The sequence below is a fragment of the Spinacia oleracea genome, chromosome 5 (genome assembly GCF_020520425.1).
Source record: "Spinacia oleracea cultivar Varoflay chromosome 5, BTI_SOV_V1, whole genome shotgun sequence".
NCBI lineage: Eukaryota > Viridiplantae > Streptophyta > Magnoliopsida > Caryophyllales > Amaranthaceae > Spinacia > Spinacia oleracea.
Window position 1 is genome coordinate 38,679,040 of NC_079491.1, and position 72,089 is coordinate 38,751,128.

At 37.3% G+C, this 72,089-nt stretch overlaps 3 protein-coding genes across 3 annotated transcripts in view; 1 reads left to right on the top strand and 2 right to left on the bottom strand.

Moving 5' to 3' along the window:
- Nucleotides 1-34,066: 34,066 nt before the first annotated feature.
- Nucleotides 34,067-36,511, bottom strand: LOC110804267 (putative homeobox-leucine zipper protein ATHB-51). Its single transcript, XM_022009837.2, has 3 exons — nucleotides 36,219-36,511; nucleotides 35,627-35,949; nucleotides 34,067-34,502 (listed from the first exon to the last, which is right to left on the bottom strand). The coding sequence occupies exons 1-3, from the start codon at nucleotides 36,313-36,315 to the stop codon at nucleotides 34,227-34,229; spliced, it is 696 nt and encodes a 231-aa protein (XP_021865529.1). The 5' UTR covers nucleotides 36,316-36,511; the 3' UTR covers nucleotides 34,067-34,226.
- A 9,150-nt stretch (nucleotides 36,512-45,661) lies between these two features.
- LOC110804260 (uncharacterized) lies at nucleotides 45,662-46,519 on the top strand. Its single transcript, XM_056829559.1, has 2 exons — nucleotides 45,662-46,095; nucleotides 46,147-46,519. Exons 1-2 carry the CDS (start codon nucleotides 45,662-45,664, stop codon nucleotides 46,517-46,519), a joined length of 807 nt encoding a protein of 268 aa, XP_056685537.1.
- A 20,386-nt stretch (nucleotides 46,520-66,905) lies between these two features.
- Nucleotides 66,906-72,089, bottom strand: part of LOC110804259 (F-box protein PP2-A15) — a 6,287-nt gene continuing 1,103 nt past the window's right edge. The window contains exons 2-3 of the mRNA XM_022009829.2: nucleotides 72,000-72,089; nucleotides 66,906-67,720 (exon numbers count right to left, since the gene is read on the bottom strand). The exon at nucleotides 72,000-72,089 is cut by the window's right edge and continues 29 nt beyond it. Coding sequence (XP_021865521.1) covers nucleotides 67,258-67,720; nucleotides 72,000-72,089 — 553 coding nt within the window. The 3' untranslated portion in view covers nucleotides 66,906-67,257. The remainder of the gene's footprint in view (nucleotides 67,721-71,999) is intronic.

The window sequence follows — 72,089 nt, forward strand, 5'->3', positions numbered from 1 at the left end:
GGGCCTGGCTTCGTGTTGGGCCTTCGTCTAGCAAGCTCGTCCGATGCTAATTCGTACGACGCGCTTCCGATTAATTTTCCGATTCCGGAATTCATTTCCGATACGAACAATATTTAACATTTCCGATTCCGGAATTAATTTCCGTTTCGAACAAATATTTAATATTTCCGTTTCCGGAATTATTTTCCGATTCCGATAATATTTCCGATTCAGACAATATTTCCGTTTCCGGCAATATTTTCGATTCCGGCAATATTTCTATTTCCGATAATATTTCCCGATACGTACCATGTTTTCCGTTTTCGGCAACATCTACGACTTGGATAATATTTATATTTCCGATACGATCCATATTTCCGTTTCCGGTAATATCATCGTTTCCGGAGTATTCATTTCTTGCCTGTGACGATCTCAGCTCCCACTGAAACCAAGATCCGTCGATTCCGAATATCCATAGATGGAGTATTTAATGCCATTAAATACTTGATCCGTTTACGTACTATTTGTGTGACCCTACGGGTTCAGTCAAGAGTAAGCTGTGGATTAATATCATTAATTCCATTTGAACTGAAGCGGCCTCTAGCTAGGCATTCAGCTCACTTGATCTCACTGAATTATTAACTTGTTAATTAATACTGAACCGCTTTTATTAGACTTAACATTGAATGCATACTTGGACCAAGGGCATTATTTCCTTCAGCTCGTGTAGTGGCCTAAATCATCATGAAACGGGTCTAAAAAGACCAATTTCTCACTAATCAAACCTGAAACTCAAGGCACACTCAATAACACATATCAGTACTAAAAATGGCTCCTAAGAGCTCATTTGACGCATAAAAGTACTAAGGGACGGTGGTAAAACACTATATAAAACACACATATCAAACTCCCCCAAGCTAGATCCTTGCTTGTCCCTAAGCAAGGAAATCATCGATGAATACAAGAACAACTTCACCCCCAACATATTTCAAAATGAAAAACACAATTCAAGGCAAAATCTAGAGAGCATGCATCAATGTCAACCAATCAAATCCACCCAACCACAAATCCTCCCTAACAATCGTCACGCAAAGCGAACTACAAGTGCACAATGGAATTCAAGACTAGTGCTCACACACTCGTCGCTCATTTATGTGGCGGGTAAAAGATGTACCCGTTCGCTCTCCTCCCAACATATAAGTGAACAATGCCCTCCCAAACTCACAACACTCGTGTGTCTAGAAAAACATACACTCAACCTAGAAGTCGACTCGAAATGTGTCATGTCATAACTTGCATTGATAAACAACTATTTTCACATAAATACGACTCTATGCACAAAGGTCGGACGGTCTTCAAAGCTTGTAATGTTAGGCTTAGGTAAGGGTGTGGTAAATTTGGATAAAATGTGAGCTTAAAGCCTTGGCTTTGGGGAGCATGAATCCTAAATACAACCATGATCAACCAAAATAATGACCATAACTCTCCCACTCAACACATGACAAAACAACAAATAACCAACACCGTACTTTCTTACCTTTTTTCATAATTATAACCAATCACTCATAAGGATATGAATTTGCAAAACTTGATTGAAACAATACTTTGAACCTTTTCTGAGAGTAATAGATTTTTCTCTTTCATTTTCTCTTTTTTCAATCTCTCCTTTTTTCTTTCTTTTAGAAACCTTCACATTTGTTTACCTCTTTCATCTCATTCATTTTCAACTCATTTTTCAACAACAAACATGATAAGACGAACTCCTTTTTCAACACTCACTTTGTGCTCAAAATGTAGCACACTACAACCCCCTCACCTCACTATTATTAGCTCCCCCAATGTAGGCTTGGGACTAGTAACCAATGGGGTTTTCACAGGCTTGTAATGTGGCTAGTCACCGAATAAAGGGCACAAGCAACAACATGGGTAGAAAAGGAGGGAACAAATGTATCTACATTCATCTGAAGGCTACCTAAATAGAAAAATGCCTTCGTCCTCCACAATGTGCATGTATATGAGTCATAGAACACTACTAACAGTTGCAAATCAATACTCAAAATCAATGACACACCAGGAAACTATCACACATTCCTAACCAAGTCAACTAGCCAAGCACCAAGTCCACAAATAGTTAGTTAGAGTTGACTCATGCTAAGGCATCAAAGCAATCGAATATCAGATCATGGCTAACACATCTACATTGCTCATCATCAAATACCAAGAATCCAAAACAATTTTCAATCAAGGGGCACAGGGAAGCATGATTTTGTATTCATCGGAACGTATTTTTGTATATATTTTTTTTCAAAGCAATAAACTAATCTAGAAAGCAATAAACACACCAAAATAAACACACCAAAATAAGTAAATGCAAAAATAAAAAGAAAACATACCTAAAATGTACAAATGAGTTAAACACCCCCCCAAGCTAAATCAGACAATGTCCTCATTGGCTCAAGGAGTATCGAACCATCTCGATCCTCCTCAGCATCATTGATGGCCTTGACCATCATCACCATCGTCACCATCATCACCACCTCGACCACCATAACCGCTAGTGCCTGCTCCATACCCACCGTAGTGGGTGGGTGTGAAGGTGCCCATGGAACCGGGAGCTCCATATCCCTCCGCGGGATAGGTAAACCAGGAAGGGTGCTGAGCATCTGGAGCAATGTAGCCCTGTCTGGCATACTGATCATAGATAAGGAACATGGCCCTCTGGTGATCACTCGCGAACTCATGAAAACCAATCTCAAGCCTCCCTAACCTCTCATGAATGGACCCTTGCTCCTCCTCTGGTGTCGGGCCACCCTGTGGCCTCCCCTCATCCCCTCAATGCCCCTTCCTAAAGTAGGTGCGAGGCTCGGGCTAAAACTGGTGGGGCTCTGGATGTGGGTCAGGCTGGGGCTGTGGGTCAGGCTGCTCTTGCTCAAATCCAACATATAAATAGTGAGCCTGACCGGGTCTGAAACGGGTGCGGCCTTGAGGGTCAAGCAAGGAGAAAAGTCTGTTCCCCTCGAACATCCAATACATGGCACCCGGTCTAAACAACCCATGCTCACCCTGCAAGCGACGAAGCCCAGCAAAATAGGCCAAGTCTAGTAAATTGCTACCCAAAATCGGAGTCTGGTTAGCCTCAACAAAGTTTACTGTGGCCATGGCAATGTGGGTGATCAACCCACCAACGGTGATATGGGTGGTGTGCGTGCTAGTGGCTATAGAATAAAGTTGGGAGGCAATATGATGTGCTAAGTTCATTGTATACCTCGCTTCCCCCTCTAAAACATAGCCACCCAAAATCTCCAGCTCCGTACTCCTAATGTTCTGAGTCTCCTCCCTACCAAAAATAGTGAACCCCAGGAACCTGTAAAATACAATAGGGACGGGGTGTTGGATATTGGGAGCATGCAAGTGTTGCTTACTACCGGGATCACTATTACCGGTCAGCTTTCCCCACATTTCACAATTATTATGGGCACTACCAGGCTTCCTACTAGGGGTAGTGGACAAACCAAAAATTCCACCAAAATCAGCAATGATCAAGCTAACATCACGGTTCATCAAACGGAAATGAACCGAAGACACATTTCTATAACCATCTTTGCGCAAATTTAAAGAACTCAAAAATTCCAAAGTCAAACGCCTAAAGGTGAGATGCAACATGCTATACATTCCTTTCATACCGAGACCACAAAAGACTCGTTTAACATCATTCTCAATACCCATATCATTCAATGACCTTTGACAAATAAATCGGGTTGGAATTACCTCCCTCTTTTTGAGGTGGACGAATCGATCCCGTTGCCACTCCGTTTTGAAAATAACATCCGGAAAGTCCCGGTCGGGTTCGAAGTAGGGTGGCGGCGGTGGTGGTGTCGGCTCACGAGCTCGGCTAGTTGAAGCCTCATGTTGGTTCCTTGCTTGCAGTGTGCAATTCCTCTTAGGACGGCTAGACATCTTGAAAATCTGAATTTTGAAGGTTTTTTGAGGTTTTTGGTGGAATTTGGGGGTTTGGTGGAGAGTGAAGGAAATTGAAATTGGTTAGGTGTAGGTTGTAGAGGATGATGAGAGGAAGATTTTGATGTAAGGTGTGTTGAATTTGGTGAAGGATTGGGTGAGATATGGTGGTTTGAAGTTTTGGGAGGTTGGGGTTTAATGGAGGAAGAGAGAGAATTTGAGGTTGAAGATGAATAGAAAGTGAAGGAATAAGGGATCTCCGTGGTTTATGTTCGCTGATTCGCGTTTCGCCCGGTCGGGCAGCAGCTCGCCCGATCGGGCGATTTTTCAACCTTTTCTTTCAATCTGCGCGCGCCCGATCGGGCGCAACTCGCCCGATCCGGATCGGGCGATACACGATACCCTTTCTTTTTTACTCTTCAACCCAGAATTCATCTCAAGACCTTGTACTGACGTCATCACCAACCGCCCGATCGGGCGGAATGTCGCCCGATCGGGCATTTTACTCGCCCTTTGAGTCGATTGGGCAACCGTCGCCCGTTCGGGCGATTTTCCACCTTTTTCCTTGAATTGACACGCGCCCGATCGGGCGCACCTCGCCCGATATGAATCGGGGCAGTTTGCAGGCTACTCCGTTTCAGCCTTAATTCCACTTTTTCGAACTTGGAGCCTTAGACCTGCACAGCATTAAACACCCAAACCGTAAAATACCCTCTTCTCACCTCTCCAATACCAAAAACTACACTGAGACACACACTTGAAAAGAATTACACTAAAATACACAAACGAAAGCAAAAAGTATACTACGGAAAGCATTAAATGGATAGTGAAGTACTCATCCCCCGATTAAATTGATGCAATGTTCCCATTACACAATCTCATTTTATGCGCAAACAACAAAAGGAAAGGGATGAGAACCACGACAACTCATCGAATGGGGGCACCAAAGATGGTGCCATCTGGTGTCAAATCAATTGCCTTGAATGAGCTATGTGGGGCGGAAAGTGACAGATCACCACCCCGATCATGAATACGGTGCCCACCGTTTACAGAACTTTCGGCCTTTTGGGTCGCGGCTTCATCGAATCGTGCCTCCTTTCAAACCCATGCCAAAGAGTTGATACTTCGGTCACCTCCACCTGCAAAAGAATTTAAAACACGTGCTTTCTCCGAAGACTTGTTAGAGTTAGTATGAATCAATTCATTATTGAAATAATCATTAGAAACATTGACTCCACAACATGACTCCTCTACCATAGGACTCTTAGCAACATGGGTTAAATTGAAAGTAACTTTATCATCCCCCACATTTAAAGTCAGCTTGCCATTCTTGACATCTATGATAGGAATCTGCCTGTCCTCTTCCATGTCCAACACAACAAAGTCAACATGAATAAAAAATTTACCTACTCTAACAGGCACATCTTCTAGAACACCTAGGGGGTACTTCACAGATCGATCCGCCATTTGCAGAGTTATGTTGGTAACTTTTAAATCACCCATGTTCAACTTAGTATAGACAGACAGGGGCATGACACTGACACTGGCACCTGAATCACATAAAGCTTTGTCAACAAAAAGGTTGCCAATGTTACACGGGATAAAGAAACTCCCGGAGTCCTTCAACTTGGGTGGGGACTTATTTTGTAGTAGGGCACTCCACTCTTCAGTAAATGCAACAGTCTCCACCTCACTAAATGCTCTCTTCCTAGTCAAGATGTCTTTCATATATTTAGCATATGCAGGTACTTGAGTAATTAATTCAGTGAAAGGGACTGTTACCTGCAGATTCTTTACCACTTCTAAGAACTTACCAATGAGGGAAGGGAAGTTTGATAGGTGGAACTTGTATTTCAACTTTATTCTCAACCCTTATGCTAGCTTCCTTCTCCTTGAGCACTTTCCCACTTTCTTCTGGCACACCATCACTGACAGATACTTCAACCTCTCCTTCAATAGTCATAGGCGGCCCATCATACTCATATCCACTCCGCAAAGTGACAGCATTTACGGACTCTCTGTGCACGGGCTGTGAAGGGAGATGACCTTCGGGTCTCTCTGCAAGAGTAGTATGTTAGGTTATGATACATATGACATTACATAGATCATGCGGAAACAACCATTAACCCAGGACAACATATTATTTACACATAATCATATAGCATAATTTAGATGCATACTCTTTGTTGCGTGCCCTCCCTAGCTGCGCCCGAACCGAACAAGAACAAGTCTTTAGGACTCCAAGTGTCGTCCCTCCGTAGATAGTCCACAGCACGTCCGGATCCGCCTTAAGATTGACCAACTAGAATCGCCCTTAAGGTACTAGAAAATTTCGGCACTTTTATGAGCAAGATGTGTGTTTTAGTTTTCTCTCAAAAACTCACTTTTTGAATACTTTGAAACTCGTTATAAATTGTGAGCCCTAGCCTCATATTTATAGGGGTATGGAAAGGGAATCGAAATCCTATTCAGATACAAATTAATTAAACCTAGAATCCTACAAGAACTCTAATTTAATTAATTTATTAAATAGAATTAGGAATTTAATCAGTAACCGAACTCTGCATGTTTTAGGAAACGTGCACGAACACAAACACTTGCACACACACGCACGGCAGCCACGATGGGCCCCCATGCGTGCGCGCGAGCAGCAGCCCACGCAGCGCCCGCGCGCGCTGCGCGCTGCGCGTGCTGTGCGCGCTGTGCGCGCTGCGCAGCCTGCTGGGCCTGGCCTTGCGCTGGGCCTGGCGTGGCTGTTTGTGCGGCGCGCTTGGCTTGCTGGGCGATGGCCTGGCTTCGTGCTGGGCCTCGTTCGGCAGGCCTCGTCCGATGCTTATTCGTACGATGCGCTTCCGATTAAATTTTCCGATTCCGGAATTCATTTCCGATACGAACAATATTTAATATTTCCGATTCCGGAATTAATTTCCGTTTCGAACAAATATTTAATATTTCCGTTTCCGGATTTATTTTCCGATTCCGGTAATATTTCCGATTCTGACAATATTTCCGTTTCCGGCAATATTTCCGATTCTGGTAATATTTCCATTTCCGATAATATTTTCCGATACGTACCATGTTTCCGTTTCCGGCAACATCTACGACTTGGATAATATTTATATTTCCGATACGATCCATATTTCCGTTTCCGGTAATATCATCGTTTCCGGAGTATTCATTTCTTGCCTGTGACGATCTTAGCTCCCACTGAAACCAAGATCCGTCGGTTCCGAATATTCATAGATGGAGTATTTAATGCCATTAAATACTTGATCCGTTTACGTACTATTTGTGTGACCCTACGGGTTCAGTCAAGAGTAAGCTGTGGATTAATATCATTAATTCCACTTGAACTGAAGCGGCCTCTAGCTAGGCATTCAGCTCACTTGATCTCACTGAATTATTAACTTGTTAATTAATACTGAACCGCATTTATTAGACTTATCATAGAATGCATACTTGGACCAAGGGCATTATGTCCTTCAGTCTCCCACTTGTCCTTAGGGACAAGTGTGCATTTCCTAATTCCTTTGTCGCTCGATGCTTGCTCTTGAACATAAGGTAAGAGTTGTCATCCTTATTATGTCCAGAGGTGTTCCTCGGTTTCAGAGTTCAACTGATCAAATAAACAGATAATCATAGCCTATGATTCATCCGAGCACGGCCATGCATTTCACAGTTTCTAGCTCTCCGAGTGGCCTTGTACAACTTTTAAGCATCTCATCCCGATTTATGGGAGGACAATCCCAATCTTGCGATCTTGAGATTAGACTTCGTTTGATAGGTGATTACCTGAGCGTTGCCTTTATAGCCTCCTTTTACGGTGCGACGGTTGGTCAACGTCAAAGCAACCAGTTCTCAAACAAGTAATCTCAAATCACTCAGGTATTGAGGATTTAGTGTCTAATAATTTAATGAAATTTACTTATGACAGATTTTCATCTCTTACAGTAAAGTTTCATAGGTCTTGTCCGATACTAATCTTCCCAAAGTAAGTATCTATGCAAATGATTATGACATTGCCATGTCCACATAGTTCAAGAAACAGAACTACTAGTCATCTTGCATTCTAATCGTCTAACGTTTTCTATGCGTCCAATTTTATAGAGAACTCCGACTAGGGACCATTTTCAACCTTTGACATTCAAGTTCACTTGATAGACATTTCTTAGTCACAGGACTGGTCCTGACAGTCTATCTTGAATATATCGTCAAATTTGAAGGGACTCATCATTTAATACTAAACCAAGATTAAATGGAATATGAAAATACTTTTCATATATGATAAATGTTCAACCCCAATGTTTTATAACCATGGGCCTCAAACCCATCTTCTAAAACAATTCATGGAATTCAAAGCTATGCTTGATTTCCAGTGCTACAACGTGAGTGTTGCTTCTCACTTGTTGCATAGGTTTAGTTATCATGCTTTGCCAATCTTAATATCCTTTTCATCGAATGTTCTTCGAGATATGATGATAAGATCTTTTCGAGTTTGTTTATTATGTGATCTAGTCTTTCTTACTTCGATGGTGGTTTTACTTCATTTTGCAATGAAGAACCATCAAGTTAGCAGACGTTTTTCTTGCTTCAAGAGTGGTTCTACGCATTTTTCAATGAAGAACCATCAAGCCAGCAGATAGGTGATCTACCCAAGTTCAGTGAAGAACTTTAAACAACCCTGTTTTATTGCTTCTTAGGCAATAATTACTTTTACTTCAACTGTATAGGTTGCTAGTGATGCTTTGTTTGGATTTACCTATCCAAGCAGTTCACAGATATGTGGAATACTTTCCAGCTGTATCTTAGAACATAGAAATTAATATTTTAATATCCCACGCAACAACTCATGGTCTCCAATCCATGTTTCCATTTCAAAACACGATGCTCTATAGCTCGTCCTTATCAATGGTTAACTCCAAAGGGTCTTGCTTGATCCTTTGCCAGTGTTTATGCGTGTAGCATCAATATTTAGCATATCTTTATTTCCTTGAATTCAAGAACTATTCCTATGTACCTTTTCAAGTACCATAAGTATTCTTGATCTCAAACTAGTTGATCTTTACTTAGATCAATAGAGATTGGTATATGTTCGTCATGGCTAAAGTCATACAATACGTTTTTGGCGATCCTCATATTATATCATACATGATAAATTCTTTTGCAGAATAATTCCCAATTGAATTCTATTCATGTAACTTTAGCTCATCTAGTTTCAGTAGATACTAAATCCAGCTAAATTCTTTGACATATAATATAGGTTTAAGAATCTTACTTAGATTCTTTGATGTTTAACTTAGTAAATGCTTATACATAGTTCAAACATCCTTTACTTAGATTTATTCATATGGGTCGAATATCTCCAATGGAGTCTTTCGTGTTTGATTTAGTAAATGCCATTACTTAATCCAAAACAATATCATAAGATCTTTGTAAATAGATCTTAATATCCAGTATGTACTAAGTTTCGCCATGGTCCATCATTGATGAATAATTTCAAATCTAAGTCATTAGCATTTGAATGTTGTTTCACAATAGAGAGATATGTGTGTGATACACATAGGACCAAATAAGTTTTTATGTACTCCCACTAAACTTCTTATACATCTATAAGAATCATGTATATTTTACGAAACTAAAATGCTTATTAGCTTCACTTAAAATACAGTTCCAATTCCCAATTGCTTGCTTAAATCTGTACTTAGATTTTATAAGCTAGCTTTCCTTTTCAAGCATTTATTTGGATCCACAAATTCTATGACATACCATGTACATATTATATTCCAACATTTGATTGAGGAATACGTTTTGTCATCCAATTGCCATATGTACCAATATGCAATCATTGCTTGAATTATAGACTTAAGCATGAGGTTTCAACACAATCCATGCCATGAATTTGCTTGTAACCTTTAGCAACTAATCTAGCTTTGTGTGTGAACACAATTCCATGTTTGATGGTTTTTATCCTTAAAACAAACTTGCAACCAATAGGTGTGAAACTATTCTTGCAAATCAACAAAATTTCAATTTTGTCATCAAAACATTGAGTATGTTTTATGGCCTTTAACCATTTAAAACATTTGAGTCTATATATGGCCTCTAACCATTTTAGGTAATTTGGGTTTCGTCATAGCTTTCTTACAGGTCACAAACTCATTAATCTACATGATAATAGTTTGACTGTAAGTTGTAGGTTTCTTCACTATCTAATAGAAGAATCGCATAGCTTTAGTGACCTGAACTCCATGTTTCTTCACTATCCAATAGAAGAATATCATAGTTCCAGTGACTTGAACTCTATGCCTATTTTGGGTATAGAACATCAAACAAATAGAATATCAATAGCCACTTGAAAGTCCTTTGAATATTCTGTTCTCCTTGAAGCACTTGTAAAGTCTTCTAAGAGATGTCTATTCTTTAAAAGCCACTTCTAAAGTCCTTAAAGAATACGTTCGGGTTTTCTGAAGCACTTCGAAAAGCCTCCGGAATGTCCGTTTATGTTTGTTGTTCGCCTCGAAGACTTTCGAGGTCTATTTTCTCCCACTTGTCATTTTGGAAACGAATCTACAAAAGGACATTATTTCGAGCAAACAAACATTATGTTCTCAAAAATTCGTGGTAGAAACAATACCCTTGTGTCTCATTTGAATAAATCACAATGAAACATATATCTAGACTTGGGCCTTAGTTTGTTGAATAACAAACACTAAGCTCCCACTGAGTTTAGCAACTCTCTAGATATATATTATCGAAAAGATATTCTGAAATTACTTTTCAATAGCTTTGACGAATTTGGTTTAGTTTGGTGGTAGTTGAGCATTTTGTTTTAGAAATTATAGGAAAATTCTTTATGATTCATCATTGATCGAATCAAGTACTAATTGACTTCGATTATTCCAACTAAGATATGCCATATCTTATGGACCTAGATTGTGAAATTACAACACACAATCATTGATGATCATATTTGGTCTCAAGTAATCATCAACATGATCTAACCTAGATCTTTATGATTTCTTGCCAAGTGGATTTTATACTTCTGAATCTTTGAACTAGCCAAACAGATTCAACTTATATCACATTTGAGTAAATAAACCTATATTCACTCAAATCCATGTGAAATAATAAAGTCATAAAATCTTTCTTTAGCTTTGAACTCTATTGTCTAGGCGTTCTAACAATAGTTCATATCTTTTGTTACTTTCAACAAGTAAGACTAGTTGTCTTAAATTGATTTAGAAATCAATCAATTTTCAAAAGTCCATCAAAATAGAGGTTATGAATGTTAACTTGTTGATATGGTCTAAGCAACAATGCCAAAGATTAGTGGAACTCAAATCAAGGGGTTGATTTGAACCTAGTAAAGTTCTTTAAAGAGTTCTTTGTTTTAATCAAGCATATTGACTCAACCTGTAATTGACCATTTCATTCAAATAAACAAACAAACATTGTTTTTGTTTTTCTTGAATGTGAGTCTTTCTGTGTTTGAAGCAGAAATTTAGGCATGTTGATTATGGAACAAAATAGCCATTAAGTTCCAGCCTTTGAAAGGACTTAAAACAAACTTAGATGACCCTACAATTAATGTAGCATTGCCATGCTTCATTTCCCACTTGTAGGTCATTAGTGTATCCTAGCTTCCATTGTTTGAGTTATTACCGAAGTAAGAACCTCAAGCGGTATATGATACCAAGAAAGTTTGATTGCTAGGTCACTTCTCTTTAAACATAAACTTATAGGTAGAAATGGAATCGTAAATTCCTTTCATCTGTTCCTCGTTTTCCTATTTCTTGTACCCTTTCTTATAGTTTTAAGAATTGAATTCTTTAGTGTTGACTTTTATACTTTGTTAGACATGTCCAATGTCACCCCAACAAGGTTCTTACCATTTAATTTATGTTGAATATTTTGTTTCAACTAGATGATCTTACCAGAAGCTTCTAAAGTTCTCTAAGCATCGATCTATTCGAATGTCTAGGGACTAGACTCATTCGAGAATTAAATGGAAAAAGATATTAGGTTGTTAACCATTGGTAAGACTGAGCGTTTAAACTCAATGCTTTATGATCTCAAAACTACATTGTATTTTGAATTCACAAGCACCAATTGGTTTACCATTCGATTTTGATGTTCGAAAACAACCATAAAAGTCGCTATAAGAAACGTACATTTTTAAATTGCTTACTTTCTCTCATTTCCGTGAATCGTTCTTGGATTCACTACCAATCGAGGAAATTTACTGTTACCTTTCTAAAAGGATTTATTGCAGTGCAAGATATTTAATTATAAACAATAATTAAAACATACATTGAAGCATGCAAAGTCTAAACATTTATCATGAATAATAACTTGAAATTAAAGCAACCATGCAATTCAAACAAGTTATTAGCATTTTATTCGATTTTATTGTTCCGGCAGGTGTGAATAAAATGATTCCAAGACCCTAAAATCATTGAAGAACTAAGCACAGTTTGTCGACTTAATCCTAAAACATCTTAGGTAAGCAAAAGCCTTTTGCTAATAGTCTAGAAACTATTCTTGGTTGATAGGTACGTCTAAGAACTTATTAGGTAAACCTATCGATTTTGCCACGACATAAAAGGACTCCTTACTTATATCGTTGAGTTTCACCAAAACTAACATGTACTCACAATTATTTGTGTACCTTGCCCCTTTAGGACCAATAAGTAACACCTCGCTGAGCGAAAACTATTACTAGATTGATGTAAAGGATATCCAAGCAAGTGTATATTTTGGCATGGCACCTTTTAACTCAATTTTTAAGTTTGGAACTTAAGGCTCTTACTATGTTGGTTAGATTTTAAGTGAACTAAAATCCTTAATCATGTAACATAATCAAGCTTTTGATCTCATGCATTTTAAGACATATTTAAAAGCAATAAATAACTTAAAATATGCATAAGATAAATGTGATCTAGTATGGCCCGACTTCATCTTGAAGCTTTGACTTCAAAGTCCGTCTTGAAAATCTCCGTGGGAGGCACTATTTTCTTCAAATAGGATAAGCTATAACTAATTACAACTATTTGATGGTTCGCAGACCATATTTGAATTGAAAAATAACTTTGGTACTTTAGACCAATTACATTCAAATTAATGGTACGCAGACCATATTTTCTATCCTATTTGGGCCATACTAGTCACTTCATAACCTGCAAAATAGTACATATACAATATATATACCATTCACCCATTCATTATCATGAATGGCCCACATAGCTGGTTAGTAAAACACATCATGCATCACGTAAACATTTGCAGCAATTAATCAAGGGCACCAATAATCTACCAATTATTCAGTCCTTATTAATTCTAATCAAGTTGTTTTAACCTTAAGGATTTGTAGACCTAATCAAGAGTTTATGACTAAAAAGCGCTCCCACTTAAACCAATAAATTCATATGCTTTACTAATTTTAAACATAAAAATGTATTTCTAGTCTAACCGGAAACATACAAATTTAATTAAAATTTAAAGCTCATATAAATTTATAATTGAATCCAAATTGTTTAATTTAATTTCAGTCGTATTTAAATTAATTCATGATTTTAATTTTAGTAAAATAATTAGAATAAATAACATTTATTATAATTACAATATTCAAAATTAAAATCCAAGAAAATAATTTAAATTATTAATTTTAAAATTAATTAAAATTACGTGAACTGAAATTTTCAAATTAAACATTCAAAACGATCTAATCGTAACGCAAACACCCTACGCATTGCACGCCCATGGGCCGCACGCACACAGCCATCGCTGGCCATGTGCGCGCAGCCCATGCGCTCGTCGCATAGCTGCTGCATCTCCATCGCAAGCCTCCGCACGCACTGGTGCTCGCTGCGCGCGCCATCGCTCATCGCACGCGAGCTATCGCTCGCAGTGCGCGCGCGACATCGCTCGCTGGGCGCGCGACATCGCTCGCTGGGCGCGCGACATCGCTCGCTGGGCGCGCGAGCCATCGCTGGCTGGGCGCGCGACATCGCTCGCTGGGCGGGCGACATCGCTCGCTGGGCGGGCGACATCGCTCGCTGGGCGGGCGACATCGCTCGCTGTGCGCGCGAGCAATGCTGGGCGCAGTGCTCGTGGCACGCGAGCTTGCGCTCGCTGCGCGCGAGGCTGCGCGCTCTTGTGCGAGGCAGCGCGCGTTGTGGCGCAGCTCGCTTGCTGCCCACACGCGACTGCCTTGGCTCGCCCTTCGCCCATGCCCATTCGTCCATTGCTCGTGGCACACGACACAAGGCAGGGCTGCTGCCTTGTGCTCGTGCACCATGCCTTGCTCATTGCATTCGTGCCACACGGGCGACGAGCTCCCTTGCTCGTCGTCGCATGCCCGCATTATACAACACCCCTTAAGGGTAACACGAAGCGTCCATTGCTTCGTGCGTGCAAGTTTTATGAACGAATCGCATAAAAATTTAAAATTTATATTTAAAATTAATGACAAATTAATAAATAATATTAATTTCATAATTTTAGGGCGAAAAAATCGAAAATTTATTATCCAATTGATTTCCGATTGTTATGGATTCAAGTCTAGGTCATAAAAATTTAAAATTTATCATAAATTTACAATTTTTATGGTGGTTTTTAATCATAGGTTTCTAATTAAATTACAATTAATTATGAAAATCAAATTAATTCTAAATTATTCTAATTTTCAACAAATTAATCATAATTACAAATTAGATTGCATAATTAACAAGACTAGGCATTCAAACTTGTTAAACATATGCAGTAGGTCAATCAAAAATTCAAGATTTATCAACAAGAATCGCAAATATTTAATTTAACATCTTAAATTTACGAAATTTTGCATTCGAAAAACTAAAACCTTCGAAAAGTCATAGTTGGGCTTCGAATTTGAGAATTCTGGGTTCGGCAGAAAAATAATTTTTTTGTCAAAATTTTAGAATGCCTTTTACATGCGGAATTGACACAAAAATCACTCAATTCGGATGAGTAACGAAGAAACTGCCGAAAAACTGCGTACGTATAATTAAATAAACGCAATTTGCAATTAATTAACAATTACGAAAATTAATCACCCCTTTTAATTCTTGCAAATTTGTAATATTTAACCATGTTCATGCAATTTAGATTATGAAAATAATAAGGGGCTCGTGATACCACTGTTAGGTTATGATACATATGACATTACATAGATCATGCGGAAACAACCATTAACCCAGGACAACATATTATTTACACATAATCATATAGCATAATTTAGATGCATACTCTTTGTTGCGTGCCCTCCCTAGCTGCGCCCGAACCGAACAAGAACAAGTCTTTAGGACTCCAAGTGTCGTCCCTCCGTAGATAGTCCACAGCACGTCCGGATCCGCCTTAAGATTGACCAACTAGAATCGCCCTTAAGGTACTAGAAAATTTCGGCACTTTTATGAGCAAGATGTGTGTTTTAGTTTTCTCTCAAAAACTCACTTTTTGAATACTTTGAAACTCGTTATAAATTGTGAGCCCTAGCCTCATATTTATAGGGGTATGGAAAGGGAATCGAAATCCTATTCAGATACAAATTAATTAAACCTAGAATCCTACAAGAACTCTAATTTAATTAATTTATTAAATAGAATTAGGAATTTAATCATTAACCGAACTCTGCATGTTTTAGGAAACGTGCACGAACACAAACACTTGCACACACACGCACGGCAGCCACGATGGGCCCCCATGCGTGCGCGCGAGCAGCAGCCCACGCAGCGCCCGCGCACGCTGCGCGCGCTGCGCAGCCTGCTGGGCCTGGCCTTGCGCTGGGCCTGGCGTGGCTGTTTGTGCGGCGCGCTTGGCTTGCTGGGCGATGGCCTGGCTTCGTGCTGGGCCTCGTCCGGCAGGCCTCGTCCGATGCTTATTCGTACGATGCGCTTCCGATTAAATTTTCCGATTCCGGAATTCATTTCCGATACGAACAATATTTAATATTTCCGATTCCGGAATTAATTTCCGTTTCGAACAAATATTTAATATTTCCGTTTCCGGATTTATTTTCCGATTCCGGTAATATTTCCGATTCTGACAATATTTCCGTTTCCGGCAATATTTCCGATTCTGGTAATATTTCCATTTCCGATAATATTTTCCGATACGTACCATGTTTCCGTTTCCGGCAACATCTACGACTTGGATAATATTTATATTTCCGATACGATCCATATTTCCGTTTCCGGTAATATCATCGTTTCCGGAGTATTCATTTCTTGCCTGTGACGATCTTAGCTCCCACTGAAACCAAGATCCGTCGGTTCCGAATATTCATAGATGGAGTATTTAATGCCATTAAATACTTGATCCGTTTACGTACTATTTGTGTGACCCTACGGGTTCAGTCAAGAGTAAGCTGTGGATTAATATCATTAATTCCACTTGAACTGAAGCGGCCTCTAGCTAGGCATTCAGCTCACTTGATCTCACTGAATTATTAACTTGTTAATTAATACTGAACCGCATTTATTAGACTTATCATAGAATGCATACTTGGACCAAGGGCATTATTTCCTTCATAGTATCCATTCGTGCCAACTGTTTATCCATTATCTTGTTATGAGCAGTGAGAGCATCAATTTTGGCATCCTTTTCGCTTAGAGACCTCTGCAATTCCAACATCATATTCCTCATCTCTACAAGCATGGGATCAGACTGTGTGGGTTGAGGTTGTGGAGGGAACCCAGGCGGTCCACTAGACTGCGGGCTGTAGTTACTACGCGGTTGGTATGACTGTTGTGGTGGTGGTTGGTAATGTTGTTGTGGTGGTGGAGGGTGTTGAATCTGATAGGGGTTCTGAACATTAGTACTCCTATATGATAGTAGGGGGTTATTTTTATACCCCTCATTGTAAGAGTTGGAGTACGGATTGTTCTGCTTGTAGGACTGGAATGCATTGCATTGTTCGATAGAGCTCCTGTATTCCTGTGCATAATGACCTTGCATCCCACAACTATTACAGACATTGGCAGTTTGGGCACTCATTGCAGCGACACTAGCATGTTGGGTGGATTGGGAAGATGCGCTTTGCATATTATCCAGCTTGTGATGTAGGGCAGTTAGCTGAGCAGTAAGATGTTCAATAGAATTCATCTCATGCTTAACACCCCGGTCGACAAAACCTCTAGGATTCCCATATTGGGCACTATGGATGGCCATCTCTTCAATCACCTCTAAAGCTCTAGGCACCTCCAGTTGCATAAATCTCCCACTAGCAGCAGAATCTAGAATAAGTCTAGACTCGTTACCCAGACCGTTGTAAAATTCTTGGATCAAGAACCAGTCATCCATACCATGGTGTGGGCACTCTCTCTGCAGATCCTTGAACCTTTCCCAGACTTCAAACAAACTCTCGTCTGCTCGTTGGGTAATGGAAATTATCTCTCCCCTTAGACGAGCCGTCTTCTCAGGTGGGAAGTATTTCACATAGAAAGCAAGAACCAAAGAATCCCAATCGGTGATTTTCATAGCTGCGCGGTTGAGACTATTAATCCATAGCTTTGCCTTCCCACTCAATGAAAATGGAAAGAGTATCTCCATAGTCTGCTCTGGTGTTAAATTCTTCTACTTAATGGTAACACAATACTGAATGAAAGACTGAATATGGAGATTATGATCTTCACCCTTTTCCCCACCGAACTGGTGTCTCTCAATCATATTTATCAGCTGGGGTTCAATCTTGAAATTCTCGACCGCAATAGAAGGCATAATCGCCTTGGGAAGCACAGACAGACTTGGCTTAGAATAGTCTGTAAGCCTTGGCATAGGTGGGGGTGGTGGTGGTGGTGTTTGGTCACCCATCTCTGAATCTGTATGGAATAGATTGCTAATCAGATGGTCGGATTCAGAGTCCAAACAGTCTCTCAATTGTTCAACGAATCTACGTCGTCTACGAAAGGTCCGTTCAGGTTCAGGATCGAACGAAGTCAGATCGCTGGTATGGACAGTCCTGGGCATAAACAAGCAAAAACTAGAAAACAGTCGTGAGATCCGATCTCAAGGAACGGGAGTCCCTTGAGAAGTAACAAAACAATAATCTAGAAAAACAATTAATAACAGAAAATAAAACCGTTTCCCCGGAAACGACGCCAAAATTTGACAGGCTTAAGTCATATCACCTAATAAAAAATAAACCTAAGATCACTAGCTAGGTAGCAAGGGAAGTCAGGATCGAATCCACGGGGAAACTAAAGGAAATAATGCCCTTGGTCCAAGTATGCATTCTATGTTAAGTCTAATAAATGCGGTTCAGTATTAATTAACAAGTTAATAATTCAGTGAGATCAAGTGAGCTGAATGCCTAGCTAGAGGCCGCTTCAGTTCAAGTGGAATTAATGATATTAATCCACAGCTTACTCTTGACTGAACCCGTAGGGTCACACAAATAGTACGTAAACGGATCAAGTATTTAATGGCATTAAATACTCCATCTATGGATATTCGGAATCGACGGATCTTGGTTTCAGTGGGAGCTGAGATCGTCACAGGCAAGAAATGAATACTCCGGAAACGATGATATTGCCGGAAACGGAAATATGGATCGTATCGGAAATATAAATATTATCCAAGTCGTAGATGTTGCCGGAAACGGAAACATGGTACGTATCGGAAAATATTATTGGAAATAGAAATATTACCAGAATCGGAAATATTGCCGGAAACGGAAATATTGTCAGAATCGGAAATATTATCGGAATCGGAAAATAATTCCGGAAACAGAAATATTAAATATTTGTTCGAAACGGAAAATTGATTCCGGAATCGGAAATATTAAATATTGTTCGTATCGGAAATGAATTCCGGAACCGGGAATTTAATCGGAATCGTATCGTACGAATTAGCATCGGACGAGGCCTGCCGGACGAAGGCCCAGCACGAAGTTGGGCCATCGCCCAGCAAGCCAAAACGATCGCCCAGCAAGCCAAAACGCGCGCCCAGCCAAACGCGCGCCCAGCCAAACGAGCGCCCAGCCAAGGCAGCGCCCAGGCCCACCGCAAGGCAGGCCCAGCGCGTGCCAAGGCCATGGCCTCGCTGCGTGGGCTGCTGCTCGCACGTACACGCATGGGCGGCCCATCGTGGCTGCCGTGTGTGTGTGTGTGAGTTTGTGTTCATGCACGATTCCTAAAACTATTAGAATTAGTATGTGATTAAAATCCTATTCCTAAAAGGATAAATTAATTAATTAGAGTTCTTGTAGGATTCTAAGTTTAATTAATTCGTATCCTACTAGGATTCCAATTCCCTTTCCATAACTCTATAAATACGTGCCTAGGGTCACATATTTTGAGAGATTAATTCAAATATTCAAAGTGAGTTTTTCAGTCACACATCTTGCTCAAAAGTGCCGAAAATTCTAGTACCTTAAGGGCGATTCTAGTTGGTCAATCTTAAGGCGGATCCGGACGTACTGTGGACTATCTACGGAGGGACGACACTTGGAGTCCTAAAGACTTGTTCTTGTTCGGTTCGGGCGCAGCTAGGGAAGGCACGCAACAAAGAGTATGCATCTAAATTGTGCTATATGATTATGTGTAAATAATATGTATTCCTGGCTTAATGGTTGTTTCCGCATGATTTATGTAATATCATATGTATCATAACCTAACAGTGGTATCACGAGCCCCTTATTATTTTCATAATCTAAATTGCATGAACATGGTTAAATATTACAAATTTGCAAGAATTAAAAGGGGTGATTAATTTTCGTAATTGTTAATTAATTGCAAATTGCGTTTATTTAATTATACGTACGCAGTTTTTCGGCAGTTTCTTCGTTACTCATCCAAATCGAGTGATTTTTGTGTCAATTCCGCATGTAAAAGGCATTCTAAAATTTTGACAAAAATAATTTTTTTTCTGCCGAACCCAGAATTCTCAAATTCGAAGCCTAACTATGACTTTTCGAAGGTTTTAGTTTTTCGAATGCAAAATTTCGTAAATTTAAGATGTTAAATTAAATATTTGCGATTCTTGTTGATAAATCTTGAATTTTTGATTGACCTACTGTATATGTTTAACAAGTTTGAATGCCTAGCCTTGTTAATTATGCAATCTAATTTGTAATTATGATTAATTTGTTGAAAATTAGAATAATTTAGAATTAATTTGATTTTCATAATTAATTATAATTTAATTAGAAACCTATGATTAAAAACCACCATAAAAATTGTAAATTTATGATAAATTTTAAATTTTTATGACCTAGACTTGAATCCATGATAATCGGAAATCAATTGAATAATAAATTTTCGATTTTTCGCCCTAAAATTATGAAATTAATATTATTTATTAATTTGTCATTAATTTTAAATATAAATTTTAAATTTTTATGCGATTCGTTCATATAACTTGCACGCACAAAGCAATGGACGCTTCGTGTTATCCTTAAGGGGTGTTGTATAATGCGGGCATGCGACGACGAGCAAGGGAGCTCGTCGCCCGTGTGGCACGAATGCAATGAGCAAGGCATGGTGCACGAGCACAAGGCAGCAGCCCTGCCTTGTGTCGTGGGCCACGAGCTATGAACAAATGGGCATGGGCGAAAGGCAAGCCAAGGCAGTCGCGTGTGGGCAGCAAGCGAGCTGCGCCACAACGCGCACTGCCGCGCGCAAGAGCGCGCAGCCTCGCGCGCAACGAGCGCAAGCTCGCGTGCCACGAGCGATGCGCCCAGCGTTGCTCGCGCGCACAGCGAGCGATGTCGCGCGCACAGCGAGCGATGGCTCGCGCGCACAACGAGCAATGGCTCGCGCGCACAGCGAGCGATGGAGCGCGCGCAGCGTGCGCTGGCGAGCGCGCACAGCGAGCGATGGCTCGCGTGCGTCGAGCGCTGGCGCGCGCGCAGCAAGCACCACAGCGTGCGATGGCTTGCGATGGTGATGCAGCAGCTATGCGACGAGCGCATGGGCTGCACGCACATGGCCAGCGATGGCTGTGTGCGTGCGGCCCATGGGCGTGCGATGCGTAGGGTGTTTGCGTTGCGATTAGATCGTTTTGAATGTTTAATTTGAAATTTTTCAGTTTACGTAATTTTAATTAATTTTAAAATTAATAATTTAAATTATTTTCTAGGATTTTAATTTTGAATATTGTAATTATAATAAATTTTATTTATTCTAATTATTTTCTAAAATTAAAATCATGAATTAATTTAAATACGACTGAAATTAAATTAAACTTTTGGATTCAATTATAAATTTATATGAGCTTTAAATTTTAATTAAATTTGTATGTTTCCGGTTAGAATTGAAATACATTTTTATGTTTAAAATTAGTAAAGCATATGAATTTATTGGTTTGAGTGGGAGCCCTTTTAGTCATAAAACTCTTGATTAGGTCTACAAATCCCTAAGGTTAAAACAACTTGATTAGAGTTAATAAGGACTGAATAATTGGTAGATTATTGGTGCCCTTGATTAATTGCTGCAAATGTTTACGTGATGCATAATGTGTTTTACTAACCAGCTATGTGTTTTACTAACCAGCTATGCTGCAAGTGTTTTACTAACCAGTTATTTTTCAATTCAAATATGGTCTGCGTACCATCAAATAGTTGTAATTAGTTATAGCTTATCCTATTTGAAGAAAATGGTGCCTCCCACGGAGATTTTCAAGACGGACTTTGAAGTTAAAGCTTCAAGATGAAGTCGGGCCATACTAGATCACATTTATCTTATGCATGTTTTAAGTTATTTATTGCTTTTAAATATGTCTTAAAATGCATGAGATCAAAAGCTTGATTATGTTGCATGATTAAGGATTTTAGTTCACTTAAAATCTAACCAACATAGTAAGAGCCTTAAGTTCCAAACTTAAAAATTGAGTTAAAAGGTGCCATGCCAAAATATACACTTGCTTGGATATCCTTTACATCAATCTAGTAATAGTTTTCGCTCAGCGAGGTGTTACTTATTGGTCCTAAAGGGGCAAGGTACACAAATAATTGTGAGTACATGTTAGTTTTGGTGAAACTCAACGATATAAGTAAGGAGTCCTTTTATGTCGTGGCAAAATCGATAGGTTTACCTAATAAGTCCTTAGACGTACCTATCAACCAAGAATAGTTTCTAGACTATTAGCAAAAGGCTTTTGCTTACCTAAGATGTTCTAGGATTAAGTCGACAAACTGTGCTTAGTTCTTCAATGATTTTAGGATCTTGGAATCATTTTATTCACACCTGCCGGAACACATAACTTGAATAAAATGCTTAATAAACATTGAATTATGCAGGTATGCTAGAATTTAAGTTTATTAAGAGAAACTGTGAATGGTTATTTATTTGTTTATTCTTTTCAATTGTAGTTTTAATATGGCAAACAACAATCAAAACATCATCATGGGTTCTGAGCTTATGGTCAAGCTGAACCTGGCAAATTTTCTTGAATGGGAAGCTAAGCTAGTTGAAATAGTCAAACTCAATGGACTTGAGTATGTACTGTCACATCCCATGCCAAGCTACTATGCCAGAGACATGACCCCTGAGAGATTTTACGCCTGGGATGCGGATCTCAAAAAGGTTATGAGTCTCATGCTGAACAATATCCCTGATGATTGGGCTAAAAGGTTTGTAGCCTATGAACCTTTTACGCTCATCAAGAATCTGAGGGATATCTGTCGTGGAAGTACGGAGGACAGGGACCTGAACGTCCATGAGTTGATTGAATCAATGTCTGGTCTAAAGGTTAGTTCTCCCAACAGGTGTTATAGGATGGAGGTCCAAGAAACACATGTTCAGCTCCTTCGCACTAAACAGAGGGTAGGCGTCCCACTGAGGTTCCATGTGGATCTTATGTGTTCATACTTTGATCGCCTAAGTCTACTAGGAACACCAATAAGCGGAAGGATGGCAGTCTCTATCTTGCTCAATTCACTGCACAGTGGGTTTGGTCGCTTTAAGCAACTATACCTAAGTGAACCAAGAGAAGAAACAGTTGCAGAATTTGTTCACCTTGTCAGAAAGGCTGAAATAATACTGGACTGTGAAGCCAAAGATTTACTCAAGGCTAGAAGGAGACCGTTCAAGAAAGGTGGAAAGTCCAAGGGCAATGCTAAATCAAAGCAGGACAAGTCCACATCAAGCTGTCTTTATTGTGATGGAATAGGCCATTACAAAAGAGAATGTCCAAAGCTAAAGGAAGATCAGAAGAACGGAACAGTCGTTCCATCTTCAGGTATTTTCGTTATAGACTGTATACTTGCTAATTCAACTTCTTGGGTATTAGATACTGGTTGTAGCTCACACTTATGTTCCAATCCACAGGGACTAAGAAGAAGTAGAAAGTTAAGCAAGGGTGAAGTCGACCTACGAGTGGGAAATGGAGCACGGATTGCTGCATTAGCTGTAGGAACTTACTATTTGTCGTTGCCCTCCGGGCTAGTTTTGGAACTGGAAGAATGTTTCCATGTTCCAAGTCTTACTAAAAACATCATTTCAGTTTCTTGCTTAGATGCTAAGGGATTTTCCTTTTTAATAAAAGACAATAGTTGTTCGTTTTATTTTAAAGAGATGTTTTATGGATCTGCTAGATTAGTCAATGGACTTTATTTATTAGATCACGACAAACAAGTATATAACATAAATACCAAAAAGGCCAAAAAGGATGATTCAGATCTCACCTATCTGTGGCATTGTCGATTAGGCCATATAAACTTGAAACGCTTAGAAAGACTTCAAAAGGAAGGAATTCTAGAACCATTTGACTTAGAGGATTATGGTAAATGCGAATCATGTTTACTTGGCAAAATGACAAAGCAACCTTTCTCTAAAGTTGGAGAAAGAGCAAATGAACTATTGGGTTTAATCCATACAGATGTATGTGGACCAATGAGTACAAATGCTAGAGGTGGTTTCAGCTACTTTATCACTTTCACTGATGACTTCAGTAGGTATGGTTATGTCTACCTAATGAAGCATAAGTCTGAATCCTTTGACAAATTCAAGGAATTTCAGAGTGAAGTAGAGAATCAATTAGGCAAGAAGATTAAGGCACTGCGGTCTGATAGAGGCGGTGAATATCTGAGCTATGAATTTGATGACCATCTGAAAGAATGTGGAATTCTATCAGAATTGACTCCTCCTGGAACACCACAATGGAACGGTGTGTCGGAACGGAGGAACAGAACCTTGCTAGACATGGTCAGGTCAATGATGGGTCAGGCCGAACTTCCATTAGAATTTTGGGGACATGCACTAAATACAGCAGCACTCACTATAAATAGAGCTCCGTCTAAAGCTGTCGAAAAGACTCCATACGAATTATGGTTTGGAAAGCCTCCAAATGTGTCTTTTCTTAAGATTTGGGGATGTGAAGTATATGTCAAACGATTAATTTCAGACAAACTTCATCCAAAATCTGACAAATGTATCCTTGTGGGCTATCCAAAGGAAACAAAGGGGTATTACTTCTACAATACATCTGAGAACAAAGTGTTTGTTGCTCGAGATGGTGTCTTTTTGGAGAAAGATCACATTTCCAAAATGACAAGTGGGAGAAAAGTAGACCTCGAAGAAATTCAGTCGAACAACAAACTCTAGAGAATGCTCAAGATGACATTCAGGATGAAGCTCAGAGATCTTTAGAAGAATCTGGTGAGAATCATGGTCAATCTAGAAATGTTACCCCGCGTAGATCGCAAAGATATAGATCTCAACCGGAAAGGTACTTAGGTATTTTGACGAACGAGAGCTATGACGTTCTATTACTTGAAAGTGATGAACCTGCGACTTACAAACAAGCTATGACGAGCCCTAGCTCCAAGCAATGGCAAGAAGCCATGCAATCTGAATTAGACTCCATGTCTGAAAACCAAGTATGGGATTTGGTCGATTTGCCAGATGGCTACCAAGCCATTGGAAGCAAATGGGTTTTCAAACTGAAAAAGGACAAGGATGGGAAACTTGAAGTTTTCAAAGCTAGATTGGTTGCAAAAGGTTACAGGCAAGTCCACGGTGTAGATTACGATGAAACCTTTTCACCAGTTGCAATGCTAAAGTCTATTCGGATAATGTTAGCAATCGCTGCATATTACGATTACGAAATATGGCAGATGGATGTCAAAACTGCTTTCTTAAACGGCGTTTTAACAGAAACTGTGTTTATGACACAGCCTGAAGGTTTTGAGGATCCAAAGAATGCTAAAAAGGTATGCAAGCTAAAGAAGTCAATCTACGGATTGAAGCAGGCATCCAGGAGCTGGAATATACGTTTTGATGAAGCAGTCAGTGACTTTGGTTTCATCAAGAACGCGGACGAATCTTGTGTATACAAGAAGGTCAGTGGGAGCAAAATTGCCTTCCTAGTATTATATGTCGACGACATATTACTTATCGGAAATGACATTCCTATGTTGAACTCTGTCAAGATTTGGCTTGGGAAATGTTTTTCGATGAAGGATCTAGGAGAAGCACAGTACATATTGGGCATCAAGATTTACAGAGATAGATCTAAAAGGATGATTGGACTTAGTCAAAGCACTTATATCAATAAGGTGCTTGATAGGTTCAAGATGGCGGACTCCAAGCGAGGCTACCTACCCATGTCTCATGGAATGACTCTAAGCAAGACTCAGTGCCCAAAAACACTTGATGAGCGTAGACGAATGAATGGGATTCCATATGCATCATTGATTGGTTCAATAATGTATTCTATGATATGTACACGCCCGGATGTTGCGTACGCACTCAGTGCTACAAGCAGATACCAGTCAGACCCAGGAGAGGCGCATTGGACTGCTGCCAAGAACATTCTGAAGTACCTGAAAAGGCACAAAGATGACTTCCTGGTCTATGGTGGAGATGATGAATTAATTGTTAAAGGTTATACTGACGCAAGCTTCCAAACCGACAAAGATGATTTCAGATCACAGTCTGGGTTTGTCTTCTGCCTCAACGGAGGAGCAGTAAGCTGGAAAAGTGCTAAGCAAAGCACCATTGCGGATTCTACAACTGAAGCGGAGTACATTGCTGCACATGAAGCAGCAAATGAAGCTATATGGCTAAGGAAGTTCATAGGTGAACTTGGTGTAGTCCCCTCCATTAAAGGACCAATAGCCCTGTATTGTGACAATAACGGAGCTATTGCACAGGCAAAAGAGCCTAGACACCACCAGAGAGTCAAGCATGTACTTCGTAGATTTCACCTTCTACGAGAGTTCGTTGAAAGAAAAGAAGTCGAGATAAGCAAAATTGGAACTGATGACAACATATCAGATCCATTAACTAAACCTCTGCCGCAGGCGAAGCACAACTCGCACACTGTAGCTATGGGAATCAAGCATATTGGAGAATGGCTTTGATGTCTCTGTTTAATGTTTTAAAGTTTTAGAGTTTAAATCTTTGTAAAACATTATTGGTTAATCATTCACAATAAATGAAAAGAATTCATTTTTCCATTTAATTTGTGGTTTATTAAATGATGAGTCCCTTCAATTTGACGATATATTCAAGATAGACTGTCAGGACCAGTCCTGTGACTAAGAAATGTCTATCAAGTGAACTTGAATGTCAAAGGTTGAAAATGGTCCCTAGTCGGAGTTTTCTATAAAATTGGACGCATAGGAAACGTTAGACGATTAGAATGCAAGATGACTAGTAGTTCTGTTTCTTGAACTATGTGGACATGGCAATGTCATAATCATTTGCATAGATACTTACTTTGGGAAGACTAGTATCGGACAAGCCCTATGAAACTTTACTGTAAGAGATGAAAATCTGTCATAAGTAAATTTCATTAAAATTATTAGACACTAAATCCTCAATACCTGAGTGATTTGAGATTACTTGTTTGAGAACTGGTTGCTTTGACGTTGACCAACCGTCGCACCGTAAAAGGAGGCTATAAAGGCAACGCTCAGGTAATCACCTATCAAACGAAGTCTAATCTCAAGATCGCAAGATTGGGATTGTCCTCCCATAAATTGGGATGAGATGCTTAAAAGTTGTACAAGGCCACTCGGAGAGCTAGAAACTGTGAAATGCATGGCCGTGCTCGGATGAATCATAGGCTATGATTATCTGTTTATTTGATCAGTTGAACTCTGAAACCGAGGAACACCTCTGGACATAATAAGGATGACAACTCTTACCTTATGTTCAAGAGCAAGCATCGAGCGACAAAGGAATTAGGAAATGCACACTTGTCCCTAAGGACAAGTGGGAGACTGAAGGAAATAATGCCCTTGGTCCAAGTATGCATTCTATGTTAAGTCTAATAAATGCGGTTCAGTATTAATTAACAAGTTAATAATTCAGTGAGATCAAGTGAGCTGAATGCCTAGCTAGAGGCCGCTTCAGTTCAAGTGGAATTAATGATATTAATCCACAGCTTACTCTTGACTGAACCCGTAGGGTCACACAAATAGTACGTAAACGGATCAAGTATTTAATGGCATTAAATATTCCATCTATGGATATTCGGAATCGACGGATCTTGGTTTCAGTGGGAGCTGAGATCGTCACAGGCAAGAAATGAATACTCCGGAAACGATGATATTGCCGGAAACGGAAATATGGATCGCATCGGAAATATAAATATTATCCAAGTCGTAGATGTTGCCGGAAACGGAAACATGGTACGTATCGGAAAATATTATTGGAAATAGAAATATTACCAGAATCGGAAATATTGCCGGAAACGGAAATATTGTCAGAATCGGAAATATTATCGGAATCGGAAAATAATTCCGGAAACGGAAATATTAAATATTTGTTCGAAACGGAAAATTGATTCCGGAATCGGAAATATTAAATATTGTTCGTATCGGAAATGAATTCCGGAACCGGGAATTTAATCGGAATCGTATCGTACGAATTAGCATCGGACGAGGCCTGCCGGACGAAGGCCCAGCACGAAGTTGGGCCATCGCCCAGCAAGCCAAAACGATCGCCCAGCAAGCCAAAACGCGCGCCCAGCCAAACGCGCGCCCAGCCAAACGAGCGCCCAGCCAAGGCAGCGCCCAGGCCCACCGCAAGGCAGGCCCAGCGCGCGCCAAGGCAGCGCCCAGGCCCACCGCAAGGCAGGCCCAACGCGCGCCAAGGCCATGGCCTCGCTGCGTGGGCTGCTGCTCGCACGCACACGCATGGGCGGCCCATCGTGGCTGCCGTGTGTGTGTGTGTGTGAGTTTGTGTTCATGCACGATTCCTAAAACTATTAGAATTAGTATGTGATTAAAATCCTATTCCTAAAAGGATAAATTAATTAATTAGAGTTCTTGTAGGATTCTAAGTTTAATTAATTCGTATCCTACTAGGATTCCAATTCCCTTTCCATAACTCTATAAATACGTGCCTAGGATCACATATTTTGAGAGATTAATTCAAGTATTCAAAGTGAGTTTTGAGAGAAAAATTCAGTCACACATCTTGCTCAAAAGTGCCGAAAATTCTAGTACCTTAAGGGCGATTCTAGTTGGTCAATCTTAAGGCGGATCCGGACGTACTGTGGACTATCTACGGAGGGACGACACTTGGAGTCCCAAAGACTTGTTCTTGTTCGGTTCGGGCGCAGCTAGGGAAGGCACGCAACAAAGAGTATGCATCTAAATTATGCTATATGATTATGTGTAAATAATATGTATTCCTGGGTTAATGGTTGTTTCCGCATGATTTATGTAATATCATATGTATCATAACCTAACAGAAACAGTGTTCTTTCCACTATTAATTAACTAATCTAGACTACTGGTAATAAGAGTTGAATTGGTTTGTGAATTAAACTAAGGCAACTAATCAAATTGGAATATAACAATATTAAGGGAATCTAGGGCAGCGGTTCACCATAAATGCAGACCGGGATTGGACAACGGACAATAACAATCAACTAACAATCATAACTAGGAAAACATGCATCTCTCGAATCTTATGAATTCCTTAGGATAAAAGAAATAGCAGGCTCTCGCTATGTACTAGAAATAATTCCTATCTAATAGCCACATACCAAAAACAACAAATTTATACCTCTCGGCTCATAATCTAAGGTTAATCAAACTAAAATCAAAATAGTCCGGCTGAACAGAATTGACGAGCAATAATAACAAGCTGTAGAAATTATAATCGATCAATCAATAATTAAGTCCACATATAATCCCAATCATGCAATCATGGATCCCCTTAAACCCTAGAAATTAAACTACTCACTCATGATAATAAATAACAACGCAATTAACATAATGGAAAACATGATTAAAGCAATAAAATAAATTAAGGTAAGAAATAATACAGAATTGAAGAACAATTAAATAATAAAGCTTGAATTTTTACTTCGGATTTAAAAACTAGGTGTTTGAATAAAATAGAGAGAAACTCCAAATAAACTAAGTATTGAAAACTAGCATGAAAAGATGTCACTCAAAATAACTAAGGCTAGTTTATATGGTTTGCCAAAATAAAGCCTAAAAAACGGAAAAGTAAACACGCGAAAGACTGCAGAGGTTGGCGTCGGGGGACGTGCTCGATAGTCGGCCCGATCTGGCCAAATTCCGCCCGATCGGGCGGTTTGCGAAGGGTCCAAAGCTGCACTCTGATGGCCGCCCGATCCGGACCGGGCGAAGTGCGCCCGATCGGGCGCGCATGGAAAGGTTCAGCTCTCTTTTCTTTCGCCCGATCTTCGCGTTTCGCCCTCAGCTCACAGGGCGATTTGCAACCATCATCATCTTTCGCCCATATCACCAAGTCTAACTCCCGGGGCTCAACCATAAGCATCTAAGGCTCCCAGAAGTCGACGATAATGGTCCTGGACTTCCTCGGGTTCGTGTAGTGGCCTAAATCATCATGAAACAGGTCTAAAAAGACCAATTTCTCACTAATCAAACCTGAAACTCAAGGCACACTCAATAACACATTTTAGTACTAAAAATGGCTCCTAAGAGCTCATTTGACGCATAAAAGTACTAAAGGACGGGGGTAGAACAATATATAAAACACACATATCACTTCATATGCATGATACTACACGCATAAGTCTAAACATGTACATACCTTGAGTAGGTTCTCAAATGTGCCACTTTTCTCAACAATTTATTCAATCAAAGCTTCCTCTAAAAATAAATTATAAACTAATTATTATTCATCCTTTAACAAATTTATAGCAACTATTAAGCCTTTAAAAAGCTATTAAAACCCCAAATAATCATCCTTTAACCATAATTAATCACCGTGATAAAACCCTAGGCCATTCATGCAATTAAAAAAATATCCTAAACTTTCGGGTTTAAAACATGCACAATTCAATTAGTTTATAAATCTGAAATTTTGTGCATGAAATCCATAAACTATAACTAATTTAATTAACATACTAATCTAAAATTTAATTTAATTAGACAAAGGTTGAATTATTATTTTTATCAAATCAACCGAAAAGAGGAGAAGAGGGATAGAAAGAAATGCACCACCGTGTTAGTTAATGTCCCCCAAACCCTCAATATCTACTCTGTCGGATGTATGTTGAGAGATCTTCACATCAGGGATCACAAAGGAACCTAAGGTCGTTGTAGTCAAATACGTGAGTGAGTTTCGGCTGCTACTCTCGTATCACAACAACGGGTTTTGTCAGTTTTCCTCATTGTCTTGAAAACTGAATGGTGACTCCAAAGTCTAGTAAAAGAGGTTAACGCCCACAGTTAGTCCCGCTTTTACTTAATATTGTTTGCCACACATCCACGGGGGAAGAGAACGAAGAGACCCAAAACACGTCTTTTCTGCCCCTCAGGGGGGGGGGGAGGCTATACTTTCTGCTTGTCATGTTTTGAACAGAGGTGCCTCACAAGAAGCTTGACAAGACACCATATGAGCTATAGAAAGGTCGAGCATCAAGTTTGAAATACTTAAAAGTGTGGGGATTCCTAGAAAAAGTTGGCATACCTAGTTTCAAGAGGGACAAGATTGGTCCTAAAACTGTTGACTCTATATTCATTGGTTATGCTTATCAAAGTGATGCTTATCATTTTCTTGTTAAGGGTACTAACAACTCTTATGCAGGTGGTAACATTATTGAAGCAAGAGATGCTGAGTTTTTTTTTTTAAAATACTTTTGCTTTAAAAATCTCTTGTATAAGTAATGATGTATCATCTTCTAGCACATATAATGCTTTGCCTATTGCTCCTTCCCCTGCTACTAATTAATAATGATTATGTTTTGGAGCCAAGGAGAAGCAAAAGGGAAATAAAGGAAACCAGTTATGGTGTTGATTTTATTACTGTTTTCTTAACTGAACCTTTCTTGATAATGATGATTTCGTTTATGTCTTTACTTTGGAAGACGAACCTAGAACCTATGAAGAGGCAATGAGGTCAGTTGATGCAGATTTTTTGGAAAAAGGATATTGATAGTGAACTTCAGTCAATCCTAAGTAATAATACTTGGGAACTGGTTGATCTGCCTAGAGGTTGCAAGCCCATTACTTGTAAGTGGATCTTCAGGAGAAAAAAAAATCATGTGGATCCATTGACAAGTATAAGGCCAGGATTATGGTAAGGGGTTTTACCCAAAACATGGTATTTATTATTTTGATACTTATTTTCCTGTCACTAAAATTGTAACCATTAGAACTTTGTTTGCTCTTGGTTGCATTTATGATCTTGTTGTTCATCAAATGGATATAAAAACTGTATTTTTGAATGGTGATTTAGATGAGGAGATTTATATGATTTAACCAGAAGGTTTTGTTGTTCCAGGACAAGAGAACAAGGTTTGTAATTTAGTTAAGTCATTGTATGGGCTTAAGCAAGCTCCTAACCAATCGCATGAGAAGTTTGACAAGACTACGACTAGTAATGGTTTTCATGTCAATGAAGGTGACTCTTGCGTTTATTCTAAACATGATTCACTTGGTTGTGTGATTATTTGTCTTTACGTGGATGATGTGTTGATTTTTGGTACTGATTTGGATCGAGTGATAAGACTAAAGAGTTTTTGAGTTCTAAATTTGAAATGAAAGACATGGGTGAGGCAGATGTGAATTTGGGAGTAAAAATTATTAGAACTCCAAATGGCATCTGTCTTAGTAAAGATCACTATGTTGAGAAACTTCTTAAAAAGTGTGACTCGTTTAATGTTGATCCAATTAAGACCCCTTAGGATATATGCATCAATTTAAAGAAAAATAAGGGTGAAACTTTTCGTCAATCTGAGTATGCTAAGATTATTGGTAGTGTTATGTTTCTTATGAACTACACTAGGCCGGATATTGCTTATTCTGTTAGCAGGTAGAACAGGTATACTCATAACCAAAGCAGTGGGCATTGAGGTGCTTTGAGGCGTTTATTTAGGTACCTAAGGGGTACTATGGATTGGAGTTTGCACTACTCCAAGTTTTCAAGAGTGTTGGAGGGATTTTGTGATGTCAATTGGTTATCTGCCAACGATGAAGTTAACACCACCAGTGGTTATGTCTTCACCCTAGGGGGTGGAGCTGTATCTTGGAAATTTAGTAAACAATCTTGTACTGCTGGGTCTCCAATGGAATTTTAGTTTATTGCTCTTGAATTGGCAGGTCATGAGGCAGAATGGTTAAGGAGTGTACTTGTAGATATTCCACTGTTGAGAAAGCCAGCTCCTTCTGTTTCACTACATTGTGATTCGCAAGCTGTTATTGTTGTGGCAAATAACCATGCCTATAAAATGGGAAGAAGAGACACATTCGTTTGAGGCACAAGGCCGTCAAATAGTTGTTGTCAAGAGGATTGATATTACTAGACTATGTTAAGCCTGAAAGGAATACCGCAGATTCGTTAACGAAAAGTCTATGTAAAAAACTAGTTTTGAAATCATTAGAGGGGATGAACTTGAGGCCCATTGGATGAATTATAAAGTAATGAACTCCTACTCACTATGAGTTCAAAGGAGAATATTATGTAATAATTCGGAAGCATAAACATTCGTTTTTTTTTTTTTGCATCCCTTAGATGTTGTTATGTGCTTGCTACAAACGAAAAAAGGTTGAGCATACGACTCTAAATGAATCCGTATCCATATTTTTGGTGGTGTGATGTAGCTCACACTTAATGGGATTTACCTACTTAGGTGTGGAAGTGTGGCCGCTTCCTATGAGAATTGTAATAAGGGCTATTCTTTAGAGCACCTATGAGCATCCAGGTTACGGACGTATGACCGGTATAATGCATCATTTTTATTGGCGGAGATTCAGATTATCACACATGTACGTTCAATTGTGTACTTTGAAAGACAGGTTTCTAACTCCCTATTGAGTTCAAGGCGAAGGTCACTTGATAGGAAAGAGTAGCTTAAATGTCACTAATTGTTAATTCAAGTCGAAATGTTTGTTTTGCCCAAAATTCAAATTTCTTCTTTCTTTCTTTTCCATTTTCGAACCTGTGGGGGTTGTTGGAAATTCCAGTTGGAATGCAAAAGAAAAAGAGTTGAAAAGTGAAAGGGGGCAAATGTCCCACATTGGTAAAATACCAACTTTCTCATTTCTTTATATATGGGGGTTTGAGTGTATAACTTGTTTAAGAAAGTGGGAGAAAGGTATAGTGAGCAGACACACACACGCACGCGCGCCGGCTGGCCGGGTTAGGTCGAGCTCGGGCCTTGGTAATCGCGGGCGTGGGGTGTGGGACTACATATTCTTTTTGGTCACCGTCAATTTGCTTGATTCATTGCTACGAGAATCTTCTCTTGATTACTTAACGGTCAAATTAATTATCCTTAATGGCATTTGATTTCCTTGATTACGGTAACAGTCAAATTGATTTCCTCTTTAATTACTTAGCCGTTTTGTGCTGTTGTGATTCTTTATCATAGGCTATATTATTGCCTTCTGTTTTCTCATGAACACACACAAACAATTAGAAACTCATCTCATATTCTCTCAAACACTCTTCCGTTTTTAGGGCAAATATTCTGGTCTCCAATCGAGGCTTGTGAGTGTACACAATCTTTGGTGTCTTGTTAACCCTGGAGGGCAATCGCAAGTGTTTTACTGCACCGGAGGTAGCGCGGAATTTTCTTTTATAGCAGTGGTTTGGCTACGGCACGACAATTGTTCAGTTCGTACTTCGCAACATTTATATAAGTTTGTTCTAATTGTTTTATTTCATAACATAATTTCCTCATTTCAAACTGTTGAAAAGAGTAGGTAAAACTATTGGAATGAGCAAAAGAAACCTTTGGGAATTGGGATACAAGATGGAGGTCCGATCGGGTCGTACCATAAATTACACGAGTACATGCATACCTTGCTATACTAACTACATCTCTTATAAAAGTTAAGGTATACTGCCATAAAATTTAGACATAAGGTAATTAATTAATTAATCATTGAAGGGCAACCCACCCCAGTAAGAAGGTGAAATTGCATTATAATTATCAAGATTGAAGAGAAAGTGGTGGCCCGTTTTGTTGTGCTCACGATTCAAAACGATGTCGTCTGCTCCATTGTTGCTGCCACTGTTACGCCCTGTATATTGGTTGGCAGCCGCAGCCGACGTGCTTTCTACGGTCTCTTCACAAGAGGCTTCAGTATAGCTGCTGTAGACTTGCTTCTTTGTTGCTTCTTCCATGACCATTATTGACTTCAATCTTTCTACCTGTTTATCAATTTTCAATTTATCATGATAAGTATAGCTACCTTCGTCTTATGTTATTTATTACTCCCTCTGTCTCTTTTTGTTTTTTACGTTTTCCTTTTTTGGTATTTCAAAATGTTTTTTACATTTCTTTTTATATTATCATATAAATGATTTAATATTCTATCAAAATTTGTGTCCAATTATTAATTTAACCAATTAAATTCATTGGGTCATTTAACCTCCCACACTTTTTCATTGGGACATTAAATTTTTCTCATTTCCCAATATCAGAATTTTGATAACAATAAAAACATTATAAATAAACGTAATTTATCTTGTTTAAATAAAAAAGTTGAGGAATCTCGATGCAAATTAATTAATCGTTAAAACGCGTGAAAAATACCAAACGTAAAAAACAAAAAGAGACGGAGGGAGTAATATATTAGTTCAAATCACATTGCATTGTCAACTTACAACTACTATTTCATCAAACGGGGCACTCTTTCCGTCCCTTAATACTCGTATCAGTTTGACCGGCACAAAATTTTAGGCAATTTGATTGACCTATTAATTTATTAGTTGATAGTGGAGTATTTTTTTTTTAATATAATTAGTGAAAAAAATGTCAAATAAGTTGAATTTTTTAATGTTTTTTAAGAAAGTAAGAATATATATATGTGGGTCATCGTTAAGTGAGAGAAATGATTTAACATTAATAAAAGTATGTCATTTATAGAAACGAGGCGAGTATTTATGAACGGTTTTATAAGAAAGCAGGATGAGTATTAAGGGACGTAGAGATTAACACTTTATCCATGTAGTACGGAGTATATAATAACATACTGATCATTTTCCGACAAAATTTTAGAACATTTATAATGTGTTAAACCCTATATTTAATTATTTACAGAGTGGGTGTTATTCATTTAATTTTCTCTTACTAGAATTTATCTAAATTTAATCGAACTTATTTGATAAAACTTATCATAACTTATTTTAATTACGAATTAAGGTGGAAAATACATAAGTAGGGAGTGTAGAACTTACTATTTTTTTCAAAATTTATGTTATGTGAATTTATCTAAACTTATATTTCATGAAATGCATAATAAGTTAAAAGTGTAGGTGAACCATTAACAAACCTCTTGTTGGAGCTTGTGTTTCTCTTTAGACACAAGTTCAAAGTCCAGCTTAAGAGCGTCATATAAATGCTGAAGCTTCTTAGCCTTCCACCTTGCTCGCCTATTCTGAAACCAAACAGCGACTTGGCGAGGCTGAAGGGCGAGGTCTCTAGCAAGTTTCATCTTTCTATCAGGATCTAACTTCCTTTCTTCCTCAAAACTACTCTCCAATGACTCCAATTGTTTCGTCGTTAGTCGCCTCTTCATCTTTTCTTGATTGCCAAACCCCATCATAATCATGTCTCTCTCAACTCGACCATTTTCATTATTTCTTACCTCCATATCTTGGACAAATTCAATATAACACCAACCAAAAGTTACTAACCATACATATTATAATTTAAATATAAGTTATAATACTGCATGCTTATTGTAAGAACTAATTAATAATGCACATTATATTTTAGAAACTCGATTTTAGGACAATAAAATAGAAACTCAAACTCGAAACAAATAATAGCACTTATGATTGAGTATTGAGTAACGTACCATGTATATATTTAATTTAATTATAAATGTTAGAAATAGTAATAAAGTATATATGATAACTCACCAGGAAAATGATCAAATTGATTACAAGAATTGTTGTGAAGTAAGTTGGTAGAGGAGATTTGAGAATTTCTGAAGATGATTTTATTATTCCAATCCATATTTGGACTCTATTTCTTGTCTATTCTTTTAAAAACTATCCCAAAGTATTTGGGTAACATATCATCAACTGCCTCTGCTCTTTAATACAAGTATATTTCACAGAATTATGTTGAAAAGGATGACGATATAAGAAAGGGACTTCACTTCAACAAAATGTTTTAGAAAATGAAATGACAAACTCTAAAGGACTCTGACATTGCTAACCTAAATTTTCTCTTGTAAATCAATACAGTTTTACTTTTACCTTTGGATTGCTGCACCAAGCATGTACTATAACACAAATTTTGTTTGGAAAAATTGATACTGACTGTCCCAACTATGGTCACTTCACTTTAAAAGGTCCCAACTTCGAGGTGTTTTTTCCCAAAATGGTCTTTTAACTTAATAAACTGTTAATTAAGTTGATTTAAACATATATCACTATTCCATTAACTTCATTTAATTAAAATATAGGATTATTACATGAGAGTTGTGAGTCTTAATTAAGTTATATAGCACTTAATTTTAACTAAGGGACCATTTTTATAAAGAACTCGCTATAGTTGGAACCGCTATGAGATAATCAAAAGTTGAGACCTTTTAAAGTAAATCGGCCACAGTTTGGACCGTTAATATCATTTTTTGTTTTTATTTAGAACTAACTTCCTACGGATTACTTTCTTCGTTTCAGAATAAGTCCCTGATCTATTAGAATTAATTTCAGTTCCATTATGTTCAGTTTAGTTCAGCTCCATTTAGTTCCATTCAATTCAGTTCAAAAGGACGGCATTGTGTTCATTTTCATCTTTAATGGTCTTATTTTTTTTTTAAAACTTTTTTGTTATTATAATGTTAAAATTTACTATTATGATATTTCAATGTTCATCTTATGTATTTATTATTATTATTATTATTATTATTATTATTATTATAAAACGTTACAAGCTTAACAAGCTACAAAGATCAAATGAACTACAAGAAGTTGGAGGGGAGCCGAGATACAATCTGGGCCCCCACTCCTCTAGCTATGGCGAACCCGATCCTGCTATTATTAATTTTATTATTATTTTATTATCATTTTATTATAATAATGTGTAAACATTTCACGATGGGAATCTAGAAACAAGTTGTGCTCCTATCCCTTTTTGAATGCAAAAACTCAATCTATGAAAGATAAATGCATCACTCTTGATACGCGAAAGTGTGTCGAAGGCCTCCTTCCCTGAACGTAGAGAAAACAAATAGGTAAACTTATACTTCCTCCGTCTTTTAATACTCGCAACGTTTGGACTTTTGCCACTATTCATATAATCTACTTTGACTATTCGTAGTGTTTTTTATATAAGATAAAACATAGTCATGTGGTATCTTGTTAGATTCGTCTCAATGAGTATTTTCAAATTATCAACTTTTTATAATTTTTGCATAAAGAGAATTCAAGATATAAATGATCAAAGTTGTGCATTGGCATGCGTGAAACTTACAAACGTTGCGAGTATTAAAAGACGGAGGAAGTATCTGTTATAGATATAGGTGGGTAAAACCACTAACTGGTATCAACAAACATAATAATTTGATTTAAAACATTATTTAAAACTTATTTCCCATTTTGTTTCGAAATGAAACGTAACTTTCTTGCTTACATTTTACTATGTACTTGTTTAACTAAAGAAACTAATACCTTATTTAATTTACCTAATTTTAGGATCTTATTACTTATTTCAGATCAACTCAAACTAGATCAGATCAGATTAAACCAAATGAAGGCGAAGCCCTAACACCTCTGTGTCGGATCTCTACCGCACCACCATAGGTCCCCCTCGATACTGTATCTCACACCACACCTCCTTAACGATGCATGCACCTTCGTTCAATCATCGACCAATTTCACCTGATTTGAAAGGTAAAGTGCCATCATTTTTAATATTTTCCAAATTATAATGTTCGTTGATATTAAGTTCTTGCTTAAAATTGTAAAATTTGTTTAATTAACCGAATGAGATTTTAACTTTACAATGAAAATCATTGCGATTGTATGATATAATTTTTTTTTCTTTTTTTGGAAAAAAGAAAATAGGTATCAAAGGTTGGATTAGTGTGAGATATCGTATTAGTGGGACTGTTATTGGAAGACTGTGTTAAGATAGAATATAGGAGATATTATATTGTGAATATTCTGTAGAGTCCTAAATATGGTATGTTACCTAATATGAGTCCTACATATGGTATGTTACCTAATATGTAATCTAGGGTTTAGGTAATGAGTTGTACTATATATATACGTGTGTTATTAATGAGAAGGATACGAGATTACACAATATTTGACATGGTATCAAGAGCTTAGGGAGATCCTACGACCCGTCTACAAAAAAAAAAAAAAATTATCCCCTGCCGGTGGGTTAGAAAAATAAACCCACCGGCGGGATTCGTAATTAATATAATAATTCCGCTGCAAATTGGTAGAAGATGAGGTTGGTGTTGGAGAAAAGACTCGTACTTGGAATCGCGTCCAATTCGAGTATTCATATTGAGATAATTGGTGAGTTCGAAAAGAAGGGCGTTCTCATCAAGAGAGAAAAAAAAAAAGAATGGCGTTCTTGCTCGATTTTTTTATTGTTTCCAATCGCAACGTTCGTGAAACTGCCGTTACGATTGAGGGAGGGAGTAAAGGATAAGTAAAGGATAACGTAGTTATCCTAGAGGATAGAATATCATATGAGATAGAGTTATGTTATATGATATGGGTGATACTGAGGGAGTGTCGTCACCTACGGGTGATGCTGAGGGAGTGTCGTCACCTACGGGTGATACTGAGGGAGTGTTGTCGCATACAGGTGACAATGAGGATGTGTCGTTGACTAGTGGCGTCGACGAAGGGGTGTCGTCGCCTGTGTGTCGTCACCTACGGGTGATACTGAGGGAGTGTTGTCGCATACAGGTGACAATGAGGACGTGTCGTTGACTAGTGGCGTCGACGAAGGGGTGTCGTCGCCTGTGAGGGAGGAACAACAACATTATACACCCCGTCGAGTGGATCAGACGTCGTCTCACCAACGACAGGTGTCGATGAGACAACGGGTAGTGATGAGAGTGAGACAAGGCGGTCATCAGCCCGTCGTATGTGTCGACGAAGGTTCAGTTAGCAGATATCGTCACTAAAGCGTTGGGGAAGAAGCAATTTGAGTTTTTTTTGAACAAGATGGGCATTCGAGATCTTCATGCTCCACCTTGAGGGGGGATGTTAAGATAGAATATAGGAGATATTATATTGTGAATATTCTGTAGAGTCCTAAATATGGTATATTACCTAATATGAGTCCTACATATGGTATGTTACCTAATATGTAATCTAGGGTTTAGGTAATGAGTTGTACTATATATATACGTGTGTTATTAATGAGAAGGATACGAGATTACACAATATTTGACAGACTGGTCAAAGGTTGTATTATTAGAATTAATTTTCCCTTTTTATGTTTAATTTTTTTTTTTTTCTGACAAAGAGAAACAAGATGGAGGGGGCGTGGGAGGAGGAAGGAAACACAGTGATTTTTTTTTCCAGAGGTAAAACCAGTTTTAGTGGTAAAGCCGCTAAGAGCATCTCCAATGGTTAGCTAGTTTATGATGTAGCTTGTAATGTCACGTCACTTTTTCAAGCTACCTCTTTTCTAGCTATAATGTACTCCAATGGTTAAGCACAACTTTTTCCTAATTTTATTAATTTCAGAATTTTTCTATCGGTTTTCCTCCCTCTAGAAAAATTTCAAGCTAATTAGCTTTGTAGAGCAAATTTGCTTGAATAAGCTAGAACCCCTTTTTTATTCCAATGGTTAGCAAATAGCTTGAGAAAAATATATAATTGCAAGCAAGTCCCTATTAGTAACCATTGGAGATGCTTTAACTGATATAGCAGTTTGGTTCTGAAATAAATTTTAGTGGGTAAAACTAACTAATATCAACAGATATTGTAATTTGATTTAAAACATTCCTTTAAAACTTATTCTCCATTTCACATCGGAATGAAACTTAATTCTTTAGCTTACTTTTTACTCCGTACTTTTTAAACTAAAGATACTAAGGGTGCGTCATATTCATCTTAAAAACATAAGTTTCAGATCCAATAAGTTCGGCTAATTCCAATAAGTTGAGATAAGTTCCAATAAATTTAGGTAAGTTCCAATAATTTCAGATAAGTTCCAAAAAAAATTAATACTAATAATAATTATTACTAGATTTTAGCCCGTGCGATGCACGAATTTCATTAAATTGTAAAGTTAAAATAAAACTCCTATATATACCAACCGCTATATTTATACTTCCTCCGTTCCGCAAATATTGCACCATGTTGACTTTTACACTATTGACTATTCACGTTGTGCCTTTGACTATCTTTTGTAAAATATACGTAATAAGTATGTAATCATATAGAATCTTATTAGATTCGTATCGATATATATTTTCTAAATATCAATTTTTATAATTTTTACTTATACATAATTCAATAATGAGTCAAAAGTTGTGTGTTGGGATGCGTGAAGTCAACATGGTGCAATATTTCCGGAACGGAGGAAGTATATTAGATTAGATTATTTTTTATTTTGGATTGAATTTCATTTTAGATTTATTTTTTAATTATTACAGTATTTGATCTTGGATGAAATTGTATATGCGTAATATTAATAATTAATTAATAAAAATTTCTACGTGGCGCATAATTATTTATCTATGTGGCACTCGACCTTTTTAATTCAAAAATAATTTCAACATATTATTTTTCATTGGCCGAAAGCATTAGATTTTCTAAGTGACGCTCTAATATTGGATTAGTGTTTGATTTAGAATTTATTTTAGATTAGTGTTTGATTTTGGATAAATTTTATTTTAGATTAATGTTTGATTTTGGATGAATTTTGTTTTAGATTTATTTTTTAATTATTAGAGTGTTTGATTTTGGATGGAGTAGTATATATTAGTAATTAATTAATTAAAATATCTACGTGGCACCTAATTAATTATCTACGTGGAACTTGATTTTTTTAATTCAAAAATAAATTAGAAATCTTATTTTTCATTGGCCGAAACCAATAGTAATCCTAGGTGGCACTCTAATATTTCAACAAATATGCCTCTTATATATATATATATATATATATATATATATATATATATATATATATATATATTAGATTATCATTATTATTACTCATTCTTGTTCGCATTATTATTATTATTATTATTATTATTATTATTATTATTATTATTATTATTATTTACTTTTATTTATTATTTTTATTATTATTATTTTATTATTATTATTATTATTATTATTATTATTATTAGAAAAATTAAGTGGATTAGATCAGATCGAATAATTTTTATAATTAATATTATTTTGGATTAGTATGATTATTACTATGATTTTATTAGTTTTATTGTTTTTATTGTTGTTGTTGTTGTTGGAGGTGGTGTAATTGTGATATATTGTCTAAGGTATAATAAAAAAAAAAAAACAAAATAGTAGTTTTCAAAATAGAATCGATTTGTCTAGATCAAAACCGATCAGTCCATATTAAGTCCAGATCAAACCGATTGGTCCATATCTTGTGCAGATCAAAATCGATCTTCCATATCAAAACCTATATGTCCAGATCATGTGAAGATCATGTCCATATCATGTGAAGATCATGTCCAGATCATAACCGATCTGTATAAGTCATAAACCGATCTGTACAGGTCATGTCCGGATCAAAACCGAACTTTCCAAATCATATTTAAATCAGAACTGATATGTTTTACTAATTCACAAGAGTTTTCACATGATGTGAATATCTGATGTACTTGTCAAGTTATCAACACTTAATCTGTCAAAAAAAAAAAAACTTGGTATTACTGAGAAGAGTGGGGGGTTATGTCTGAATAGGAATGCAAATGCAACAAAAAGTGAAAGAAGGAGAAGCCTGTAAGGAGAGCATCAAAAGTCGCCATCTGGTCCCCAAAAAATGGTCTAAATCAAAAGAGACAACGTATGAATTTCCCTTCTCACGCCTGACGCCTTAATTAACAGCTTCTATCACTCCTTCCAAACAGAGCTCTAACAGTCAACAGAAGGAAGGGAAGCATATAATGAGTAGGTGTTTACCTTCCCCTTTTTACATCACTGCTCAAATTAAATATAGGACAAAAACTGTGAAGCTAAGGGAACACAACAGTTACTCATCTCTGTGTTTTCATCAATCCCCAACAATTTGCTACTGTTTTCCTTAACTTGCAGTGTTACAGATCAACTGTCTCCTATCCTACCCGGACTCGGATACCCATGTTACTCAATTACGTGTCTAAGTGCCATACAAAGATAAACAGTCCATGTTTATGGTTTAAATGAAGTGTCACGTGTCCATACTTGATAGTTGATACGGAGTACTTCATACCAGTTTAGTGACGAGCACTGGGTATGAACACAATCAAGTGTCATGACACGTGAAATGAAGAGTTCGGATAACATATGATATACCAACTACTTTGTAAAAACGATTTTATAGTTGGATGTGTTCCAAGCTTCGGGGTTCATTGCAATAAATGAAGAGTGTCAGATATGGTGTTGGGTATCTGATTTCTTCTCAGAAGAGTTCATGGCCGTTAGAGTGTTGGGAAATAGGGAGTCAAGAATGCATTAGAACTTCCCTTATTAATTTAGGCCTTACTAATTTAATTTTCAGTGATTGGGATATGTCATGGCGTTTATTTCTAGAATTGAGCATGGTTTATATCTTTACAAAATAATACTCCCTCCGTATTTTTTTAAGAGATACACTTGGCCGGGCACGAGTATTAAGAAGAATAATTGAATGAAATAAAATAATAAAGCAAGTGGGGTTGGATAGATATTTTAATAATTAAATATGTGGGGACCATGTCATTTTGGTGGGTGGAGGGTGTGATGGGTTTATGAAAATATTTGTTTAATAGGATGGTGGGTGATAAGGTATATTAGATGTATTATTTAATTAGATGGTGGGGTTAATAAGTTACTAAAAATGGCAAGTGTATCTCTTAAATAAATACGGCCGGAAAAGACAAATGTATCTCTTAAAAAAATACGGAGGGAGTATTATAAGAAAAAATTTGATGGGAATACATGAATCTTTAAGTAGTCGATTAATAGAGTCAGTCCGAAAGGCATGTAAAAAATGTGCATCTTAAAAAACGTATTGAAATTTCAGCTCGGTAATTGTGCCTTAATAAACCTGTCTAAATATAGTCTCAAAAAACATGTGTAAAAGTTGTATCAAAAATTGTCCATGAAATGCCCCAAACGTGCTTTGAAAAAAACATATCAAATTATTTTTGTTTTTTTTAAAATGGCAGTGACCTATTACGTAACCTATAGCAACATGTCATATATTATTTCGACTTGTTTAAAGTGGACGGGTGATAAAGTTAGATAAGATTTATTCAGATATACTCAAAACTCAAAAGTATAACTCCCATCAATTTTAATAGATGTTTTAAAAGTTATTCCCATCAATGTTTTCATATTTTAAGACTTGTATCATTGTTTGAATAGAATAATGTTAAGGATATATTTATTACTCCCTCCGTTTCTTTTTGTTTGTTACGTTTGGATCTTTGCACGTTTATTAACGTATAATGGAGATTCTTTTTTTTATTAAAAACCCCAATCCACTAATCACTACAACAACCAATAAGATTGTTTTATTTATCAAAATGAACCAATAATGAAAAAGTACAAAAATTGTTAACTTAACATACTTGGGAAATGGTAAATAAATTTAATGAGTTGAAAAAGTTGACCAATTAAAATTAAAAATGGGCACAAAAAATAACACTATAATAAGTTTATAAATATAAAGATTCTTCCATGTAACAAACAAAATGAAACACCCTAAAAAGAATAAGTAACAAACAAAAAGAAACAGGGAGTATCTACTAGTGTTTAAGTCAAATTAATATGCTAGTAGTGGTGTTTGTGTTTGACAATGTATTTCGTAGAGCATATTAGTAAGAAGTCAAAATCCTATGCCTAGTTGTATTAGGATGGTCTTACTATACGCCAATCTTTGTAGTATAAATATGGGCAGTGCCCAATCAATGTAACTCAAGCTTTCATCCTCTCAATAATATTTTACATGGTATCAAGAGCAAGGTTCTTATAAACTTGTTTTTTTCCCCTCTCAATTACAGATTTACAGGCGATGAGACGATGAAGCCACACCGCCTCCTCCACCTAAGAAAATTAAACCAGATTCTCCGTTTTATTTAGGTAGTCAGGATCGTCCGGGTGATTTATCACTCCAATTAGACTCCGCAATAATAATTACGTACGTAATATACTTGGAACTCATCACAAACAAACGTTGTTTTAGTGAAATAAAGTTACTTAAGAAAGAGTTACAAACATCATGGGTGATGATTTACATACCTATATCATCACCAGACCCAACCAAAAGTATACTCATCTCCTATTATTGCTATTTTGCAGCCTATGTATAGCATCATTCTTCAAAACAACCATACACACCAAACATAGGTAATAACCCACATCCCCTCGACAATAACCTCACCTTTATCCTACTTCTCAATATCAACAAATAGTTTCTGCAGCCACCTCTACCACTATGAACATATGATAACTACATCGTTAACACCTTTTATCTGGCTTTCAGTAGTCCAATAATAGTGTTTTTTTTTTAGTTAGGGATGTTATAGTCGCACATCACCGTTATTTCTGGAATTAAACCACTACAAATCCTTCAAAAACACAAAATTAAGAAAAGTTAAAGAATTACTATACTAATTAAAGACTCCCAATTCTGGTACCGTATGTTAACTTCTGACAATTTAACGTTAAAAAAAACCCCAATTTCTCCAATAAACCCTATTTCAGCAATAATTATTATTAGATTAAGTAAAGGTTATCCAAGTAAATGTTATTTTGGAATGACACCTTTTAACTCAATTTTAAAGTTTGGAGCTTAGGGCTCTGAAGCTTCAAAAGGTTAATTGAGTGAAAATTACTTTTTTATTCTTTGGCAAGGATGAACGAATTTCATCCTTATATTTCAATGGTAGTTCCAAACCTTAATTTTGAATAGATGTAGTAGCATACGTTGGATATTTGGGGGTAGGGATGGAGTTAATAACAGAGGAGGAATGGAAAAAAAAGGTTAGCGGCAAAATGGAGAAGGTAGTTAATGTAGGGATTGTGTTGGTCCCCCTAAACTATGAATTTGACCGATTCCGTGAATTGGTAGTGCTAGTATAGAACTAGGGAGAGAAACTAGAGAGAGAAACTAGAGAGGGAAGAAGCAAAACACAATTTGGTAACTTCTTATCCCATACCCCAGTATGGGATCTCCATCAAAACCACCAGATGATTTAATCATGCATGATCCAAAAACGTCACCAGAGCAATCTCAGGAGGATAATCAGCCAAAAAGCTTTCGTGAGGCAATAGCGTCGTCATCACAATGGTTTAGGGAGGCTAGGAAAATAATTGCAACATCTCTTGACTGGGAGGACAAAGAGGAGGTGCCACCAGAGGATAGTCTGGTAGTTAAGTTTGATAAATTTACGTTATCTAAGCTTAGACAACCATGGAGGATGATTTTAATGGGAAAGTGTATGGGAATCCAGGTAAAAGCGAGTTATATGGAAACCAGAGTAAAAGCGATGTGGAGAGTCAAGGGATTACTTGAGGTAATTGATATTGGAAAGCAAGTTTTCTTGTTCAAATTTACCCAACCAGATGATTATGAGAGGGCGTTGTTTGGAGGACCATGGTTCATTATGGATCATTATCTAATGCTTTCAACATGAAAACCAAATTTTAGGCCATCTGTTAATAGTTTTGACTGCATGTTGGTGTGGATTCGTATAGAAGAATTGCCGGTGGAATACTATGATAAAGATGCACTGTTCGAGATTGCTAAACTAGTTGGTAAGCCAATTAGAGTTGATTACGCAACGGATAAGATCACTAGAGCAAAGTTTGCCAGAGTTTGTGTCGAAACAGATTTGCTTAATCCGTTAATTACGCGGGTTTGGGTAGGGGGACAATGGCAGCAGATCGTGTATGAAAACATTACGTCTCTTTTCAAGTGTGGAAGAATAGGGCACGTAACTGAAATGTGTGATATAGTGGGTGATCACAACATGGATAAGGGATATAATCATGGTGACCCAAATAAAAAAGATGGACTGTAATTAGAAAAGGCCCAAATGGATGTTGATCATGAAGCCCAAGCTAATAAAAATACGGCAACAAAAGAATTAGAGAAATATGGGCCGTGGACTTTAGTCCACAATAAAAGGAGCCCAAGAAATAATTGGAACAAACAAAGGCAAGCTAATATGAGGATTAATGACTACAAGAAAAATCAACCACCTAAAGTTACTGTGCAGTCATCATTAACTACACCAATCTCGAATACATCAAAAGGCATGGATGATAATCAAGTTCTCAGGGGAGGTAATAAGCCAGACTTAATTTCCCCATGCAAATCTTCAATTGAAGGAGGCGTGCTCAGTACAATTGATAAGGATGGTGATCAATATGCCGTACACTTGGCAAACCCCTTTCAACAGTTGGTCGATGATGATGATTCATCTTCTACCTTTTTAAATTCACAGTATATTTCTACGGAGAAGTTAATCCAAGATAACACGTCTACGCCTCAACTCACCAATCCCCTTTCTAGTCATTCGCCTTCTATTCTTTTCAGAGAAGACAATCAACTTCACCAAATCAATGGAGAATCAGAAAAACACAAAACAACATGCATGGAAACAAAACCCAACCACAAGTACAATTCGAGGAGAAACAATCGCAATTGGATTCAGAAAGGAGCAAGGCATTTTTCGCAACAGCATGAATCAGCACCAGATGGAAGAAATCAGGCCATTTCATTGTCCAATTACACAGGCTCAGATGTTGAATTTGTTTCCAATCCCATCATCGACGACTTCATGCAAGACGCAAAGAGAGATGGGGGTGATTGGAGTGGAATTCAAGAATGTGGAGATGTTGGTGTTAGGTTATGATTCATATGACAATACATAAATCATGCGGAAACAACCATTAAGCCAGGAATACATATTATTTACACATAATCATATAGCATAATTTAGATACATACTCTTTGTTGCGTGCCTTCCCTAGCTGCGCCCGAACCGAACAAGAACAAGTCTTTTAGACTCCAAGTGTCGTCCCTCCGTAGATAGTCCACAACACGTCCGGATCCGCCTTAAGATTGACCAACTAGAATCGCCCTTAAGGTACTAGAATTTTCGGCACTTTTGAGCAAGATGTGTGACTGAATTTTTCTCTCAAAAACTCACTTTGAATACTTGAAAACTCGTTATAAATTGTGAACCCAGGCCACATATTTATAGGGGTATGGAAAGAGAATTGGAATCCTATTAGGATACGAATTAATTAAATTAGAATTATAATAAAACTCTTATTTAATTAATTTATCAAATAGAATTAGGAATTTAATCATTAACCGAACTCTGCACGTTTTAGGTTTCGTATGCGAACACAAACACTTACGCGAGCATGACTCGCAAGCGTGCAGGCCATGCCCGCGCACAGCCCACACGGCCGCACGGCCCACGCGAGCTACAAGCCCACGCGAGCTGCAGCAATGCTCGCAGCCCACTGCTCGCAGCTGCGCGCGCTGCGCGCGCTGCCACGGCCAGCTGGGCCTGGCCTTGCGCTGGGCCTGGCGTGGCCTTGGCTGTTCGTGTGGCGCGCTTGGCTTGCTGGGCGATGGCCTGGCTTCGTGCTGGGCCCTCGTCCGGCAGGCCTCGTCCGATGCTTATTCGTACGATACGCTTCCGATTAAATTCCCGATTCCGGAATACGAACAATATTTAATATTTTCGATTCCGGATTTAATTTCCGTTTCGAACAAATATTTAATATTTCCGTTTCCGGAATTATTTTCCGATTCCGATAATATTTCCGATTCTGACAATATTTCCGTTTCCGGCAATATTTCCGATTCTGGCAATATTTCCATTTCCGATAATATTTTCCGATACGTACCATGTTTCCGTTTCCGGCAACATCTACGACTTGGATAATATTTATATTTCTGATACGATCCATATTTCCGTTTCCGGCAATATCATCGTTTCCGGAGTATTCATTTCTTGCCTGTGACGATCTCAGCTCCCACTGAAACCAAGATCCGTCGATTCCGAATATCCATAGATGGAGTATCTAATGCCATTAAATACTTGATCCGTTTACGTACTATTTGTGTGACCCTACGGGTTCAGTCAAGAGTAAGCTGTGGATTAATATCATTAATTCCACTTGAACTGAAGCGGCCTCTAGCTAGGCATTCAGCTCACTTGATCTCACTGAATTATTAACTTGTTAATTAATACTGAACCGCATTTATTAGACTTAACATAGAATGCATACTTGGACCAAGGGCATTATTTCCTTCAGTCTCCCACTTGTCCTTAGGGACAAGTGTGCATTTCCTAATTCCTTTGTCGCTCGATGCTTGCTCTTGAACATAAGGTAAGAGTCGTCATCCTTATTATGTCCAGAGGTGTTCCTCGGTTTCAGAGTTCAACTGATCAAATAAACAGATAATCATAGCCTATGATTCATCCGAGCACGGCCATGCATTTCACAGTTTCTAGCTCTCCGAGTGGCCTTGTACAACTTTTAAGCATCTCATCCCGATTTATGGGAGGACAATCCCAATCTTGCGATCTTGAGATTAGACTTCGTTTGATAGGTGATTACCTGAGCGTTGCCTTTATAGCCTCCTTTTACGGTGCGACGGTTGGTCAACGTCAAAGCAACCAGTTCTCAAACAAGTAATCTCAAATCACTCAGGTATTGAGGATTTAGTGTCTAATAATTTAATGAAATTTACTTATGACAGATTTTCATCTCTTACAGTAAAGTTTCATAGGTCTTGTCCGATACTAGTCTTCCCAAAGTAAGTATCTATGCAAATGATTATGACATTGCCATGTCCACATAGTTCAAGAAACAGAACTACTAGTCATCTTGCATTCTAGTCGTCTAACGTTTTCTATGCGTCCAATTTTATAGAAAACTCCGACTAGGGACCATTTTCAACTTTTGACATTCAAGTTCACTTGATAGACATTTCTTAGTCACAGGACTGGTCCTGACAGTCTATCTTGAATATATTGTCAAATTGAAGGGACTCATCATTTAATACTAAACCAAGATTAAATGGAATATGAAAACACATTTCATATATGATAAATGTTCAACCCCAATGTTTTATAACCATGGGCCTCAAACCCATCTTTAAAACAGTTCATGAAATTCAAAGCTATGCTTGATTTCCAGTGCCACAATGTGAGTGTTGTTTCTCACTTGTTGCATAGGTTTAGTTATCATGCTTTGCCAATCTTAATATCCTTTCATCGAATGTTCTTCGAGATATGATGATAAGATCTTTTGAGTGTGTTTATTTTGTGATCTATTCCTTCTAGCTACAAGAGTAGTTCTACGCATCTTGCAATGAAGAACCATCAAGTCAGAAGACATATGATCTACCCAAGTTCAGTGAAGAACTCTTTAACATAAACAACCCTGTTTTATTGCTTCTTAGGCAATAAGTACTTTTACTTCAACTTTATAGGTTGCTAGTGATGCTTTGTTTTGGAATTACTTATCCAAGCAGTTCACAGATATGTGGAATACTTTCCAGCTGTATCTTAGAACATAGAAATTAATATTTTAATATCCCACGCAACAACTCATGGTCTCCAATCCATGTTGCCATTTCGAAACACGATGCTCTATAGCTCGTCCTTATCAATGGTTAACTCCAAAGGGTCTTGCTTGATCCTTTGCCAGTGTTTATGCGTGTAGCATCAATATTTAGCATATCTTTATTTCCTTGAATCAAGAACTATTCCTATGTACCTTTTCAAGTACCATAAGTATTCTTGATCTCAATCTAGTTGATCTTCACTTAGATCAATAGAGATTGGTATATGTTCGTCATGGCTAAAGTCATACGATACGTTTTTGGTGATCCTCATATTATATCATACATGATAAATTCTTTTGCAGAATAATTCCCAATTGAATTCTATTCATGTAACTTTAGCTTATCTAGTTTCAGTAGATACTAAATCCAGCTAAATTCTTTGACATATAATATAGGTTTAAGAATCTTACTTAGATTCTTTGATGTTAACTTAGTAAATGCTTATACATAGTTCAAACATTCTTTACTTAGATTTATTCACATGGGTCGAATATCTCCAATGGAGTCTTTCGTGTTTGATTTAGTAAATGCCATTACTTAATCTAAAACATTAATATAAGATCTTTGTAAATAGATCTTAATACCCAGTATGTACTAAGTTTCGCCTTGGTCCATCATTGATGAATAATTTCAAATCTAAGTCATTAGCATTTGAATGTTATTTCACAATGGAGAGATATGTGTGTGATACACATAGGACCAATTAAGTTTTATGTACTCCTACTAAACTTCTTATATATCTATAAGAATCATGTACATTTTATGAAACTAAAATACTTATTAGCTTCACTAAAATACAGTTCCAACTCCCAATTGCTAGCTTTCTTTTCAAGCATTTATTTGGATCCACAAATCCTATGACATGCCATGTACATAGTTTTCTTCCAACATTTGATTGAGGAATTCGTTTTGTCATCCAATTGTCATATGTACCAATATGCAATCATTGCTTGAGTTATAGACTTGAGCATTACGATTATGTATGAGGTTTCAACACAATCCATGCCATGAATTTTCTTGTAACCTTTAGCAACTAATCTAGCTTTGTGTGTGAACACAATTCCATGTTTGATGGTTTTTATCCTTAAAACAAACTTGCAACCAATAGGTGTGAAACTATTCTTGCAAATCAACAAAATTTCAATTTTGTCATCAAAACATTGGTTATGTTTTATGGCCTCTAACCATTTAAAACATTTGAGTCTATATATGGCCTCTAACCATTTTAGGGAATCTGGGTTTCGTCATAGCTTTCTTACAAGTCACAAACTCATTAATCTACTTGATAATAGTTTGACTGCAAGTTGTAGGTTTCTTCACTATCTAATGGAAGAATCGCATAGCTTCAATGACCTGAACTCCATGTTTCTTCACTATCTAATAGAAGAATCTCATAGTTCCAGTGACTTGAACTCTATGCCTACTAGGGTATAGAATCATCAAACAATAGAATATTAATAGCCACTTGAAAGTCCTTTGAATATTCTGTTCTCCTTGAAGCACTTGTAAAGTCTTCTAAGAGATGTCTATTCTTTAAAGTCACTTCTAAAGTCCTTAGAGAATAAGTTCGGATTTTCTGAAGCACTTCGAAAAGCCTCCGGAATGTCCGTTTATGTTTGTTGTTTGCCTCGAAAACTTTCGAGGTCTATTTTCTCCCACTTGTCATTTTGGAAACGAATCTCCAAAAGGACATTATTTCGAGCAAACAAACATTATGTTCTCAAACATTCGTGGTAGAAACAATACCCTTTTGCTCATTTGAATAAATCACAATGAAACATATATCTATACTTGGGCCTTAGTTTGTCGAATGACAAACATTAAGCTCCCACTGAGTTTTGCAACTCTCTAGATATATTTTATGAAAAGTTATTCTGAAATTACTTTTCAATAGTTTTGACGAATTTGGTTTAGTTTGGTGGTAGTTGAGCATTTTGTTTTAGAAATTATAGGAAAAGTCTTTATGATTCATCATTAATCGAATCAAGTACTAATTGACTTCGATTATTCCAACTAAGATATGCCATATCTTATGGACCTAGATTGTGAAATTACAACACACAATCATTGATGATCATATTTGGTCTCAAGTAATCATCAACATGATCTAACCTAGATCTTTATGATTTCTTGCCAAGTGGATTTTATACTTCTGAATCTTTGAACTAGTCAAACAGATTCAAATTTATATCACTTTGAGTAAATAAACCTATATTCACTCAAATCCATGTGAAATAATAAAGTCATAAAATCTTTCTTTAGCTTTGAACTCTATTGTCTAGGCGTTCTAACTATAGTTCATATCTTTTGTTACTTTCAACAAGTAAGACTAGTCGTCTTAAATTGATCTAGAAATCAATGAACTTTCAAAAGTCCATCAAAATAGAGCTTTTGAATGTTAACTCGTTGATATGGTCTAAGCAACAATGCCAAAGATTAGTGGAACTCAAATCAAGGGGTTGATTTGAACCTAGTAAAGTTCTTTAAAGAGTTGTTTGTTTTAATCAAGCATATTGACTCAACCTGTAATTGACCATTTCATTCAAATAAACAAACAAACATTGTTTTTGTTTTTCTTGAATGTGAGTCTTTCTGTGTTTGAAGCAGAAATTTAGGTATGCTGATTATGGAACAAAATAGCCATTAAGTTCCAGCCTTTGAAAGGACTTAAAACAAACTTAGATGACCCTACAATTAATGTAGCAATGCCATGCTTCATTTCCACTTGTAGGTCATTAGTGTATCCTAGCTTCCATTGTTTGAGTTATTACCGAAGTAAGAACCTCAAGCGGTATATGATACCAAGGAAGTTTGATTGCTAGGTCACTTCTCTTTAAACATAAACTTATAGGTAGAAACGGAATCGTAAATTCCTTTCATTTGTTCCTCGTTTTCCTATTTCTTGTACCCTTTCTTATAGTCTTAAGAATTGATTTCTTTAGTGTTGACTTTTATACTTTGTTAGACATGTCCAATGTCACTCCAACAAGGTTCTTACCATTTTATTTATGTTGAATATTCTGTTTCAACTAGATGATCTTACCAGAAGCTTCTAAAGTTTTCTAAGCATCGATCTATTCGAATGTCTAGGGACTAGACTCATTTAAATGGACAAAGATATTAGGTTGTTAACCATTGGTAAAGCTGAGTGTTTAAACTCAATGCTTTATGATCTCAAAACTACATTGTATTTTGAATTCACAAGCACCAATCGGTTTGCCATTCGACTTTGATACTCGAAAACAACCATAAAAGTCGCTAAAAGAAATGTACATTTTAAATTGCTCATTTTCTCTCATTTCCGTGAATCGTTCTTGGATTCACTACCAATCGAGGAAATTTACTGTTACCTTTCTAAAAGGATTTATTGCAGTGCAAGATATTTAATTATAAACAATAATTAAAACATACATTGAAGCATGCAAAGTCTAAACATTTATCATGAATAATAACTTGAAATTAAAGCAACCATGCAATTCAAACAAGTTATTAGCATTTTATTCGAATTATGTGTTCCGGTAGGTGTGAATAAAATGATTCCAAGATCCTAAAATCATTGAAGAATTAAGCACAGTTTGTCGACTTAATCCTAAAACATCTTAGGTAAGCAAAAGCCTTTTTCTAATAGTCTAGAAACTACTCTTGGTTGATAGGTACGTCTAAGAACTTATTAGGTAAACCTATCGATTTTGCCACGACATAAAAGGACTCCTTACTTATATCGTTGAGTTTCACCAAAACTAACATGTACTCACAATTATTTGTGTACCTTGCCCCTTTAGGACCAATAAGTAACACCTCGCTGAGCGAAAACTATTACTAGATTGATGTAAAGGATATCCAAGCAAGTGTATATTTTGGCATGGCACCTTTTAACTCAATTTTTAAGTTTGGAACTTAAGGCTCTTACTATGTTGGTTAGATTTTAAGTGAACTAAAATCCTTAATCATGCAACATAATCAAGCCACAATCTTATGCATAATTAAGACATATTTAAAGCAATAAATAACTTAAAGCATGCATAAGATAAATGTGATCTAGTATGGCCCGACTTCATCTTGAAGCTTTGACTTCAAAGTCCGTCTTGAAAATCTTCGTGGGAGGCACCATTTTCTTCAAACAGGATAAGCTATAACTAATTACAACTATTTGATGGTACGCAGACCATATTTGAATTGAAAAACAGCTTTGGTACTTTAGACCAATTACATTCAAATTAATGGTACGCAGACCATATTTTCTATCCTATTTGGGCCATACTAGTCAATAATAACCTGCAAAACAGTACATATACAATATATACCATTCACCCATTCATTATCATGAATGTCCCACATAGCTGGTTAGTAAAACACATTATGCATCACGTAAACATTTGCAGCAATTAATCAAGGGCACCAATAATCTACCAATTATTCAGTCCTTATTAATTCTAATCAAGTTGTTTTAACCTTAAGGATTTGTAGACCTAATCAAGAGTTTTATGACTAAAAGGGCTCCCACTTAAACCAATAAATTCATATGCTTTACTAATTTTAAACATAAAAATGTATTTCAAGTCTAACCGGAAACATACAAATTTAATTAAAATTTAAAGCTCATATAAATTTATAATTGAATCCAAAAAGTTTAATTTAATTTCAGTCGTATTTAAATTAATTCATGATTTTAATTTTAGTAAAATAATTAGAATAAATAAAATTTATTATAATTACAATATTCAAAATTAAAATCCAAGAAAATAATTTAAATTATTAATTTTAAAATTAATTAAAATTACGTAAACTGAAAATTTCAAATTAAACATTCAAAACGATCTAATCGCAACGCAAACACCCTACGCATTGCACGCCCATGGGCCGCACGCACACAGCCATCGCTGGCCATGTGCGCGCAGCCCATGCGCTCGTCGCATAGCTGCTGCATCTTCCATCGCAAGCCATCGCACGCTATGGTGCTCGCTGCGCGCGCGCCAGCGCTCGACGCACGCGAGCCATCGCTCGCTGTGCGCGCTCGCCATCGCTCGCTGTGCGCGCTCGCCAGCGCTCGCTGCGCGCGCTCCATCGCTCGCTGTGCGCGCGAGCCATTGCTCGCTGTGCGCGCGACATCGCTCGCTGTGCGCGCGAGCCATTGCTCGCTGTGCGCGCGACATCGCTCGCTGTGCGCGCGAGCCATCGCTGGGCGCAGCGCTCGTGGCGCGCGAGGCTGCACGCGCTTGCGCGAGGCAGTGCACGTCGTGGCGCAGCTCGCTTGCTGCCCACACGCGACTGCCTTGGCTTGCCTTTCGCCCATGCCCATTTGTTCATAGCTCGTGGCCCACGACACAAGGCAGGGCTGCTGCCTTGTGCTCGTGCACCATGCCTTGCTCATTGCATTCGTGCCGCACGGGCGACGAGCTCCCTTGCTCGTCGTCGCATGCCCGCATTATACAACACCCCTTAAGGGTAACACGAAGCGTCCATTGCTTTGTGCGTGCAAGTTATATGAACGAATCGCATAAAAATTTAAAATTTATATTTAAAATTAATGACAAATTAATAAATAATATTAATTTCATAATTTTAGGGCGAAAAATCGAAAATTTATTATTCAATTGATTTCCGATTATCATGGATTCAAGTCTAGGTCATAAAAATTTAAAATTTATCATAAATTTACAATTTTTATGGTGGTTTTTAATCATAGGTTTCTAATTAAATTATAATTAATTATGAAAATCAAATTAATTCTAAATTATTCTAATTTTCAACAAATTAATCATAATTACAAATTAGATTGCATAATTAACAAGGCTAGGCATTCAAACTTGTTAAACATATACAGTAGGTCAATCAAAAATTCAAGATTTATCAACAAGAATCGCAAATATTTAATTTAACATCTTAAATTTACGAAATTTTGCATTCGAAAAACTAAAACCTTCGAAAAGTCATAGTTAGGCTTCGAATTTGAGAATTCTGGGTTCGGCAGAAAAAAAATTATTTTTGTCAAAATTTTAGAATGCCTTTTACATGCGGAATTGACACAAAAATCACTCGATTTGGATGAGTAACGAAGAAACTGCCGAAAAACTGCGTACGTATAATTAAATAAACGCAATTTGCAATTAATTAACAATTACGAAAATTAATCACCCCTTTTAATTCTTGCAAATTTGTAATATTTAACCATGTTCATGCAATTTAGATTATGAAAATAATAAGGGGCTCGTGATACCACTGTTAGGTTATGATTCATATGACAATACATAAATCATGCGGAAACAACCATTAAGCCAGGAATACATATTATTTACACATAATCATATAGCATAATTTAGATGCATACTCTTTGTTGCGTGCCTTCCCTAGCTGCGCCCGAACCGAACAAGAACAAGTCTTTAGGACTCCAAGTGTCGTCCCTCCGTAGATAGTCCACAGCACGTCCGGATCCGCCTTAAGATTGACCAACTAGAATCGCCCTTAAGGTACTAGAATTTTCGGCACTTTTGAGCAAGATGTGTGACTGAATTTTTCTCTCAAAAACTCACTTTGAATACTTGAAAACTCGTTATAAATTGTGAACCCAGGCCACATATTTATAGGGGTATGGAAAGAGAATTGGAATCCTATTAGGATACGAATTAATTAAATTAGAATTATAATAAAACTCTTATTTAATTAATTTATCAAATAGAATTAGGAATTTAATCATTAACCGAACTCTGCACGTTTTAGGTTTCGTATGCCAACACAAACACTTACGCGAGCATGACCCGCAAGCGTGCAGGCCATGCCCGCGCACAGCCCACACGGCCGCACGGCCCACGCGAGCTACAAGCCCACGCGAGCTGCAGCAATGCTCGCAGCCCACTGCTCGCAGCTGCGCGCGCTGTGCGCGCTGCCACGGCCAGCTGGGCCTGGCCTTGCGCTGGGCCTGGCGTGGCCTTGGCTGTTCGTGTGGCGCGCTTGGCTTGCTGGGCAATGGCCTGGCTTCGTGTTGGGCCCTCGTCCGGCAGGCCTTGTCCGATGCTTATTCGTACGATACGCTTCCGATTAAATTCCCGATTCCGGAATACGAACAATATTTAATATTTTCGATTCCGGAATTAATTTCCGTTTCGAACAAATATTTAATATTTCCGTTTCCGGAATTATTTTCCGATTCCGATAATATTTCCGATTCTGACAATATTTCCGTTTCCGGCAATATTTCCGATTCTGGCAATATTTCCATTTCCGATAATATTTTCCGATACGTACCATGTTTCCGTTTCCGGCAACATCTACGACTTGGATAATATTTATATTTCCGATACGATCCATATTTCCGTTTCCGGCAATATCATCGTTTCCGAAGTATTCATTTCTTGCCTGTGACGATCTCAGCTCCCACTGAAACCAAGATCCGTCGATTCCGAATATCCATAGATGGAGTATCTAATGCCATTGAATACTTGATCCGTTTACGTACTATTTGTGTGACCCTACGGGTTCAGTCAAGAGTAAGCTGTGGATTAATATCATTAATTCCACTTGAACTGAAGCGGCCTCTAGCTAGGCATTCAGCTCACTTGATCTCACTGAATTATTAACTTGTTAATTAATACTGAACCGCATTTATTAGACTTAACATAGAATGCATACTTGGACCAAGGGCATTATTTCCTTCAGTCTCCCACTTGTCCTTAGGGACAAGTGTGCATTTCCTAATTCCTTTGTCGCTCGATGCTTGCTCTTGAACATAAGGTAAGAGTCGTCATCCTTATTATGTCCAGAGGTGTTCCTCGGTTTCAGAGTTCAACTGATCAAATAAACAGATAATCATAGCCTATGATTCATCCGAGCACGGCCATGCATTTCACAGTTTCTAGCTCTCCGAGTGGCCTTGTACAACTTTTAAGCATCTCATCCCGATTTATGGGAGGACAATCCCAATCTTGCGATCTTGAGATTAGACTTCGTTTGATAGGTGATTACCTGAGCGTTGCCTTTATAGCCTCCTTTTACGGTGCGACGGTTGGTCAACGTCAAAGCAACCAGTTCTCAAACAAGTAATCTCAAATCACTCAGGTATTGAGGATTTAGTGTCTAATAATTTAATGAAATTTACTTATGACAGATTTTCATCTCTTACAGTAAAGTTTCATAGGTCTTGTCCGATACTAGTCTTCCCAAAGTAAGTATCTATGCAAATGATTATGACATTGCCATGTCCACATAGTTCAAGAAACAGAACTACTAGTCATCTTGGGAAACAGAACTACTAGCATTATTTCCTTCAGTTGGCGGATCAATTACGGAGGAGGGAGGGAATGGAACCGATGGTGCCCAGGCCAAGGTTGGAGTGGGAAGCAGGGTCGTCCAAGGAGATTCTTCAACTTCCTTTGACAGGTGCAAATCCGGATTTCAATCCAATCAACATGAGACCACACATGCAACCTCGACCACAAAGAGAAATTCAGATTCATCCTTTGCAATTCGAAACCCAAGGCCAAGATATGGGGCAAGTAGATCGCCTTATGGCTCTGTACGTCACGCAGAGGGAGGTGGTAGGAGTTCAAGTGCAAGTCAGCGCATTTCAAAAGTTGATGGAACCAAGGAAAATACTCTCTTACGTCACACCGATCCGATTGGAAGATCTAAACATGATGGGGGTCATGCAGTACTGGAGGGATTGGGAGGAATACTTCCTTCCACCAAATGTGGGGATGATGGAGCGACCTAATGTGTCGCAGCAAAAACCGCTCCCAAATCTCCAAATGAAGATTTGTGTTTGGAATATACGTGGTGCATCCAGGGATGATTTTGTCCCACGTGCGTGGAATATAATTCAGGAGCAACATCCTTCTATCTTAATTCTGTTGGAAACTAAGAGTGATGATCACAGAGCAAAGGAAGTTATGTTCCAGTTGAAGTTTCATGATTACAGGGTTGTGCAATCAACAAACAGACGAGGTGGTATTTGGTTGTTTTGGAAAAACACAGTGGAGTTAACTCTATTCTCGGAGGAGACAAACCTTTTCCATGTGTTATTCCATTTTCGTAATATAAAACCAGAGGTGTTGATTATTGGTATCCATGCTCCGAGTTCCCCGGGTCCAAGGCATCAGTTATGGAGAGATATGCAGCAGGAATTGCCACCAGAGGACACTCCATGGTTGGTGATCTGAATGTGGTCACTTCATAGACTGAAAAACAGGGTGGTAGATCGTTCAGAACAGGGCAGTGTCAGGATCTGAATAATTTCGTGGACAAAGCTGGTCTGGTGGATTTGGGGTACAGTGGATGCCCTTTCACGTGGACTAATGCTAGAGATGGGGCAGCTTTGATCGATGGAAGGTTGGACAGGGCGTTGGCAAATGAAAAAATGCTGGACAACTTTCCAAATATGAAGGTATTGCAGTTACCTAGAACTCATTCTGATCATGCATCTATAATTATGTCTCTCTTTAATGAATATTGTGTTGGCCCTTTCCCTTTTAGATGTAAGGAGGTCTGGATTGATCATCCAGAGTTCAAAGATTTTTTTTAAATTATGGAATGCAAACCAAACTGACTATCTGTTAGGTCGAAAGAATTTTTTAAATAACATAAAGTCTTGTAATACTAATGTTTTTGGAAACTTGGAAAAAGCTAAGAAAAAGATTTTGGTGCGTATAAATGGAATTCAAATAGCTTTGGCTAAAAATTATTCGCGTTTTTTAGTTAATTTGGAAAAACGGCTGGTTCAGGATCTTAATGTAATTTTTAAAAGAGAACGAATAATCTGGGCTCAAAAGGCAGGTATAAATTGGAGAAAATACGGAGATTATAATACTAAATATTTTCACCTTATAGCTAAGATTAGAAAATCAAGGGGGGAAATTTTGACTTTAAAGGGGGATAATGATGAATGGATTACTGATGATGGAGTTTTGAAGCAAATGGCAGTTTCTTTTTTCAATCACATTTTCCAAACTACCCATGTTCAAGGTTCCAGAATGTCTAATTTGGAAAGCCCAAGGACCATTTCGGATCATGAGGCCTTGTGTTTACGTGGGCCTGTTTCGGAAGACGAGGTTAAATATAATCTCTTTCAAATGGATCCAATAAAAATCCGGGACCGGATGGAATCCAACCTGCTTTTTACAGAAATATTGGAGTGATATTAAATCTAGTATAGTTAAGTTTTGTATGGATTGTTTTGAGTGTGCCACCATCCCTGAGGAAATAAATAGTTCTTATATCACTTTGATTCCGAAAACGGATCACCCAGAATCAATGTCAGATTTTAGACCGATTGGTCTTTGTAACACTATTTATAAATTAATTACAAAAAAATTATAACTCATAGGTTAAGGCCCATTATTTGTAATCTTGTTAGTCCTTTGCAATCAAGCTTTATTAAAAATCGAGGAATAGAGGATAATGTCATAGTTGTTAAAGAGGTGGCCCATATTTTTCATAAAGCAAGGAAAGGGAGGAACAAAATGGCCCTAAAATTAGATTTAACAAAATCTTATGACAGTCTAGAATGGGCTTTTATTTGAGACACTTTAATCAGTTATAGGTTCCCAAACAAATTAGTTGACTTAATTATGTGTTGCATTACTTCTCCAAGAATCTCAGTGCTCCGGAATGGAGAGATAACTCAGGAATTTGCTCCAAGTAGGGGAATACGTCAAGGATATCCATTGTCTTCGTATATTTTTTTCCTACGTTTAGATAGATTATCTATGCTTATTGAAGATGAAGTCACAAAAGGTAATTGGAAACCCTTGAAAGTTTCTAAAAATGTTTCCTTATCTCATGTTTTTTATGCGGATGATGTTTTTCTTTTTGGGAATGCCAATCCGAATAATATGAACAACATAATGGACACCATATCCCGATTTAGTAATTTTTCGGGGTTAAAGGTGAATATGAGGAAATCATGTATTATTTTCCCAAGTAAAATGGGCCACACTGTTCGAAATATGCTAGCTGCAGCCCATAGTCTTCATGTCACTACCTGTTTTGGAAAATATTTAGGGGTGGATATTCGGCCCAATAAGTTAAAAATTAGTAATTACTTTGGACTGTTCGATAAGACTTTAGATAGAATAAAAGGGGGGCATGCAAAGTTATGGCGGGGAGATGTACTCTTATAAAGTCTGTGTTAAACACTTATCCTCTATACAATATGCAAACTAATTTGCTTCCAATTGGTATAATTAGTAGACTTGATAAGGCTTGTAGGAAATTCTTATGGAATAAAGTGGATAGACCTAAATACTTAGCTCAGATTTCTTGGGAAAATGTTACTTCTCCAATGGGTTTGGGAGGTCTGGGAATTAGGAGATTATGGGAATGGAATTTAAGTTTTATGGCAAAGCTAGGATGGAAGATGTTGACGTCGCCAAATAAGTTATGGGTTCAAATTTTAAAGGATAGATATTTAAAAAGCACAACTTTTATGGAATGCAGCTCAAAACCTAGTCAATCAGTAATCTGGAGGGATATTTTACGTGGACGGCCTCTATTAGAGAAAGGGATTATTACCGGGAATGGGAACGGGAAGAACACTTCCTTGTGGTATCACCACTGGGTGGGGGTGGGGTCCGCTTTACAAACAGCTAGATAAAGACATTCCTGACCCTATATCTCATTTTTATGTTTGTGACATCATTAAAAAGGGAAAGTGGAATTTAGACAGAGTGAAGCATTTTCTTCCACAACACATCATCGCTGACATTATGGCTACGTCATTGGCAACCCACTCAAATAGTGATGACTATGTTAGATGGACTAAATCTGAAGACGGTAAGTTTAATATTAAATCAGCTTATTTCCTGGCAATCACTCCAACTCTCTCTGTTTGTCAGCCCTCTCATACAATTTCATGGAAATCTTTATGGACAATCAAGGTTCCTTTTAAGTATAAAATGATGTTGTGGAACTGTGTTCATCAAATTTTGCCAGTGGCACAATCTTTGTCACGGTACATAAACAACATTTCTCCTACTTGTACTAGATGTTATATTAAGCATGAAGACCACATGCATTTATTTCGTGACTGTTGGGAGTCAAGTATACTCTGGAATTATATTTTCCAACGCCTTAAAATCATTAAGAGAATGGATTTAGTCAGTTTTTTCCATTTATAGTGGCAGGATTGGATTAAATCCAATTTATCCTTAAATATGGAGCGGAAAGTGGCATTTTCAGTTGCCATTTGGCATATTTGGAGGGCAAGAAATCGGGCAGTGTTTGATCAGAAAATTATTAAACCTTTCTCCGTCTTTACTGCCTTTTATGTGGATTATATGGATACTAATTTAGCTTTGCAGGGAAAAGGGCCAGGTAATTTCTTGCAGAGAAGTCCAGCTTGGAAACCCCCTTCAACTGGAGTTCTCAAGTTGAATATTGATGGAAGTTGGCAAGCCAAGGATGCTGCTGGAGGAGGGGGAGTATTCAGAAGAGAAACAGGGAGCTGGTACATAGGATTTGTGAGCAAATACAATGCAGTAACACCTCTAGCTGCAGAGTTGTATGCACTCAAGGAAGGTCTCCAAATGACAGTGGATTATGATATCAAGGATCTGGAGGTTGAAACGGATGCATAAATTATGGTGAAGCTTCTGGGGTCTATGGATGAGCAATACCACCATGAGTTGGCACCAGTTTTAAGAGACGTTGCATGCTTAATGACAAGATTTGCTTCGTTCAAGATCAATCATTTGCCACGAATGTATAACAAGTTGGCTCATTCTATGGCTCAATATGCAATTGTCATGGTTGTGGGTCATAAAATGTTTCTTAACCCACCACATTCGCGGATCTTATGTATCAACATCATTTGCAGCAAGCGCGAAAAGATTTGCGAAAGATGGGGGAGTCTTCCAATGGGCAACAAGTAGCTACACCGGTTATTGATTTGGAATCACCACCTCCTGTGGAAGGAACAACATCGATGGTAACTCGAGAGATTTTGTTTGGTACAATTCCACAAAGGTCACCACGAAGGTTGTCACTGCGGTAAAGGATGCAGGAGGATCATCTAGGGAGCAATCCGGCACAAGGGAGTAGTTGGTTAATTTCTCCTCCTCTCCTATTTTGGATGATAGTTAGAATTTGGGCTGATTTGGTTAAGGGGGGGGGGAGACACTTTTGGTTTTTTTTTTAACTTTTGGGTTTGTATCGTTTGGATGTGTATCTTTTGGGTTTGTTTTAGGGAGGTTGTAGGAGCTAACGTTTTGTTTGGGTCGGGCTACAAGTTTTTGGTGTTCTGTCCGTCAATCTTTTGTAAAGCCTCAACGCTAATTAATTAGTAATATATATCTCTCCGTTTATGCGTGAAAAAGGTAGTGCTAGTATAATTTTTTAGAAAGTTTAGGTAGTTTTTTTTAAAAATAAACTTATAAGGTAGTTTTTCACAAAAATTGTAAAATTTTAGGTAGTTTTTCACAAAAAACCCTAATAACTTTTATGATTTTGATAACAACAATAAATTTGTGATTATGTTAATTGTAATAAGTACTCCCTCCGTCTCTTTTTGTTTTTTACGTTTTCCTTTTTGGGTATTTCAAAATGTTCTTTACATTTCCTTTTATATTATCACATAAATAACTTAGTATTCTATCAAAATTTGTGTCCAATCATTATTTTAACCAATCAAATTCATTGGGTCATTTAATCTCTCACACTTTTCCATTGGGACATTAAATTTTTCTCATTTCCCAATATCAGAATTTTGATAAAAGTGAAAACATTATAAATAAACGTAATTTATCTCGTTTAAATAAAAAAATTGAGGGATTTTAATGCAAATTAATTATTCGTTAAAACGCGTAAAAAATATCAAACGTAAAAAATAAAAAGAGACGGAGGGAGTAGTTATATTTTGCTTTGATTTTCTTCTTGATCTTTGACTTTTTGCTTGTTCTAAGGTCCATTACTGCCGTGACTTTGGTGGGTAAGTACTTAAGTTTGCTAAGATTAAGGAATTGTTAATTTTTATTTTTATTTTTTAACTTTGACTTTTTGCCTGTTGTAGTGTAATTGTGCGGAAAGTAATTTCTTACTTTTTGGCACATGACGTTATTTATTGTGGGATATTGACTGGATTTATCTTTTGCCTTTTTTATTGCTTTAAAGTTATTGTCAATATAATTTATGGTTTATGGGAGCGTTATGGTCTTTTTTATAGGGGACACGAAAAGTGGAGTTACCAAAACGTCCCTCCTGTAATAGAGATGGTAGTCAAACATAAATTACAAACTCATAATACTTTAATATTAATATTCATCCACTTGCATTAATGAACAATTTACAAACACTCTTTTTCCCACTTGTTACCTCCAACATCACATGTGCATCAAAGTTACCAATTGTTTGTTGGTGCTAGGGGTGTTAATGAGCCGAGCCGAGACCGAGCTTAGGTAGGCTCGGCTCGAGCTCGAAACTCTTAAGCATAGGCTCGGCTCGAGCTCGAAGCTCGACGAGCCTGAAAAATTGAGCTCGAGCTCGAGCTCGGTACAAGGCTCGACTCAGCTCGAGCTCGACTCCGCTCGAGCTCGAAACTCGACAAGCCTATAAAAACTCAAGCTTGAATCTTGTAGACCGCTTAGCTCAATTGCTTAATTCAGCCCAAGTAAAATTTTAAGGCCCAAATTGTTGCAATTGAAGCAGGTTGTTTGATTGCAAATGTATTGGTTATTTTATAACTTCTCATTTCTCTCACTTTTAGATATACAACCGATGTGGGACATGTTATTTTGTTTTTTTTAAGCAACTCTTGAATACTTTTTTCTATTTGCTACCTCTGTATGATTATTTTGTTTATGATAATCCATGAAGAACATAACACCAAAAAAATAAGAAATCTAAAGGTAATTAAACCATAATCTGCACGAAAAAACTCAATAATTCAAATCACAAAATTACATTTTAACTAAACTGAACAAATAATTGTGCGCTGTTTTGGCAATTGAAGCAGATTGATTTGCGAGAATCGGGTTTTCTATTTCTTCAGACATCAAGAATAAGAATTTTTTGGTTCATCAAAATCAAAATCAAAAGTTTTCATTGCTTACAAGACTGCAGTAATCAAAGAAGAAGGATACACAAAATCTTCAAATTCAAAATTTTAGGCAAAACCAATAACATTAATTGAAAAGATCATACTAAAGTTACTAGCAGGAGATAAAGGAAGAAAACATAGATGTTTATCAATCTATTTGTAATGAAGAGGTTGCCATTGATGCGTAAAGAAAAAGACATCTTTCTCTTTTTCTTGGTATACTAAGGAAGCCAATTACAAAGTGTATAACAAACTCCTAATAATCAAGAATAGGTAGAGATCTTGGGTAGATGTTAGATGATATGGATAACTGAGTAAGGAGAGGTCAAGCGAATTGGTGGAGGATAGAGTTAGGTCGGATGAAGGGATAGAAAATGAAGTGCAAAAAATGAAGAGACAAAAGATGGGCGTCTAAGAAAATGGTAGAATATTAGTGAGAGAGCTTAATTAAGGTTGTGGTTACCGAGTTGTATCAATTAACATTATACTCACATGTAGACCGTAGTATAATAAATGAGTCACTCATCTATTAAAAATTGTGTTATGACTTATGATAAAGGTGCCTTATATATTCCAGAAAACTTTTCAACATATGTATATCCACCGATGTGGGACTCTAAGTCACAAAATATTTTTACACTATAAACAAAGTCGAGCTTGTTCACGAGCTTTCGAGCCGAGCCATGGATAGCTCGGGCTTGGCTCGTTAAGATCTCGAGCCGAACTCGAACTCGAGTCGAGCCCACTCGAGCCGAGCTTTGACCGAGCTTTGCCGAGCCGAGCATCGAGTAGTTCACGAGCAGGCTCGGCTCATTAACACCCCTAGTTGGTGCATTGATGATTGAGGCTGATCTTGGTAGGTAGGGCCCTGTGTTCGATTCCTAGCAACAACAATTAGGAGGGGATTGAAACCTATCCACCCAGAACTCGCCCCGAATCCGGATTAGCCTTAAGGGTGAACCGGGTGCTAACACTAAAAAAAAATATGTCCATCAAAGTTTCTTAATTACCGTGCAAATAGTAAGCTTAAAAACATTTAGGAACAGAGGTAGTACTTCATATTAAAAAAAACGTGCATTGAAGAATGTGTCAAAATATTAGCCCTAAAACATGGCTCAAGAAATGTGCATAAAATATGCCTTGAAAAAACTATTAAGATAATTACTCAAGAACCATGTCGGTGAATAAAAAAATAAGTTTAAAAAAATTAAGAAATAAAAAATATCTAACAAATAAAATCAAAATTAACATGAAATCGCTGGTCATCTAACTTTTTTAAAATTAATGGGTATAAAGATTGACTTATTCAAATATAATAAAAATGTATACTAATTTTTTTTATATTTTACAGACGGTCAAAAGATTGACTTATTCCCATTAATTTTTCGTTGTCCATTTACTCAATGGTTTGATCATGTCCACCTGCAGGATGTCAAAGTTATCTGACTGTAATAATGTAGCTAAGGTAAGTTAAGCTCAGCTGCTCAGTTTACCAAGGAGCCTCATGCCAGATCGTCCCTCCAATGGGTTAATACTAAGTCACAGGCTACAGGCCTACAGCTGCCATTTTTACCGAAAGCAGTAAAATAAAAAGGAAAGGAAAGTTTAGCCAAAAAAATGAGTTACCATGCTTACCAAAGCTACGGGCATACAACTTTTAACATTTATCAATGATTTGAGCTCATGATTTTAATATTTGACCAACATTAGCACTAGTTTTATAGCATCAAACAGAAAGCAAGAAAGATGGACAGATGGAAGTAAACCAGATAAACAATAAAGTCACGACTCACGAGAAAGAAAAATAATAATAAAAAAATTCCAAGTCTCTGGAGATCTACAAAGATATCAGATAACAAATGTGGTGATCAACAATGCAACAAAAATTTACAATCAGAGCAAAACCCAGGTAATCACAAGCTCATCAACAAGAATCTGGCGCAAACAAAAAAAGTATACGTTCCCTACATTCTTCCTCGGTAATTTTGTGTGTGGAATAAATCGAAACAAGATGATCTACTTAAGTGATGATTACAGAACCAAATAGATTCGATATTCTAAAATAAGCAGCATGACAGACAGTGATATGCAAAGCTCAGGCAGCTAACTAACTATTAGACATATGATTTGTTGATTTATGGCTAATTTGAAAGCAATCTTCTTCTTCTCTCTCTTAAATCACTAGGAACGATAGATATTGAATCTACACAGAGCCCACCTTTGGAATGGGTGCAATCAATCTGCTTCATGGAGAACCTTACCTCAGGTACAGAGTCTGAATCTCTGACAATAAATTCACCAACTTTATACTCTATCCAACACCCGCGCTTAAGGTTTTCCTTCATCTCGTCTGGTTCTGTATCATCCAAATAGCACTCTGAAGTTGCATGCTGATTATCCCAAGTGGTAAGCTCAAATCGGACTGGCTTTATATCCCACCCATGCGTGTGTTCAAAGTTAGACACACGACGTCCCAGTCTCTTTGAAAACTTCCCCAAATGTAGTCTGAAAGTAAGAGTGTATATATCGGGAGGTAAAGGGAATTTAACAACACCATCAATCTCAAACCACCATACTTGCTGCAGATAGGCAATCACCTGGAACCTGCAAACCAAACCAAACCAAACCAAACCAAACCAAACCAAACCATTGATAATTTATTAAAAAGAAAGAAGCTACAAACAAGACACCCACAAGATAAATGTAAAGGCCTAAGACCGTAGTTTAAACACTAAATACAGTATTAACATTAGACCATTCGAATGAGGCGAAATGAAAATTGGCTTACTGATGGTTCCATCAACAGTTCAGTTATTGCAATGAACATGAATGAATACCCACTACATACCAAGGTTGAGAGATAGAATATATCAGCAATCTCAAAGGTCAAAATTTAAACGGTAAGTACCTATTAGTCTATTACCTTGGCAATGTTTTTTTTTTACAGGAACTTGGCTAAGTTGATTTAGCAGAAGACATTGACGACTATTATGGCAGAAGACATAATATTTTCATTAATTTCAACTTGCAGATATTGGCCAAGTAAAAAGCAACACAAACTCATGGCCTTAAGAAGATTTTGTGCTTAACAGTTAAAACAACTAATGAATAAGTCGTTTCAGCTTTTGAGCCAAAGCATCCGTCTCAAACATCTAGACGAGTATTGAAAATTCCCAATTTTATGCCGTGCATTTTGTTTTTTAATTAATTTTTAGACTAAAAAAGTGACGACGGTGAGGGGATAACAATAAAGCTACAAGCCCTTGAGCCAGGAACACCACTATCACTCCTGAATCCAACCACTAGGGAAAAACAAAAGGCGACGGTCAGTAACACTTCGGTCGCCTTAATTCTGCAGAGCGATTCATAAGAATGCAACCTGAAGTCAGGTAGGCAGAAGAGAAAAGAAGTTAAAGATAGAGTGAACTGAGAGGAAGTAGAATATTTTATAAACAAATATTGTTTGGGGAATTTTACTAGAAAATATAGAAATTAATGCCTAATACTAAAGCTAAATTTAGATACAACAAGTACATTAGATACTATGAAATGGGCACCACTTCGACTATTTTCGAGTTCAAAAAATACTAAGGGCACCTCTAAATCTCAACCTAGGACGAGAAAACGCTAATAAGAAATCTCTAGGCGTTACCTTCCTGACTGCTGACCCATTTAAGACCCTTTAAATCTGTAAATGCCTTATTTGGAATTACAAGTTAATCACTTCTGTCATGAACTGGCAGAAAACTCCATGTGTTTTACAAAACAATTGGGGTATCAATCTAATTTAAACTTTCAAAAGGAAAATTCAATTTGCTAACGAGTTTGCTAACAGTCCAATTCAAATCTAAGAATAATACTTCCTTCACCTTTTTAGTTGTTCCACATTAACTTCTTCACAATTGTGAAATTATTGATCTTAAGATAATCCTACAACCCAAGAATCCAACCCTTAACATCATCAATAAACCAAATTAGAATCTCCATCCTAATCATTGTCTGACCTAACCAAAGAAAGGAACTTTGGACAAAATCTAGCAAGAATTTATCTAAATTCTAAACTGTTACACCACAGATTAGTCCATTTAGCATGATCACTAGGCTGCACTAGCCTTCATTTTATTAGCACATCATTCATGCCTCACTGTTTATGGAGACCTTTACATTCAATCACTTTAGTTTATTATAGACATGCATATAATGCATTGCTTTCCTACTAAATGATACAAACAAAGACTTTTATGTACGGACAAGAACACCATCTCAAAATGTAAACATTAAGATCTAACATCTTATAAATGTTGCCGAAACATTTGTTTATTCTTAAGGAAGATAGTAGTTGGTTTTTCAGTTGATATGGTATCTCTAATAATTTTCTAGCATTCTTTTCAGGATGTACAAAATGATGGATGTCTACCCTTCTTGAAGCTAAAAACTAGCTCTCGGATTCCCGACAAAGACAGAACAGGAAAACTCTGCTAAAAATGTTCCAATACCTTAACTTTCATGTTCTCAAGATTGGAAGTTCCGCATGTAGCAAAAGTCCACATTCCCCCAAAAGTTGACAATTTCCCTTCTTGGAGCTAAAAACAGCGCCTTTACGATTCCAAACAAATCATATGGCTCCTTCCATACCTAACCCTCCTAACGACCTATGTTCCACGATGCTCTGACATGGGTATGACATGGGGAGGACACTTCTGGATATTTTCACAAAATAGCAGAGTCAAACACTTGGACACGTACCCATGAGGAGTATCCAAGTCAGAGTAACATAGCCAGCGATCCACTATGGTGGAAGGGAGCCACATGAAATAGTGTTTCCTTATTATTTAGTATACATTTACAGACTGATAGGATTTCTACGGTTTTTAAAAATATCTAACATGTAATTCCTCGCCGCTTTGCGAACTAAAACCAAAAAAGTTGAAGAAAGAGTAAGGTACAATTGTGACAAGCCAACAAGAGTCAAAATATTGCTGAAGTCTTTATAGAGGATGGAACAAACGAATTGTAGGAACAAAGAAAATTTCAACACGACAGCAGGAAAGCCAGCTGAGATACGGAAAGAAGTTAATACCCAGGGATAGGGGAGAAATTTTTGGAAAGATACTCAAAAGTACAAATTATCCTGTATAGAAAGGTTGATGGCTTGTTATACAATAAAAGTTCACTGTCACAATAGCACTACTCAGAATAGTAATATACCACTCAGTTGATAAAAAAAGCTAGCCATATGGCCAATGGAATAGCTGAAGTACATAGAACTAATCATTAACAAAAGAAGGAAATAAAAGAAGAATAGAAGTAGAGCTCTAATAGAGATTGCATACTGCATAGGGACATAGTGAAATACAAAATGATATTTGTCTAAATAATTTTTTTTAAAAATCTTAGGACAGGGCCATAGTATGTGAACAAGAAACAAGAGGAACTCCGACATCATGATCAATTAAAAGGGGAATATTGGAACAAGGATACAGCGGAAAAGGCTTGGAGTACAAAAGTTAAAACAGAATAAGGAAACAGCAGCAATTAAAATTTTACCACCAATCTATATTAAGAGGGGTTGTATTCTATTAGGAGACCATTAAATTGTAGTCATTTAAGTTGTATTCTAAAAAGTTGTTTTCCCATATAATTTCATATTCTTAGAGATGAAAATCTTAAATTATTCATGAGAAAAAAAAATCTCACTAAAAGTTCCACATTCCACCTACCAAGGGGGGCCGAAGTAAGAAACTTTCACCATTTTGTGGGAAGTAGGACTTCTTAAGAAGTGCAAAACCTCCACATTTTCCCACTTCCTAGGAACTTTTACTTACCATGATTTCTAATGTCAACCAAACAAGCACTTTCAATTTAAAAGATATCAGGCCACATATCATATTTACTCATTTCACTTTCCAAAATATAGATTTTTGAGTGAGGGTAGAGAAAAGGGGGCACGATATTTGAGAGAGAGAAGTCAATAGCACATTTGACTTGAATCATATTATCTATATTTGGTTCTAAATAGGCTTTCATAGTTTCATGAGAAAAGAAAGGGAGTGATTGGAAAAGAATTTACATAATCTAACTTCCTTTCCTCCCAAAACTAAAGGAACTTAGAAGGAAGGATAAAATAAATAGTTGATAACCTTTATTCCCGTTCCCTTCCCTTTCTTTCCTTCACTAAAAGCTAACCAAGCATCAGATCCCATTCAACTCCTTCCCATTTGATTAATCAATTTTCCCTTCTCCTCTTCCCTCCTTTCCCCTTCCCTTTTCTTTCTTTTACTAAAGAAAAATATGATACACTTTAACTTTATCTATTGGGTTTGATTGGCAGTACTTTTAATTGTTGCAATGGTTGCTGCAACATTGCGCATACAAAGCTTACAAGGGTCCAATAGAACAAGGAAAATATCATAACTGAGGCCTTCTAAGTTATAATAACTTTTTCACCAATATACTGCCCTCAAACACCACAGCAAAACATTTATCCAACTTTCTAGCACTACCCACTAAAAGCCACCTTTTGCTTAGATTTCAAAAGACCATCAATAAACTGTTCACCACCAAACTTTTGAAGTCCATCATAATTCATCGAACCTCAGATACTTAGGCAAAGCCAGCAGCTTTCACAAATTAAAACAGAAACTAACAGAGGCTTGCCCTCATAATCCGATTTCCACAAAATGAAGCCTGTTACCCAATTACCTTTTACACCTTTAGTTCCAATTGCCGATCCTTCTTCCACCAGTTTATCATGCAGGTTTTATCAATTTTTAACTTTCAATGAGTAAACCCACAACAAATTCCACCAAAAGGTTCATTAACAATCCCAAAAATGTTCGAAACAGATGAAATCAGTAGATAAAAAACAGACAGTATTTCTTACCTGGATTCTTCAGTAGGTAACCAACTCCAATACCTCCTATCTTCAATCCCAGTGATCGACATTGCTCTCGCGGAGACAGATAAGCACACC

What these genes read in the sequence shown, in the direction of transcription:
- LOC110804267 (XM_022009837.2), bottom strand. Translation starts at nt 36,315, where the DNA reads ATGGATTGGAATAATAAAATCATCTTCAGAAATTCTCAAATCTCCTCT. An exon ending in TCAATTTGATCATTTTCCTG is followed by an intron (nt 35,950 to 36,218) that starts GTGAGTTATCAT and finishes AATTTGTCCAAG; the next exon opens with ATATGGAGGTAAGAAATAAT. An exon ending in AACACAAGCTCCAACAAGAG is followed by an intron (nt 34,503 to 35,626) that starts GTTTGTTAATGG and finishes ATTGATAAACAG; the next exon opens with GTAGAAAGATTGAAGTCAAT.
- LOC110804260 (XM_056829559.1), top strand. Translation starts at nt 45,662, where the DNA reads ATGGGATCTCCATCAAAACCACCAGATGATTTAATCATGCATGATCCA. An exon ending in GCGTTGTTTGGAGGACCATG is followed by an intron (nt 46,096 to 46,146) that starts GTTCATTATGGA and finishes ACCAAATTTTAG; the next exon opens with GCCATCTGTTAATAGTTTTG.